The 72,089-nt window shown below is 41.2% G+C and overlaps 3 protein-coding genes across 6 annotated transcripts in view; 2 read left to right on the top strand and 1 right to left on the bottom strand.

The window, feature by feature from the left end:
• The first annotated feature begins 7,190 nt into the window (after positions 1–7,190).
• Positions 7,191–18,701, top strand: TMEM254 (transmembrane protein 254). The gene is made up of 5 exons (XM_075026720.1): positions 7,191–7,220; positions 10,393–11,616; positions 13,360–13,463; positions 14,733–14,792; positions 17,112–18,701. The coding sequence occupies exons 1-5, from the start codon at positions 7,191–7,193 to the stop codon at positions 17,230–17,232; spliced, it is 1,539 nt and encodes a 512-aa protein (XP_074882821.1). The 3' UTR covers positions 17,233–18,701.
• Positions 18,702–23,753: 5,052 nt separating this feature from the next.
• Positions 23,754–57,881, bottom strand: LOC142030115 (L-threonine ammonia-lyase-like). 4 transcript variants are annotated; one of them, XM_075025628.1, is made up of 12 exons: positions 57,676–57,881; positions 52,834–52,860; positions 49,242–49,584; positions 44,717–44,833; positions 43,569–43,810; positions 39,210–39,375; positions 38,675–38,771; positions 37,706–37,781; positions 36,851–36,976; positions 35,446–35,613; positions 35,076–35,133; positions 23,754–27,110 (listed from the first exon to the last, which is right to left on the bottom strand). In XM_075025628.1, the coding sequence occupies exons 1-12, from the start codon at positions 57,729–57,731 to the stop codon at positions 27,012–27,014; spliced, it is 1,575 nt and encodes a 524-aa protein (XP_074881729.1). In that variant the 5' UTR covers positions 57,732–57,881; the 3' UTR covers positions 23,754–27,011. The 4 variants fall into 4 exon arrangements, with proteins under 4 accessions (XP_074881729.1, XP_074881727.1, XP_074881730.1 ...); XM_075025626.1 differs by lacking the exon at positions 57,676–57,881 and adding an exon at positions 57,097–57,459; XM_075025629.1 differs by lacking the exon at positions 52,834–52,860.
• A 13,388-nt stretch (positions 57,882–71,269) lies between these two features.
• PLAC9 (placenta associated 9) overlaps positions 71,270–72,089 on the top strand; it is a 13,323-nt gene continuing 12,503 nt past the window's right edge. The window contains exon 1 of the mRNA XM_075025633.1: positions 71,270–71,638. Coding sequence (XP_074881734.1) covers positions 71,581–71,638 — 58 coding nt within the window. The 5' untranslated portion in view covers positions 71,270–71,580. The remainder of the gene's footprint in view (positions 71,639–72,089) is intronic.

Here is a 72,089-nt window from a genome sequence, read left to right on the forward strand (position 1 = left end):
TAAGCCAACTCACAGAGCTACTCCTTCCAAAAAACTGATCACTTTTTTTTCTTCCAGGTTAGTTTTTGGCAAGCGTAGTTCAAGCATCAGCATGGGACAGGGATGCACAGGAGAAGAGGGTAAAAGAGATTTGGGGACCCCCAATTTAAACTGGCACAAGAAAGTATGGAATTGTATGTGAGCTTTCCATCTCTCTGCAATTCCAATGCAACTGTCCGTGGGACACATCATAAACTGGATCAAGGATACCAAGGATGTTTGCAGGGTACAAAGAGAGCTTACTCATTCAGTCTGGCCACAGGGAAGGTTGGAACAAATGCTGTCATTCTTCTTTCTGGATTTCAAATTTTCATGACAGAAAACATCATCTCATAGGAATAACTACAACACAAAGCTGACCCTGCAGGCAGCCTGTAATATTGATTTCAAAAGGACAGGGAAGCCACCTCCTTCAACACACACATATACACTTATAGCCCCAGCCAGTGCAGAAGAGATAAAGAGGAGTCAGCAGGGGCTTGCACTGACTTGCACTACCTGCTAATAGTGACTGTCCATCACTTCTAGCTAGGTCAAATAGACCAGGCTTTTGTTAACATCCTCTGGCTATAGTGAGAGCAGTTCACACGTCCCAGAGTTATTGTTTCAGGCACTCTGCCAGGCAGCCTCTTTACACCCTCCATTTTCAGAGATTTTCTTTGCAATGCTAATTGATAGAGACTTTGATTGTGAGTTTTGTTTTTAAGTGAGATTCCAGGAAAGAAGATGGCAATCTTTGCCTCCCCCTCCTCTTCCCCCTCTTCTGCTGAGACACATGGACTTGACCTAACGTAAGAGCTGATTTCTGCTACAGCTACAGTTTGACCATACACTAATCCAGGCAACAATACTGACCAGCCCTTGCTGCCCATTTTCACTTGGTATCATCATGCTGTTGCATGTCAGTTCTAATCAAAACAACTGTTTGTGAGCTACTCAATCTTTTCTCTAAACTGTGTCAGTAAAATAGTATATATCCTCCCCCCCCCCCCGGTATTTTTTATTAATTTCACAAATACAGGAATGGGAAGAGTGTGGGGAAAGAAGCAGGAATACCCAAAGCAGCATGCTTAGCAAAAACAGCATCTCTTCAGTTCATAGATTGTCTTCAGGCTCCCACCAAAATCCATGGAATTTTGCTATATATTTCACTAGAGTTCAAATGTGGAAACCCACTGTGTCATCTGCCAATGCTCCTTTTATGCCAGAGTCATGGTATAAGTGCATCTACAGAGGAATCCAAATCATATGTGGAATATGCTGAAAATAAAACAAAAATGAAAGATACGTATGTAAAGGACATTTAGGAGAGACAACACAATTGTTAGACAAGGACTAGCCACGGTGCTCTTTAAAATGGCTCTCAAATAAGGTTTGCATCTATCCTAGACCAGATCAGGGCATCGGGAGCTCCCCCCTCTCTCTCTCCCCAGAGCAGCCCTAATGTTAGGAGTTGCAAAGGTGACCCCAAAATCATGCTAGCATGAATGGGATGCCGAATTACCCAGTGCAGCATGGGCTCTGTCACCAGGCGCCTGCCTGGGGAGTATTAGGACAAGCGCAGCCCTTTAGAAACCCCTACGTCAAACATTTTCTAGGGCAGTACAATGCTATTGATGTTTAAGCAGAACTTTCATCCTGAAGGAGGCAAGATCAATTTCACTAGTTGGTCTTCAGACATTAACACCTCATAAAAAGGATGCTCATGCCCTGCTTATCTGGAGCGCACCTTTAATTTTCTTTTGGTACACATTTTGCAGCCCATTACTTACCAGTCAACACTGCTTTAATTATGGGCTTGGCAGTAAAAGGCGGCTCTTACATCACTGAAATAAAAATGCTACAAAGCAACCCTGGAGAATTGCAAAGAGATTTCATGTTCAAATGGAAAACTGTGGAATTCAGCAAAACAATGTGGATTCTCTTCCACAAAGATTTCTCCCTATGCACAGTAGTGTCATAGCCAGACCCGCCCAGGAACCCTCCAAAGAACATGAGCAGCCAAGTGATGGTTGTGCTCTCACCTGCTCTTCAAGGAAAGGAGCATTTACAGCAGCCTGTCTTGTTTGGAAAATAATTCAGTGGCCAGACATGCATGCTTCCATGATGTGTCAGGGCAAGCAGTATGGAGGCACGTTTTGCACCTTGAGCAAAAAGAGGGTGAAACTTATGATAATCCTTGCTTTCTAAGAGCATTCATTCCCCAGTCCAGAACCGGCTCTTGAGAGCTGTCACCTGCACCACTGAGCTTTCCCTTACAATAAACGCCTTTATGATGCCAAAGCATTGCTCTATCCTTTTTTATGATGCCAAAGCATTGCTCTATCCTTTTTTCCTACCTGAAATGAATGTTGTTTCTAACATTTGAAGGTGGAAGAAAAAAATATTGCTGAAAACACCACACACTTTTGAGACATACCAGTCTTGCTCTGACTCAGTTCCCATTCAAATCTATAGATTTCAAGGTGAAAAAGGCATCAGACCAGTTTCACATAACTGAATAATCTCACACTTAGGTTTTTTCTTGTATTTAACCCTTAAAATAATTCATAGCACTGATTGTAACTATCTGAAATCTAGGGTAACTGTAAAAAAGGGTCGTACTTGCTAAGACCAAATGCCTGTCCAGCCTGATATTTAACTCTTCAGCAATGGCCAAAAATGATACCTGTCTAAGGAAGGAAGGTATCTATAACTGGCTCAGTCAGCCACATACTGGTACTTTTACCTAGTAATGATGATGATGACCTCAGTCATTTTCAGTCCAGAGACTTCCTGATGTGGATGAGAGTTTCTAAGTATACAGAAAACACAACATGCGTCTATTTTGTGAATTTAGTCAGTCTTTTTCTCAACCTATGTAAAATTTTAGCTTCCAAAGCATCCTCTGACTAGGACTTAACCATGTGTTACATGAAAGAAAGAACACTTACTTTTATGTGTTCTTAACATGTTGCTTGCTAGAATCATTTGGTGCTCTCTGCCTCCCACACAAGAATGTGGAATGACCTTTGCTGGTTCCAGCGATTCACACTGCCCATTTTTTCATCAAACCCCACCACTTTCCTCTTTCAGCCACCTCTTTTCCAGACTGAAGAATCCCATCTTACAGTAGCTGGTCCATGATTACTCGCCCTATGGTAACTGCTCCGTGCCTTTGATCATTCATGTTGTCCTCTTCAGAGCTTTTCCAGTTCTACTGTATCCCTTCTTGAGATAAGAAGACTAGAATGACTCTCAGAATTGAAGATGTAGAGGAATCACAGTGTTTTAAGTATTATGATGATAATGGTTTTTTTCTCCATTGTTTTCCTAATAGCTCCTAACATTTGCTTTGCTTTTTTGACCATCACTGAGCTTGCATTCTCACAGAACTATCTATCAAACTCTGAGTTCTCCTTTCTGAGTGTAACAGTAATCTATCACCTGAACCTGAAAATGGTTCCTTACTTGTATTGTCATTATGCTGCCTACTAGTAAGTTTTTGAGCCCTGTGACAATCTTGAAAGAAATTGTCATCCCTTTTAAAGAGAAGACTGCCTTAATCTTTAAAGGAAATAAGACCCCAGGTAAAACTGAAGCCAAAGTGTTTGCAAACTTTGTGTCTTTTATTAAATGGTAGCCCGATGGTGCCCAACACCATTCATTTTTCTTCTGGGCAGTAGAAAAAAAGTCTTGGGAGATGGAAGTAGGATAGCACAGACTTGCTGGCAAGGAGTGATTAGTGCTCCTGCTCTCATGCAATATGACGTCTCCTGCTCTGGTGGAGGGAAATTTCTCTTCTGTGGGACAGATCTGCCTCACACAGCCAGACAGAACACTGATCTGGAGTTTGGACAGGCTGAGCCTGAGCCTGTAAAGAGTTAGGATGACCACAGGGAAGGGCAAATCAGCAGAGCAGAGTCTGCACGAGTGCGGGAATGGGCTGGAGTAGGATTTCCACTTTTAATAAGCCTCATGCATAGATTGTCAGTATTCTTGACCCCTTTGAATGCCGAGTAGAAAAGCTGCACAGGAACCCATGCAGTAGCAAACCTGTGTTCACTAAAATCCTGTCTCAAGAAACAGCAAAATATTGTGTATAAAACATCCTCCTGAAATCAAGCCTGGGCCTCCAGAGGATTACTGAGTGCAGCTCAGTCTGGCAAGCCCTTGCTTGTTCCAGCACCACTGAGACAAATACAATTCATTTAAATGTAGCAGTATTTTATGCCCAGTACAGTCAGGTTCCCAGTCTGCATTGCTTTATGGTAATCCTTTCGCTCGTACTCCCTGCCGCCTCCTTCCCTGTCTTCTTTCCTTTGTAAGAAAGTCTCCGTCATCATCCTCACCGGTGCCGTTTGTGTAACTGGCAGATGCCCCATGACTGATCAGCTCCAGAAACACTTGTGGACTCTCGGCACCTGAGAGGATCAGACCTCTGAACTGTAGATGTTTTTGGACAAGGACTATATGTTTTTCTTGTGCTGGCAGAATACAAACACACCCACATGATACTATAGAAATACAACAAATCGCAACATCATAGTCTGCCGAACTTGATTACGATAACTAGTCGCCTAAAGATGAGTGAATTTGGCCTTAAGGCTAGTCTGCTGGGACTGGAGACAAGTTGTCTGGAGTCTTCTCCTCCCTGTTCAAAGAACTATCGCTCTAACCTCCCTTGTCAGTTCTATTCCTTCTCATCTCCCAAATAACATCCCCACCCATGTGGTTGCAATGAAATGTGCTTCCCACCCATCTCACCCATCTGGTAGTGACCCCATTTCTTTGCTAGATATGCACTGGCTTTTTTGTACTGCAGCTAGCTTTTCCATCACAATATTCCTATTTCAGACATGTAGGAAAAAAAATACTCAGAGCTTGAAAACTGTGCCAATTGACATGACTTGTTCATTAACTGAGAAACACAATAAAGATGCATTAGCTGGTCCCAATAGACCCTCGAGAACAGTGAGCTAATTGGAAACCTTTCCTTTTTCCCAACACTGCACTTCTGTGTTTACTACCATGCATGTGAAGAACTTGGCAACCTAGGGCAGTGCCTTTCAAAACAGGAAGCAGAAATAAAGAGTTAGGAATTCCTTCAGAGAGAAACAAGAAGTGATACCAGATACTAAATACTATGTACTAAAATACACATGCACTGTCATCAAGTCATTAAGGGACAGAACAAGGCATCAAAATGCTGATGGTTTGCTGGAGACTTACTCCTTCATCCTGTTTTAACCACTCAGTCTATAACGCTGTAAGATGCTGGTATGCAGAGTCATAGCCCCTTACCTGTATGTAATACAGCTTTGAATAGTCTAAACTACTCAGGTTTTTCCAACATGACCAATATGAACAAGGCTGTCTGGTCACACGTAATTTTTTCTTGCAAGGTATGTTCAGTATTATTAAATAGCTTCCCCAAATGATATAAAATATTTTTTTCCCCAAATACCTTTAAAAAAATCCTGACAAATACCTGTAGTATATATCCAATTTTAAAAATTCCACCAAATACTTGTAGCATAAATCCAACCTTTATAAACTGAGATTTCAAACGGATGTTACTTGTTACTCTTTCATTTTTTTAAGCTACCTCACAATAAAAGAAAGCCATCAGAGATGTTCACAAAATATTTTTAGTAGGACTAAAGTTATTGACTTCCAGCAATCATCAGTAAAAACAAATACAAAACTGTAAAATGCACAACTGCGATCAAAACTGAAGCTCTCTGTGCAACCTGGACTTCAAACTGGTGAGCTTTGGCTGTCTATTTAGAAGGGCTTATTATTGCAATGTTGGCTGAAGCACATAATGATAAAAAAGTCTGTTTCACCTTTCTGTTCCTTTTTAGTAAGACAAAAAACCCACAGTGTTAGGATGAGCATATAGAAGTCTGACATAAATTTATCTCAAATGCACAAACTGCATTTGTAGTAAAATCAGTGAGAAATTCATACCTTTATAGCTTATAGGTATTACTTCATTCTTAATCCTTGCAAAGAGTAAAGTATGTGGCTGGGACCTTTATAGCTGACAATTTCCAAGACTTGAGTTATGATCCCAATTGTGCTAAAAATGTGATAGAAGAGAATTCGTTTTATCATACATCCAAGGAATCCATTTTCCTACGAGAAGGATACAGCAGAGATACATGCAAAGGTTTATTTACTTCCAAGTCACAAACGATATTCATTACAACAACGAGCATAATTACTATACCCCATTGTTTCTTCTTATGCACATCTCATAACTCTTTAAATTGTTTTCTAAGTATGGGAATCTGCTGAAAATCTTGACCAATAACCTCAAAATTGTAATGCTTATCAAACTGCAACATGAAATATTTTTAAAGACCATACTTTTCCTTAGCTTCTCTAGTCTTAGAACTGAAAGATTAAAGTGATATAATTTTCAACTCCCCATTAAAAATGACAGAGGAACAGTCACATGTTAACTAGTTACATTAGGAATCAGACATTGCTTGAAGTAGTTTCATTACAGCATTGTGTCATTTAACCCTGATTAAAAAATGTTTTATTGATAATTTCATCTCCTTAGGTAACTTTCACTGAATCTATCTCATCTCTTTCATACCAGCTTCAAATCCAGTTTAGAGTTGGCTGCAGTTCATTTCCAAGTAACTTCCTAAAAGCAGCCCAATCCCTTAATCCTTACTTACACAGAAAGTTGCTGTTTACACAAGTCACATCACTGACTCCAGCAGGATGACTCATGCCATAAATGTTGGTCTGAATTTGACTAATCCCCCCCCCCTTTTTTTTTTTATTTAAAGAATTTTAAAAGACACAGAAGAGCTAACATGTCTCTATCTAGTCTCTGGCATCTACCAAGAACACCAAACAAAAGAGGCAGACTACCTGGCAAATACCCTTTGTACTTCCCGATGAAAGTGAGATAGTCAATATCTCTAAGTTAGAGATAGCAAATGTTTTTAAACTGAAGGGGGAACAAGTTTTCTCCACTACTAGGTACAACAGAAACTTTAGTATTTGAAAATCTAAGAGAGTGATTTACTGATAGAAAAAGTGTGTGAAATAAGCCAGCTATGTCTCAGGGATTAGGCAGGAAGAATGCAGAGGTCCGTTTTATTGTTTTCAGCAGAACTAACCCATCTCAGTTTACATACCCAGTCACTATGGAGACCTCAGGACCCTATGGACACAACGTTAGTGAAAAAAACTTCTTTTTAAAACTAATGTAGTTGTCTTTGGAATCTCAAAGAGGATCATACATCCTATTTTCATGTTACTGTATGGTTAGTAACCTTAACTGTTGATCTTGTAACGAACATCTCTTTCAGTCTTAGATTCGTAAAAAGTACCTGTGGCTTTAATTATCAACCTAATCTGAAATCTAAACTAAGAGATGCAAGTGAAAGAAAAAATGTTTGCATGCAATTATGAGAGAATACACTTTTTTTTCCTGCCAACTTATTTTTTAAGATTATGCTTTCTCTCTCTTTTCTATGGCCTTGACGACTATAAAAATAGACTCAGTTTAGCAATCTGTGCAGCCTGAAGCAGGGTAAAGCTGGATTAGCTCATCTTCTTCAAATGCTTACAGAGCCCTGTCGTCATGATGGCAGCTGTGCCGATTGCTAGCTACCAATATCTGTATGTTCTCCAGCATAGGAAAGGCCTGAGAAAGAACATGGAGCTGTGTTAATCCTGTCACAACAGAGATACGGGTTCCAAACTATAAATCTAAATTTGGCTTCTAGTAAGCGTGGCCAGAGCTGCCCAAGCTGGCTGTCTGCACTCAGCCTTGGTGATATTTTGGTGTGTAGTACGCTATTGAGAGCTGCCAACTTGTAACAGCATGCCAGGTCTTCATTTAGTCACTTTGTGGCACTGATTAATAGAAGAGGAAAGGAAAAAAGTAGAAATCTCAGAAGTTATGGTGAAGTAAAGCATGCAGAAGTAGTTTTATTTCCTGTACACTTGGCAAAGTAAATTGGTTCTGCATTTTTTCAATAATTAACATAACACTGTTGGGATTTGTGGTTTCTAATTTAGATTATACTTGTCAATAAATGCAATTCACTGACAAGTAACATTTCCAGTGTTGAAGGTACAAAGGTAGCTAACCTGTTGGTCCAAAATATGAAGGCTTAAATACAAACATTTTGCAAAATATGATAGAGCAAGCTTTTCAGCTAGAGTCTGGAAAATGACTCCCTCAAAATCAGTTGTTACGTACATACTAACAACACCTGAGAAACACTAACCATTGAAAGGAATGGATTTTCTTTCTCTTGACATCTTTGGAGTAAGATAAAATACCCCTTGAAAAGTATGCTTTAAGTAAGCGCAAGTTATTGAGCTCAATTCGGAGAAGCAAGGTAATATTTAATGGCCTGTGCTGGCCAGACTAGATGGTGCTACAGGACATCTGGCTTTAAATTATAAAACTGGAACTATATTCAGCTTCTTAAATACTCCAAAGACTCCCCTCTTTGTCAAGAGAAACAGTCTTTTTTTGAAAAGTCAGGTCAAATACACTGCCCTGGATGAGAAAAGGAACCCTGGAAAGTCCACCCCCACAAAAGGTCTGAGCAGGGAGTTGTCTTCATTAACTATTTCACCTTCCAAGTCCGAGGCTGTGGAGATGCCCAGGGCTGGTAGAGCTACCTGTGTCAACAAGGCTGGCAGCGAGCGGGGGCTGCTGCCACACATGAAGACTGACCCTTCTGGTGGGTGGCACGCTGGGCTAGCTGGTTTTGCGACCACGCTCTATCCGGGCCAGGAAGAATATCACTTAATGTTAATAAAAAGGTAAATCAATTCTTGTTGGTGAAAGAGGAGTAAGCCAGCTCCCCTCCCCTCTGCCCAAGATGACACAGCACGGGCGGTCTTCACTGGAGCGTGGCAGGAAGGATAACACGGCATCGCCTCCGACCTCACCTGGCTGCTTTTGGCCTCCAAGGCCAGTCTAAGCAAGCAGGCGTGCGCAGCGGCACACGCGCAGCCGAGACGTGGTCCCGCTCCAAGGCGCGGTGGGCAGGGGAAGGCTTTGACTCTCCGGGCCCAGCTGCGGCCACACACCCCGCGGCCGAGAGCAGCACGTCCCCTGCGCCCTCCCACACCCTGCTGCCGGAGCGCAGCCCGGGCGCTGACAGCCCCTTTCTTTCCCGGGTGCTGACTGCCCTCTCCAGTCAACCCGGCGCAGCAGCACACCCAGCCTTGCCGCAAGTCGGTCGCCTTTTGCTTACGCTCTGACACAACTGCCTCGTCGTGCCCGCGGAAGGTCCTGGCGTGGGGGCAGAGCTCCGTGGGGGGGGCAGTCCCCGGCACTTCCACCACAAAGCTCGGGCCATCTCAGGGTCTCAGGACAACCTTTGGACACGGATTTACAGGCAGGCAGAAGCGATTTGCGTAGAATGTTCTGAGGAGCAAGGAATTAAGTAACGGGCTACAAAAAAATGTGTTGAATTTTAGAAATTTCTGCCAGATACCACGTCGTTGCAGGTGGAGCCACACACACACACACTTTTCTCCTGCATCAGCAAAAGCAACGCAGGCAGCTGTATCCTGCAGATGGTATTCCATGTAGCCAACCTCACAGGTTTTTTATAGATGGCCTCCCAGCAACTGCAGCAATTTCTTGCCAAACTCTCCTGTAATCTCCACAGAACACCCCAGCAAAAAAGCACAGTGCTTTGGGCAAGAGTAGCTGGGAATGAAATACAGAGAGAGGGAAACAGAATGGTCTCAGGACAGAAGAAAACTAACCCAAAGTCAATTCCCTCTATAGGGACCCTTTTCTGCAGCACAGCGCTCATGCTGGGAAAATGTCAAGACTTGCTGCATTAGTTGTTGAAGAAAACAGCTTTACAGGCACATCATTAACACATAGTTTAAAAAGCAGCTGTATTTAGCCTTCAGGCAAGGAGAGAGAACAGCACAGTCAACATTTCTCACTCTATTTATCCTCTACCCTGTCAAAGTCACTGTCAAGCAAACAGGTAGCAAAGCGCTAAGGAAAGCATGAGACACCTCCCCCCAACATTTTTATCTGTGGGCGCCTCCAAGGCCCTAGTGACTTCTACCGAGTCCAAAGTCCCCAAATGGCACAGAGTAGAAAATGCTGGATTTAATATGCTTTAAATCGGTAGTTTTTGAAAGGGAAGGTATTATGTATTATTCTAGGAGTGCCTCATATATATACATATGTAATATAGGATTGTGTATATGCGTATTTTTTTTACTAGGAGTGGTTCAAATAATTTATTTACTATAAAGCATGGACCTCAACGTGCTTTATAACCAGTTAAATGTCACCAACGCAGGAGAAATTAACTTAGACCCTTCTAGCACCTCTTTCAGTTTTGCCTTAAGTTGAGGGTCATCCAAGGGCATGGTGCGTGCAGGCTGGGGCTTCCCCAGCTCAGCCGAGACCTTCCGGACCTCCAGGAAGCCTTCCCGGGGCTCCTCAGCCCTTTGGATTCCCTGTCCTCCCCACGGCCGAACCGCTCAGCGGTAGACAGGCCATCGCCCGTTTATTCCAGCCCAGCAGCGAGAACTACTGCTCATTTGCAATCCCCGGGCGGGCTGTGTCAGCGGTACGGCGCACGCCTGTACCGGAGGCAGCGCTCCGCACCTCCCCTCGGAGCACGCCTTCCACCCTCGTTTCCCCTCCGTTTGTCACCGTTCACCATTCGTGCCACAAGAGAGCACTCTTGGCCTAACGGCGGCACCGCTCGCCTCCCGGCGGGGGAGGGGCGCGGCCTGGAACGGTGCGCGCGGCTCAGGCGAGCGCCGACGGGCGAGCTCCGCGGCTGCCGGGGCGGGGACGCTGCCCTGGGGCAGGCGGTGCGTGGCCGGCGACGTCTGTTAGCGACCGTCCGCCTTCCTACGCCTGCTGCTCCTCCTCCGTCCCCGAAGCAGGCTGGTGCGGTTACTTCGGGAGGAGTCGCGCTGAAAAGCCCGCTCCAGGTGGCGCGGTGTTCCACAGCCGGGTCTCGGGGGCTGCGCCTCTCCCTCTCCTGCTCCCGGGGCGCCGCCGCCGTATTGGTCACAGGGTCACCCGCTCGTTGCCGGCGACGCCGTCGCCCCCTGGAGGTTCCCTCAGCGGCACGGCCGAATTACCGGCTACCGAGAGCCGGCCTCGCGCTTCCCCACACCCGCCCCAGCCGCCACTTCTGCCCCGCGCGACACCCGGGGCCGGCCCCCACCGGCCCTGGAAGGCCCCGCCGCGGCCCTCGGCCGCCGCCCGGCCTGGGCCGCGACAGACAGACAGACAGACAGCCACCCGGCCTGGCCCGCGACAGACAGACAGACAGCCACCCGGCCCGGGCCGGCTTTCGCCGCCTCCTCGCAGGCCGGCAGCACCGCCCCCACCACGCGCAGTGGCCCCGCCCCCGGCCCCGGCCCCGCCCCCCGCGCGGCGGTCTTAGCGGCGGCGGCGGCGCCCGGCGCGCAGAGCGGCGGTCGGCAGCGGCCCTCGGCGGGATGACGACGGCGACGGCGGGCGCGGAGCGGCTCCGCGATGGCAGCTGCCACTTCCAGCGCTCCCGGCTCATCTGGATGATCGCCATCACCTTCGGCATGATCCTCCTCGGCGTAAGGAGCGGCGGGCGGCCGCGGGGCGGGGCTGGGCCGGGCCGGCGGGACTCGGTGGGCCCTGGGCGAGACGTGGGGGCCTGCAGCGGCCTCGGAGCTGGAGCTGCGGAACCGTTCACGGGCCGGAACGGGACCGCCGCGGGTTTGTTGGTACCACAGCGTCGGCGGGGCTCGCAGGTAGCTCGGAAGCCGCAGGGGTTGTGGAACGGGCTTCCTTAATAGTCCCGGTGTCCACGGAAAAGCCACTTTCTGAAATAAACCGGGAGAAAAAGGAAACTAGAAAAAGCTGCTTTGGCTAGGTCAGCCTGTGAGGTAGCCGAAACAAATCCCTGAAGGAGGTTGAGAGAAAAAAATAAAGTACTTTAATTGGATTCTGAAGCAAAGCAAGGCTGCCGCACTGAAGGCGTACAGCGTCCCGGGTGTGATGGCAGCAACCCAAGTGCCGTAGCTTGCGCGGGTTTGCGTTCCAGGTAGCTTGCGAAAGTGCCTTCGACACTGAGACCGCATTGTGCGTCCATAAAACTCGCGCTAGGACAGCTGTCAGTTATATCGATAAGTAAGGCACGTTTACGAGCAACAGCTTTAGTTACAGACTATATTAACTGGTAGTGCTGTTGGAAAACAGACTAGTTCAGTCACCATGTTGTCTTAATTTCTAAAAAAGGACTTCAGCTAAAACAGGCCAGATTACTGGAGTGGGGAGATTAATGACAGGTTTGATATATCGGACAAGTTTATGAAGGGCGTCCATTGACTTCCACATGTTGTAGTCTTTCTTCTATTTGCGCATAAGAACCACCACTGAAAGAATGACGGTGAAGGCAGGCCAAACAGCTCACAAAAAACAGCTTTTGGACTGTTTCAAGAAACAAAATGAGCTTTAAGCAGATCCCCTGTTTAAATCCATCATCTTGCCACATCCCTGGCGTAGGCAAATTTATATATAGTTAGAAACTGCAGCATTGATACCAGAGGAAAGATAAGCCAGTGTGAGCTTTGGCCCAGCTTAGTATTTACCTTACATCCCCAATGGACTCTGCAGTGTGCAGCTCGCTGACTCCCTGCTTCTCCTCCACAGTTTGTTAAAATAAAGGTAGACAGTGATAAGCACTGCAGACAACTCGGTGACAGGACAGATGCCTGAACACTGTGCGCATCTTTGGTCCTGGGCTTCGTGCTCAATTATCTTCTGTGCCCTGTTCAAAATAGAACAAAATCTGACATTCCCTTTTTTAAGGGACAGAAGAAGGCAGACTGATACCCTAGTTATAGATAAGTAGTTATTCTTCCTTCTCAGTCTAGTCATTGTTTGAATCCTTCAGGTCAGTTACATCAGATTAACTTCTTCAGGACAGAGACAATATATTTTTTGCTGCTACCATGTGTAATACGTAATGAGCTTACAACTTAAATGCCACTTAACATGCAGATGCACTCTTGGTACACAGATAGCAACCTTAAACTTATCACTTTGGTATCTCATATGTCAAGGAAGAGAAATTTCATAGGTTTAAATCTTCATAAGTAAGTGTGCTTTAGAAGGCTAGTGGTCTGGTTGAAGAATATGGGTCTTAGACAATGTTAATGGAATAAAAGAGTTGAAATACTACGAATAGATGAGCCCTAAACCATGTTTGATGGGGGGGGGGGGGGGCAGGGAGAGCAAAAAGAAAGCTAATTTGAAGGTTAAATTGATAGTAATTCTACCTTGAAGTAAGCTAACTAATTTTTTTTTTTTTTAAGTGGGTAACACTTTGGCCTTCAACTATACCTTATAGTTATTTGGGAATATTTGGTACCTTCCTTAATTATTTAGTGGAAAACCACCACAAATGGGTATGCTATGGGTAAGTTATATTTGACTGTATAATTATTTGGCATCTCTCCTGTTGCCTCTCTCTGACTTTTCTGCTTAGTCCCTGTTAACAAGCTTTCCTGTAACCCAGTTGTTAATTACATTTAAAGAGCTCTTCTTTCAAGCTCATTACAACTAAGGGTGTGGGGTAGTAAGTATGTAGAAGACTAGGCAGGCTAAGACCAGTATGAAAGTTTAAAAATTCAACTTAGAATTTGGCATCTGTGTTGTTATAGTAAGAAAGGAAAAAAAATAAGATACCACTTTTGGAGACAGTTATTAGTCCATATGTAAACTTACATTTGTAACACCTCATAAAATTGGTTCTTCTGTCAAACTGTTACTCAAGTAGTCTAATTCTCTCTTTAGGTTTGTTTGGTGTTTTTTTTTTTTCCACTCAGCTTCAAGTAAAGAACATTTTCTATCTTGCTACTAACTTATCCTGATCCTGTCCACGTGAGAAATAACCTGCTGAAGAAACTGCATAGTGCTGAGTTTTGCTGGGTTACAAAACTTAGTTTTTGTTATTTTAATTAACAAAAGAGCTGGAAAACACTTCCCTGTAACCACATCTGTCACTTGCTGACTTCCTGCAAAGACAGGAAGACAGCAAGATTTTCTTGTTTGTTTTACCATGCACATAGAAGATAAGACTTCATCTTTGCTCAGAGCATCTTTTGCTTTAGCAAGGTATGGAACTGATCCTAACAGAATATCCTGTGTAACTTTTTCTTTTTAAAAAAAGCTTCTATATGAAAAATTTTAGACCAAGTTTGACTAATCAAGTCATATTATATGTTCTGAATCTGTACACACAGTTGTTTTCATAGAACTAAACATATAAAAACTTAAGTAACTCATTAAGACCACTAAAAATACTTGTGTAAGTAAAAATACAGATTTTGCACACTTAACTAAGATTAACTTTACTGCTTTCGCTAAGCATTTGGCTTTTTGGCTTAATCTAAGTGCTGAAAGTTTTGGAAACATGCAGTGGATATTCGAAATGGCAGGTCCAGGCATATTGCTTGAGTTACAGTTCCTCTAATTTTCTCAGTGGACTTCAGTTTCTTTTAAAACTATGCATGTGTATGTTCCCTCCCCCCCCCCCCCCCAAGGTAAGAAATATGCCTCACCTTCTAGGTTAAAGTGAGATGTCACTTCTGTGTTTCCAGTTTTACATTTGCTGCATAACGCATCTTGGATACAACAGTCTTCTCCCTAATTTTCAACAAAATAAAACATGTTTTCTTTTTATTAGGTTCTGGGTATCCTGGCTGATTCACGTAGTAGAAGCCTTCTATGGTGTTAAGTTATGCCAGTAAGTCATTCCCTTCCCTCACCCCAACATAGTTTCTCTGAAAAGGATTTCTGATAAAAGTGACATAAGCTACAGACTTATTTTGGTGGTTCTCAGCAGCAATACTAGTTCAGAGGATACTGATAAAATTCTTGCTGCAGTGATAGTTGCTGTACTCCACAAGAGATTGCTGCAAATTCTGCTAGTGGTTACTGTTGTACAGGGTGGCAAAAGCAAGGGATGGCAACTTGCAGAACTGGCAGCAGCAAGGTTTGCCAGAGCTTGTCTGTCTGCCTCTGAACTCGCTGTTCACTGGGTGACATTGCGCTTTAGGAAGCAGAGGGAGCAATAGATAGTGTAGAAATAGTCCGATAACTTCAGGTGTTACAACTTCATCAGATTTTACCTCTTCAGAATTTTAAGACTGCTAATTACCTGCTTAAATGATTGCACCTATATTGTGAGAATACAATTGGACACTTCAATTTGGTATTATTTAAGATCTACTTGTATCTGCAGGTTTGTGGGATAAAACACTTTGACTAATCAGACTATCAAAGTGAGGCCAACTAAGTCTTATGTTAGGATAACACATTATTTGGAAAGGTATGCTACCCAAACATATCATCCTTCTGTTCATTTGAATTTTGTTTGTAATAATTCAGAAGAATGTGGATATTGGTTTTCATGCTCTACAGAGTAGATGGCCAGTCTGTTTGCCATTGTAAAAATGGTGGTATTCCACTTCATTTAGTTCAGTTCACAGCTGTCTGTCACAGGCTTCTCAGGTAACATCTCTTGCAGGCAAAGGCATTTTGTTCCGTGGAAAGCTATTTAAGGTGGTTCTTGAGATAATAGAATATGGATGAACATTTTCTGCCTTCAGAATGGGAGCTGGTAATAAATCCTTTTTGCCAGGCTCCAGTTTTAAATTATGTAGCTTTAAAGTTAAAACTTTAAGTCTGATTCTGCACATAGATAGGTATATAGGCTTAAGGTGATTTTTAAGTATGAGGGAACTTGATTACCAGTGAATGTACCAAATGGGTGTATTGTAGTCGAGCTAAGTAATGAAGTTTTACGAGTAGTCTTAAAGGCCATAAGAAAGAGAGAGCCCATCATCATCTCTTCAGGCATACTTCTCTAGATTACTAAACAGTTGTACTTTACTATGAGCACCAAACACCATATACTTTTTACTGATGTAAAAGTGATGTCTACTTATGAATATCACAAAGGAGGCATGAGGACAAACTAGTGAGGAAGCAGGTACAAATTTGTTAATCAATAGTAGTACTGTCATTGGCTGTTGGCCTGCATTTCTGCATACAGTCTATTCAAGTAAGCTTGCTTTATATAAGCAGGTAAATTTCTTAAGCCCTAGTTTTCCAGTTTCTGCACTTATTTGGAAACACTGCAGCTGGGATTGTAAAAAAAGATTTTCACAGCTGGTAAGATAATTTAAGAATGAACATTAAGAAATGTTGTGTTAACACTTACTGCACAATCAATTTGTATGTGTAGAGGCTATGAACAATAAACAGCTGAACTGTTCTAGCAAAGGTCAGTAGAGGGAGCTGCCTTGTAAACTAATGAGTTGGAGCACAGTTATGCCTGACATAATTGTTTATTGGAAATGTGAAATCCATTGGGTTTGCTATCATATTTTTACACTTGTTCTTTTCTCTGAAAATAAAGTAGTATTTCTCAACAACAATGAAGTGGAGGAAGAAGTGACATTTTCTGTAATATACAGAAAAACTCGCATATGCTAATTTATAACTAGCTGACATAGGGAGGTCTCTGCTTCATAAATCAAGTCAGGTGTCTTCAGTCCCCTGTACCTGTATTTTTCTAGCCACAACTTCAGGTAGCAGTGCTTCTCCATCCTGCATTGCACAGTCATTGTCAGGCCTCTTAGCCCTGCTAGCATACAGTCTGCCTTCAGTGACATAGGGACTTCTGTATTAAGATTAGTATTAAGCTACTCTTAATGTCTTGGTTCTTTGTACATAAACTTCTAAGATAAGTCATTTCAAATAGCATAGACTGAGATTACAATTTATATGTTATAGAGGAAATTGTATGCATGAAATCTCTGGAAGAGTTTTTGTTCTGTAGATAGCTTAAAATCCACTAAAATCACAAGAACTGGTATGTTTGGTTAGTACAGGAAATAAGTCTCAGTAGACTGAAATAAGTGATGCTAAGTTCAAATGTTCTATCAAGTCTGATGTATCAAGGATGGGTAGAAATATCTAACCTTACTTTAAGTATCACAGTATAGTCTGCAAGACCATAAGGTTTTTGACACATTTTATGCTTTTGTTAATGTTACAGATCTAAAGGAATCACTGATCCGGCAATTCAGTTTCAATGGTTCATTCAGACACTGTTATTTGGATATGCTTCCTTTGGTCTTCTGGTGTCTTACAAACCTTCAGCCAAGAAGCACTACTAGAAGACAGGAAAGAAGTCACTTCTCACATTCTTCATCCTCATTTTTTGGAAAATACCCTCACTTATATGTCTAGGTGGTGTAATTAGCTAAATTAGATTCCTGCTACATGAGTCAGTACCCTTCTACCCAAGTAACTCTCCTCTTACTAAACAAGACCATTATAATTCACAGGGCCCTGTGGATAGTTCAGTAGAAATTCAGCCCTTTGGTCTTGGCACTGCCAAAGTTCAATCCCATTATGCAGGAAGCCAAAAGTTGCTCTCTGCAGTTTTTGACATAGACTGTGTACTCTGACTATTATTGAAAAGTCCCTGACAACTGGTAGTAGTGGTTGATAAATTACTTTTCACATGAAGGAATTTTCTTCTACAACAGGGAGAGTTACTTTACAGCCACAAGGCAACTTGCACCTGTTTTGTGATAGGATTTAAATTTAACTGTATTTTCTCTACAGGACATTTTACTGGCTTTGTTGTTGTTAGAGCCTTGTCTTTGTACTTAGTTTTGTCAACTTATTTTATTCCACAAAGGACAGACCACTGTATTGCTGCAGGCACATTAAAAAGACCAAGTCTCAGTTCAGGCTGAGGTGCAGTGATGACCTTAGATACATAAAGCACTTTAACTTGGTTTAATACATGTGCCTTAAATTTCATGCAGCATGACCTCATCTTTTGAATGAGTATTTTAATCTGAGTTAGTATAGCATAAAGTAGTAATCCTGGAGCTTTGAGGGCAGCTTTTTCAAAAAGTAATCTATTATCCAAGAAAAGAGAAAAAAATCAATTAGCATTCCAAAACCTAGCTGAAAATTTTGTATTTTTGAATGAAATTAAATGTAGTGAGTAAACATATACCACTGTTTACCAGGTGCTGATGTCCTGAAATCTATGGTTGAGAGACCATCTTAAGCACCCCTCAGAGTACTTCCTGTATGTGTAGCGAGCCTTTTATCATACTGCCTTTTACTTTTGAATATTTGAACAAGAATTTAGCCTGTCTTGTTTTAGCACTTTTAAAATTAGTAACTATTTAAAATACTAACTATGGTGTGGGGAGAAGCTTTAACACGCCACCCGTGGTGCTATTGTTCTGAAAGAAAGGACACAAAAAGGTTGTTCTTGCTCTAATGAAGAGCTCCATGAGGCAGTAACAAACTTATGTCTTGTGCAGTACCTACAGACTGTAACACTTCTGATGGAGAAGTCCTATTCAAGCACAGGTACATAAAGTTTTTGCTTTTCAGTGGGTACTAAAAGCATGGAGAACTGAATGGTTTGAAATGGTTGTTTGGTTTGGGTTTGGTTTTTTCTTTGAAATGGCAAACTGATAACATTTTGTAGAGAAGTAGAAACTCATGGTTAGGGGCTAGAAATCCAGTAGGAATGTCAAGAGCCTGAGCTATGTTTAACTGTGTAACCTCTTATCTTAGTCTGTGACCCTGAAATACAGATTTTAAAAAAAGTGAAGATGCTGTTTTTCTTTTTAATTTATCCTGGAAATAAATGTCTATACAAGATACATAGGCATCATCTTTACACAAGTATCAGTATTTACAGTTGGAACATACAGGATCAGCTGGCTGTATGCTTTACAGAGTAAGTAAGTCCCACAGAAGTCTAGTATTTCTAACAGGGCAAGGTATTGATGTGACTTGTCTGTAAAAAAAAAATATGATTAAAATTCTTCATGGCACTAAAACATGTATAGGTACAAGATGAATTCTAATTGAATGATTAATAAGCATTAACTTAAGAATGTGAAGAGATAAAAGGAAAAACATTTTCATGATGGCATTCCTGTACAGAGGAAGAGATGTAACGATAACACCAAGGCTAGTTAAAGACTCAGCAGGAAAGGTGGTAAAAGACTTTTTTTTCTTCTTACTAGGCATTTTTGTCTGTTCCTGCTTCCCACTATTCACTTTCAATGAGTGAAGCTGTAAATAAGGTCAGAACTACTATGCTAGCTTCCCCTCCCACTGCCAGTCTGCACAGTGAGCTCTTGTGATGCTCAGCCATCCCAGCTTTCACAGCCCTTCTGCCAGGGCTCTCCCATGGCTATAGATAAATCACAGCTCTGAGAAGTTAACCGCTTGCTGTTAAACTCGACTCAATTAGAAGGGCTTCCTTTTAGAGAGGCAATGGTAAAAGCTTCCTCAGTACAGCCCAAGGAAGCTATAAAAATGTAGTCAATTTATAACTGCCTTAGTTAAAAAATATTTCCAAGTTAGAACAAGTTGTAGCCAGAAACTGGCATCAGCAGATTTTTTTGAAGCTTCTCTGTTTTTTTTTCTGTTGTTGTTAGTTTGGGGTTTTTTTTAGCTTGACAGATCCCAGCAGCTTTCTGTTTGGAGGTAGTTGGGCTTTGCTTATCAAACTTTTTAGAAATGTAACTACATTGTATTCACCTACCTTCAAACATTTTCTCTTCTCTACCCTTGCTTGGCAGCAGTTTGGTTTTTCCATTTGTTTAAAAAAAAAAAAAAAGAAAAAAAAAAGTATTTGCTCTCAGCCTCTGTCCCAGAGCTGTAAACATCACAGATGCCTGTTTTCTAATGTTTTTGAAGCCCAGGAGATTCCCAACTCAAAATCTGAGAAGCATGGGATAAGCAATGCTGACTAGCTTTTTGATGTAAAATAGCCTTGAGGAAAAGAAAGAAACCAGCAGAATGACAAGATTCAAAATAATACTGAGATACCATTTCTGAATATTTGTTTACAGTGTCCCTAACATCACAGCAAGATAAACATACCATAGCACTTTACAAAATTATTAGTTAAAAAAAAACCAGCAGAAGCATGAATCCAGGTCAGCAACTCACAAAGCTCATAGAGATGTAACATTCATGGCTAGTAACAGGCTCTTCAGAAAGAGCACTGGTTACACCAGGCATAAGCATTTCTCCAGGCTAATCTAATAGTAACAATAAAGGATGACTCTTTATCACATAGGGCAACTCTTTCCACTGCAATCAAAATACTCTTTCCACAACAAAAGGGGAAAGCAACAGAAGTGTACACTTAATGTTCTTATGGCAGCTCAAAGGCGAGGCGGAGTGTCAAACCATCTCCCACATCAACACCCAACCCACCAGGCCTGCCAAAAGAAAACACTTGCACATGTTAGTACTTCACTGTAAAAAAATGTTTCAAAATATTACTTCCCACCAAAAGGAGAAGCAAATGAAACTTACAGGAGCGCTTTTACTATAAAGAATACCACTAAATAAGGTAAATCACCAAGAAAGCTAAGCTGACATTAAGAAAGGTTTTTCAGGATGGATATTTCTGCCAACTAGGCGGCTGACAGTACTGAAGAGAAATAAATACTGTTTAGCCATCCATTTCAAATTGAAAAGAAAAAAAAACCTTTCTGTGAAAGCGCATGTGCAAAATTAGGTATACTTGATGCTAATAATGTAAAGTAGATGCCAAGAAAATTTTAAACAGTGCTTGTCTTTTCTAGGCGTATACAAAATAAAGCATTATTTATTTGACCTGCATTGGTGATCAAAAGAAATAATTTCATACAAGTCACAAATAACCACATCGCTTACAACAGTGCTTTTATGCTGCAATTGCTTCGTAACCTTGTTGCAGGAGAAAACATAAAGAAACTACCCAGATCCAATTTCAGCTTTAAGTGATAATATATGGAATATATGGAAATGAATGTACTCCTGAAAGTAAGGCAAGTAATCCAGATCAGCATGTTTGGTAAATCACTGCTCGAATCAAGCTCCGTTGATGAGAAACTGTGTCAGGAAACGCAGCATCAGCTCAGAAACTTTGCTGAGCCTGAACAGAGGCAATGAGATGTCTCCTATCTGTTTCCAAGAACTATTTCTAAAGCCTTAAGGACTGTAGCTCATTTTTGCAAGGGATTGATGAAAAACTTCTCTCAGTATCACAGTATGTTGTCTTGCTTTGCCTCTCTTCCATGCTGACCTAGATTTTTCTAAACACAACGAAAGACAACTGGGCCAGCCTTTGGAAATACCCAAGTGTTGGTTCATTAAGGACATTTAATTTGCCTGGGGACTAGGCAGCTGGTCTCCTGAACAGCAGTAAAGCCCAGTTAAAGCTGGGGGAATGGCCTTGTTGACCATTGTCGTAGAGTCTGCAGTAAGTTTGGCCACTATAAGCAAGGTCTTTGAAGTCCTACAGTCTGCTGCTTGTGGGCATTCTGGCACGATCTCTGAGGTAGGGGGGCAGAAATTCCAGACCTTCCAGAGAAATACAGTAGATTTTAGAGGAACATGTTATGGAAAGCAACTGTTCACTGATTTTAAGGTTTTCAGGCAAATGACCTTTGCAAAGAAAAAAAAGTAACTAATACAGTAATGTTTCCATGAATGAGGGAATCTGAATTATATGTTCCTTCTGTATTTATACCTCATGTTTGAATAAAGAGAGCGGAACATCAATTCACGTTTTTTTAATTACAGTACTGTTGTGTATGAGCCCTCATTAATGAGGCTGTCAGTCTCACTTCACTATTTACAAGGCTATGCAGTTTAAAAAATCCTTTGCTTTTTTGCTTGTTAATTACAAGCTTGTACATTTTTACTCCTCTGCCTCCCAGCAGATAATCTCCACACAGAAACAGATATTTCTAGAGGTTTTTTTAATGACTCCACTCATTCGAGGACTTAATGAAAACTTTTGGTATATGGCCAGCAGCCTATACATTCCGTTCATTTTGTCAGCTACATGTTTATTCAGACTAGTGCTTGTATGGAAGGCCTGCATGACCAGCTCAAGAAATTGTCATGGTTTGTTGAAAGCAAAAGAAACAAAAAAAATACGCCTCAACGTTTCCTTTGCTACTGCTTTTCAGAGGGGAGGCAGTAATAGGGCACAATGCGCACGCTGTACTAGGCCTTACAAGGCGCCTGCAACTACAAGCACAACTAGAGCACGTGCGTGACTGGGAAGGAGGAGGGGAGAGGGGGAAAGAGAGGTGTAAGGAATACTGTCGTATCGTTTGTCAGTGTTCCTCGAGACTGTTCTCTCACAGCAAAACCTCTTAGGTGCCCCTTGAGGGAATAAACAGGGAGATCAATCTACCAAGTTTAGAAACCACACAAGTTAAAAATCTCCTCCTAAAGACACTCTAGACTTCTTATCAAAAGAAAAACCACATGCAAACACCACCCTTTCCCACAAATTTCAGAAGCGTGAAAGATTAAAAAGTTCACAGTTGGGGGAAAAAAAAAAAAAAAAAGGCAAATAAGAGTACCTGCATCTCGAAGAGCTTCCAGACAGCACCAGCAGCAGAGCCGAAACCCCTCACCAACATACCCTTCCCCCCTTGGGCCAGGGCAAGCTCCTTGCATTCTTTCTGTGGTGTGGGTGATCTGGCTCTGCCCCTTAAGGACTTGCATAAAACGTTGGGAGCACATGAAAGCAAAGGTTTGGAATAGAAAGAAACTCTGCAAACTTCAATAGCCTATATACAGCAGACTACTTACAGTTAAACAAACAGCAAAGAAGGTGACAGGAGAACCGAGGCCATCAAATAAATGATTGGCAGGAATTACAGCCCAGCCTTGGAGTCTTACAGTTTCCTTTTCTAATTGCTAAACCACATGCCTAGGTCCGGATCTAGCAAAAGTTTGATACAGCATATCAAACGCACTTACCGCATTTTGGGATAGGAAAAAGGAACACACATTTCTAAATCTTCTGGAAGGAGTAGGCTAGATGGCAAGGTGCTACTTGTGAGGACATGCCACCTGTATGGGGAGATGAACTTTTTCTGATACTACGTAAACATGTACTGGCAGAAGTTTAGATATTAATCCAGAGCTAACAGGACCTGGCTGAAGAAATTAAGGAATCAAATGTGGGACGAGATTTTATTTCAATAAAAGATACACCTTGTTTGCATCAGTCCTTGCAAGAAGTTGTGCTGTGTCCCTGACAAACCTTGTATTCACAGGACTGCTCCCAAAGCTAAAAGTAGCTTAGCTCCAGCGGAATTGTCTCTTTCAAAGCATCTTCTTCCACTGGAGACATGAACATGCATTTTAGCTACTGGAATCTGCTGCACCCTGAAATTGAAGGACTGGGTTACCAAAGTTCACAATATTTCTGATGAGTACCTGAGATGCGATTCACCAAATATCATGGACTTAATTCACCCACACATGCCCAGCCCTGGATACCTCTGCACCCAGACTCTACACGTTACCCAGGAACACAGCCAGGTACAAGCAAGGTGGTATTTGTACCTGGCCCAGTAAGTGAAACAGAATCTCTTTCCAAGCCAGTAAGGAGAGATGCTTACCCAGCCACGCTGCTGAGCAGTCTGGCAGGCTCCCATCCCACTCCACAGAGCAAGAGCCGCAGTCCTGCCCAGCTGCGCTCACCTCCCTGGCAGTCCAGAGCTCAGCGTGCATGAACGACGTGGATTTCGTGTCCATGTCAATGACAGAGAAAGGGAAAAAATTAACACTGATTTCAATGCAAGGCTGCTATCAGTACTATATGAGAGAATGACAAATCTTTCATTGCTGAGGTGGCATAGCATAATTTTAATTATTTTTCAGATAAATACAATGCTTAGTTTTACATTTTGCTGATTTAACAATTTGTGAAATTTTTACATAATCATTAAAGATATTTTTCCTTCAAGGTACATAAGAACACTCTATATAAAAATACTTCTTTAAATGAAACATTTAAAAACACATTATTAGATCTTTGAAATGCCACAGTCCTATTATATTTCATAATGCAAAAAGGTTAGCAGCACAGATATTTCAGTATTGTTTCCAATTGCATACTTTCATTTAAATGTTTAATTTTGATTTTTTTTTTTCCCTTGGAAGTATTTCGTCTTAGCTTTAAAGCCAATGGACTCACATAGAAGCAATATAGAATGGAAATCAACTCTGGTATCATTATATTCACATGTAAAGTGTTTACCACTGAAGAGTGATTTACAATTGATGTTTATACTTAATACAATAAAAATAAAACCAAACTGCATATATCATGTTTGACCTTTTAAGCAACTTCTAGACATCACTTTGCTGATTTTTTTTTCTTTTTTTTTTTTTTTGCCTTTTTTTGCCCCCAAAAATACATTTTCAAAATCATACAGTGACTTTGAGTGCATTGATTTTTGGTTGCTTTATCTCCTACCTCTCTTGCACCAGTTTTGTGAAGACTAGCTAAATGCCATTCCCACTGATTAGGAAAGAAGTTATTAATGCTGTGAGCTTCTAAAAAAATAAAGTCCAGGATAATGCAGGACAATAAACCAATGACTCAGACAGCAGAAGCTGTTGGCCACTACTGAGAACATTGGTCATAAAGTACCCTTTTCTTCTCACGTAGATACCCGAGACATCCTCAAAATGTCCTGAAAGTTTTCCCAGAAGAGATGAGAGGATTAGACGCTTATTTATAGTGGTTTTACATTCCCAAATCTGTTCTTTGATTGTGTGGTTCACTGCTTGTTTCAAGGGAATTAGCATGTACAGAGTACGTAGTCTGTCACCACATATTTCTATACAAATTTCTTAAACTCTTCTGACTGTGAAGAAAGGAGTTGTGTCTGACAGTCTGTGATTTATAGGACATGTTCTGGAGACCAAGCCCTATACCCATCCTCCTGGATGGCAAGAAGGGAAAGAAACTAACCATTGGGGCATCAATAATTCTTAGTTCCATGTGCAAACCAACATGTTTCTTCCAAAAGTAGACCAGATCAGTGAACTTCTATTATTTGTCTACCATTTACAAGAGTCTCTTCTCTATTCTTGCTCCTTCATGAACCACAATAAGAAGGAACAAACAGATTATTTCCCAGAAAAAAATACTGCAGAGACAGCCAGAATGCTGCCCTCTTTGTCCCACCTTGCAGGCACAAGTTAAGTAATAGATATAGCTGGACATCCATCAGTAGCAGATACAATACAGCTGAGATCTGCATAAGACTGGATATGCAGTTCATTCTGTTTAGTCCTTAGGGACCGACCCTCTGTTGAGGTTGCTCTAACTCTTTGGATGATGCCCTTCCTAGCCTACAGACGGACTAGAGTTAAGAGAGGGCAGAGAAAGCTTTCACCTACCCCAGAGCATCTTCTCTTCCACATGTTACTTCTTGATTGTGCTTTAGAGACAAAGGTTTCCCACTGCAGAACCAGGAAAGGAAATGTACTGGCAAGCCCATTCCTAACTGCAGGGGAGGACTAAAGATGGAAGCTCAAATTATAAATTGTAATATGACAACAAAGGAGCATCACTATGGGCTTACAGCATTGTTCTCCCCAAAAAGCTGTAGTAAAAGTTGTTTTTCATGGACACTTAGTAACAGCTTACCTAGCTCTGCATGTGAGAACTGGAATGATTTGATCCCATGCAGCCCATGGAGACGCTCACTCTGACCTTGCTGGATTTTCAGCTGGGCTCTCCTAGGGCACTGCTAATACATCATATTTATTTTATATACTTAATTACCAACTTGATATGCTAGAGGCAGGATTATGACCTCTCATTAAAATACCTACACTCAAAATTGGGGTCAACCCTGGTTAAATTTAACCAAGTGGAATGGTATATATTGCCTCTGTTGCACCTGGCCTTAAATTGAATTTTGCCCTAATGGAAAGGCGACTGTCGTACGGATGCTCAGAAGTGGGCCTGAATTTCTCTTACATTTCTTGCCATCCTACTCTGTTACCTTATTAGTTGGTCTCTGCCTGTAGTGATGAATATGGTATTTAGGTCAATGTGTTCTTTGTTAATTGCATTAGCCATGTGCCCAAGACTTAGGCTTCCTCTTCTCCCAGCGCTGACTCTGGCTATTAACATGTGGTCTTTAAATATATTTCACTCTTAACAGTGTACTTAATCTGTCAGGTGAGATGGATAGAGTCTGTTTTAGGCAGACTAAGATGATCAGTGGAATGCTAATTACAAAATTCACATGGGTGGAAAGACCCCTTTTTATAAAGAAACACAAGCCATTTTATATGCTACTTTTCCTACTGAGTCCCCAAAAGCAGAGGGAAGGATTACATTTGTTTTCTGCATGTGAGGTCTAATTATATTCAGAATACTTTTTTTTTTTTTTTTTTAATTTCTGCAACACCTTTTTGAACCTTACTTTATAAATAGGATCATTTTCCCTTGGAAAAAAAAAAATACAATATTGGCTTTTATCTTCCCAGGGTTTTTTTTTGGTTTTGTTTAAATTGCATTTTATTAGCGTAATTTTTCGTCACATAATAGCAAAGATTAGAACAGAAGTGTGTTCAAATCCGCATCCGCACACATGTATATATCTCCTGAAGCAGATTCAGCAAATGAAGAACTGCTTCTGGCTTGGAAATGGAAAATTACTATACTAGTAGTATGGCAAAATCCAGCAGAAGGAGCTGCATTACTTTAACTAGGGGCATGAAAATCAAGAGGCCTTTGAGAGGTCTCTATTCAGATGTAAAGAAAAATGCTTTCTCCCTGTTTATTTATTGAACACCATTGGATCCTACATACTAGCCAAAATCCAGACAGCCAGCTGATAATGAATTATTGAATTCCAACACCAGCAGAGACTAGAAGTTTCCCTTAGCTAAGCTAAAGTTTTGAGTTTAACTTTATTCCCAAGGACACTCACTACATTTTCAGCAGGAAATAAATATCCCGAAACTATTCGCTAACTGTTCAGCTTTGAAATATAATATTTGTTCTGAATGCCTCAAGATTAGGGCTCTGTAAAATACTTGTCAGAGGACCTCATTCCCTTCCCTTATGCTGTGCCCATCACCGCTCCATCCAGGCGGCTGTGGGGTAGCGTTCCAGGAGCGCGTTCCTCAGCTGGGCTGTGTGGATCTTGTCTCTGGTCTCCACGGTGCAGGTGACCTGGGAAAAGAATTAGGAACATTCCTGACGGCATGGCAGCAATCACAGACAAAGGCATTTCCAACGAAATCCTAAAATACAGTCATAAAACCAAAATGATCAGTTCAACGTAAAAACTCTGGACCTCACTTCCCCTGTATGCGCAGGCAAGAAAACTGACATTGCAGACATCTGGGGCTCTTCCAGCCCTTCTGCACAGTCTTAACAACTTCCAACAGCCCTACATTTTATTGCCTTCAAAGGCTGAAGAAGATAGGCTGATCCTCTGCTGGCTGCTGGGCAAGTACTTGTCTACCGTTGGCCTCCCTGAAGTCATCCATTAGCAGCTTCTCTTGTCCCTTCCCCGGGGTATATATGTAGTGCTGCTGCCACCTCACACATCTCTGACTCTTACCTCACCCCATTTCCCATGTTTCTGGGCAGTGTTTGTTCCATCCTTCAAACTTTTTGTATTCTCCTCTTCTCTCTCATGGAATTATCCCCCAGTCCTTTATCATCTCTGCAGTATTCTGGCTGGTTTCATCTACTCGCACACCTTCTTGTTTTACTCTGATTTTTTTGTTTGCTCATTGATTAATTTCTAGTTTTCTATTACAGTTGTTCTTCTGCTAAACCAAACTAAACACAGGCAAACTTAGTCTTGAGAGTTTTCTTTTTATTCTTCACTTGCCTCCACAAGTATTATTGACAATACTGTCACGTAGCCACTGAAGACAGTAACTTCAATGTCATTTTTTCAATTCCTCTTTAATCCCTCTTTTCTATATACTCATATCTCTACTGCATCATTTGAAAATCTGGGCACTACCAATGGTGAGGCACCAATGGGAAGGTGCAGAAGGAAAATTATACTTCACAATTTTAGACTACTAACTTCCATCACCACTGATGCTGCTGGAATTATCACTGATGTTGAAAGTGCCATGTGGAAAAAAGACCTCACAGAAACATGGAAATCTAGTGAGGAAAGGATCCAAGGTGAGTCACAGTGCAACAACAGAGAAGTTACTGTAACAGGCGAATCCACAGTGAATAGAGGAAAAACTGGTCATGGTGACCTTAAGGCATGCTACTAGAGACAGATGCCCTGTATAATGTTCCTACCAGAGCTGCTTCCTTTACAGGAGGCAACAAGGAAAAAAAAAATTGTCTCTACTCAAGTATGTTTATGAGGACATTTCTAAATAAGAACTTTGTGAATTCGTGTTTCTGGGAATGAGCTTAAAATAACAATAAACCTTTAGCAAAACTGTTGAACAAGAAGAGGAATCACTTAACTCCAGGTTATTCTAAACAGCCATGAGCTCACTTAATTAGAAAACTGACTATAGCTTCTTAAATATCCATCATGAAATAAGCCACATATCTGATCTGTTTCAGTAATTCTTTGCCTCTTATCCTGAACATAGTTCTATTCTTATTTGGTTCTTTGGAACACAAATTAGGTGCTAATTTCTTTCTCCTCTGAAAAAGTGGGATTTAGTCTTGAGAAGGACAGTCACAGAAGACAATTAATAATTAGGGAAGAGGAGAGAACACAAAGATTGGGAAAAGTATCTAAAGGATATCTAGGCACCAAAGCACCAAATAACCATTATCCATTTCATGGCTCATATAAAATCCCTAAAGCTTTGTGGTCATATCTCCAAGAGCACATATTCATCTCTTGCTGAATCTGTAATTCAAAAAAGCAAACTTTTTCCCCTTCCACAGGAATCATGCCTTTTTTGTCCTGAGCAAATCAATTGCTGCACTTGGAACCAGTCTGGACTTGCCAGGTTCAGCTTTGAATATTTGGCAGCAAGCAGTTGCTCTGCCCTGGGAGCAAGCATGGGAAAGCATTTTGATTTATAGAGCTCACTATCCTCCTCTCTGCCCTTTTCTTTCTGCTAATGATTGAAGCCAGACAGACTTGGATAGATTGGAGCCAGAGAGCTTGTAAACAGTTTGGATAAATACTGTGGTTTTGTTCTGTGCATGCACGGCATCCAACACGTGATATGGCCATTAATATGCTGTAGTGTATTATGAAAGTAATAACAGCAGCAGCAATAATATACAACTCCAGAAATGTATCTGATTTTTTACACTTGTCAAATAGAGGAAGATAGAACATTAGCTCACAGTAGGAGTGAAAGAGAATCACCATACACTTTAGAGCAGCTACAGATCTAAACAGCAAGGAAGGCAAGAATTTGCTTTCTTGCTCAGATTAATCCAATTTACACTGCAGTTTTACGTTCACAGAACTCCTTTCTCTCATTTGCTTCACCTGGTAAGTATGACTTCCATGAGTGTCCAACAGGGCAATCCTCATATTCATGGGGATGTATATGAGGATTACACTTATCTAGGATGAATAGTCACCCAGGTACTACTAGCTACAGGAGGCTGCATACCTACTGATGAACTAAGAGTGAGTGCTCCAAACTGATCTTATTTAAGAACAAATGACAAAACCTATTGCCCGATGTTTCTTATACTCCAGACAAGATAACCCACAACTAGAGAAACCTTTGCTTTAGATTTGTTTCAAACCCATAAGCCCTCAGTACCAGACATACGCTTTTTGATCCAGCAGAGCTCTCATTGACTGCAGGACCAAGTTTGCACAGTAGACATTTTTTTAATGTGTATCAAAAAACTCCACAAAACACAACAACAACAACAACAACAACAACAACAAAACCCCCCAAATTTTATGTATTTCTCTACTGCATATTATATCCTTGCTGGATTAAAAAAAAAAGAAAAATTATCTGGTCCTGTAAGACAGTTAAAATAACCAGCCGTATGGATTTTTTTACTGCATTTAGAGTTCCGCTCTCTGTGGCAGGTAATCTAAAGATTGATTCCAGCCTAAGAGTTTAGTTAGCCTGTTGGGCTTTTTTTGTGGCAGGCCTACAAGTAATGGAAGACAGAACAGTCTTCACTGAATATGGATGTCTTATGGGTTTTATTTAATAACTAGAAATAATTGAGGGAGCAGGACAAAGGCTGAAAAAAAGATAAAGGATAAAATTTATCACAAGTTACTACTCTGTGCAAAACCAAAATCCAGATGCATAAATTAAAATATTCATAGGAATTAATTCCATTTCAAAGAGAGGAAAGTTTATAACTTCACAAGATGGAAATTTGCAAAGTTCTGTGCTGAATAATTTGGGCAACAGGGTGGGCACCTTTGCTCCCTTTTAACTGAAAGTATCACATGTGGGCACTTAGCCTTTTAGACCATATTTTCCTAGATATTAAAAATTATTCTGGCATGCCTCTCAACTCCCTGATGCCTGATATCTGTAGATTGTGTGTGTAAATAAAGATATTGGGTGGACATGCCGAGCCAGCGCTAGAGAGCAGAGGAAATGTGAGCAGCATTGCTCAATCAAAAGATTTCAGTCTTGTGCTTTTCCAGGCTCCATGTAAAGATAGATCATAACCAGCTAGTGCAATTCCTTTTATGTCCCTGACTGATCCACTGAGCCTTTGTATCCTACTTCTTTAGTCTTAGAAACCACATCCATCTTCTTCTAAGCTATTGGTCTCAAAGGATTCACAAAACTTAATATACATGATACACCATGCTCAGCAACAGTATAGGTTTGTTTACAGGAAAAAAAATCACTGGATTTAGAACTGAAATCTTTATTTATACACACTGGTTTCAGTTCTATAAATAAAGCAAGACTTTTCATTTCTATTAAAAAAAAATCAACAGCTGGGCAATTTTCTGAATTATTCAGTAAACACTCAGTGTAGGTTACTGCACATTACAGATTATTTGGCAACAGCACTTCAGTGTATGGTTTGGGGATCAGCTGCCAGATGGTCCCCAAGCTCAGTGCAATGCAATGCATGAGAAAGAGCGTAACAGCTGCCACAGATGTCACTTGGTTGTGCAAACTGAGCCCTTATCTTTTGGCATATTCTTGCATTTGGGTCGGCGAGCACAAGCACAAATAAGTTACCATTGTGTTACACAAATCAGATAATAATCCAACAGGTCAACTCTTAGCCTCCCTGGAGTCAGGTTCTTACTTCTACAACTGGGGCAGGCTATTCTGTATTGCGTTAATCTGCTGTGGAATGCCATTAAAGAAAATGACCAAATTCTTTTGGAGGGCCTCAGAAGAAATGTATTGTTGAACTTCCCACTCCAGGTGTCTCCATTTTGCAGATGGGGAACTGACACACAGAAACCGTGCCTTGCCCATGGTTGTGCAGGAAATGCTTTCAGAATGATAGCATCTTTCTTGTAGCTGGACAGCTGCATGCTCCTCTGTATTCTTTTCACAGGACAATAACATGGAATATGTTGGCAACTGAGGACTCTAATACAAAATATTCTCCTCCAGTCTTCTACAAAATGCAAGTTGGCCCAAAGGAATTTGCTCAAATTGAACAGAACAGACTAAAATAATTTAGTGAGTTATAGCCTGAGGTGAATAAACTGTATGGAAAAAACATGTATTACACTACACAAAACGAGCCAGGAAAACCAACACCACTGGGACAATGTGTAATGTTATTGTAAAGAAAAAGCAACATTTGATTTATGAATTAGTATTTTGTTGCACAGTCAGAGGGAGAAGTAATGTGATGGATGTTCTTTTACAACTGGTCTCCTCTGGGTTATTTAAAACCGCAGCAGAGTTGAGCTCCTGAGAGGTTTGAAGTGAACAGACCAGACAACCCCATAATGTCAAACAGGACCAAGGTCAGAGGGAAAACTGCCACTGCAGCTGCTTCTCTGCAAAGCTGCTGGAGCACCTCGAGACCTTGCAGGCCCTCACTGCTCTGTTCCAGGACCCTCCTGTACCTGCCAGTCTGATTATGTTGCAGGTGCAGTGATGAGGAGAAGACTTTTCTAGAAACTTGATGAGCTCAAAGATATTTTTTTTTCGGCTGAGTTGCCTGAGTCCAAATATGAGACACCTATTAAGCAGGCAACTGCTGTTCTATAGCAGAGCCTTGCATGGCTTCATAGCAAAGATAGTTCTTACCTTATTAAGGTAAGAACCTTATTGATTTTGCTCAATGACTTCTAAGTCAATAGTAATATGAAATTAAAGGGATTCAAATGGTTATAAAGAGGTTTACAGATGGAAGCAATTTAAGTGATAAATTGTCCTACCTCGAATCTGAGGAATATTACTGATAAAGAACAGGGAAAGTTCAAAGCAGCAAGTTGTAGCTTCTTCCCATGAACTGGGTAATCCTTTAGACCTCTATATCCAGTTAGCTGGTGATTTTTTTCCTTAGCTTTGATCTTTATTTTTGTCTAGATATTCCTGGTCATGTAACCTGCTTCAATAGCTGTAAAATCTGAAGCCTACCAGACTGGTTATTTGTAGGATTTGCTAAGAGTTATCTATTTCAATAGTGGGACTTTGGAATCCATTTCCTAGCTGCACAGGTAAGAGTGAATTTGGGTGTAGTCCTCTGCAAGACAGATATCCAGTACGAGCCACAAGGAAAGAGAAACTGAACTGGAGGTATAAGCAGGCAGCATCCAAAAGAAAGTCCCATACTGTTCCAAAGAACGTGACCAGCCGATTCCACTGCACAAGGCACTTCATTAAGAAATCAGCTGAATCTAATGTAGCCATAATCTTTTTTTTTTTAATTAAAAACAATCTCTTATTTTTACCAGTAGTGTTCTAAAAGTTATTTGTTCCAGAAGCGTAGTTTGAACATAAAGCTTCCTTTTAGAAAGTCCTTACTACTCCATGCAATCAGACTATCAGCAGGGATCTTCCCATGGAGCATTCCAAGCATGCACCAGATGAATAAACACTAACCCAGCAAGGCATTTCACTAGAAGGAAAAAAAATGCTCTATCTTCCTGATAAGCAGTGTCTAGAAGCCGAGTTTCTCTCCTTTGGAAATGAAGGAGTAAATCTAAAAGGATGATTAAATACTGAGATGACAATCTTGACAGGACTGATTTAGTGTTTCAAATAAGCCACTACGCTTGCTGCTCTGTTCTGTGAAACACTTCATTTATAGCCACAATCAAAAGTATGTATTAAAGTTGGAGTGGAGTAGATATAGCTGTAATGTCTTTCTTAATATTACCACTAGTTCAACACACGATAATTTTTGGTTCTTGATCCAGATTTAAATGCGTGCTTAATTTAATGTGCTGTGATTTACACTGATGAAAATGATACAAAGTTCTTTGCAGGTCTGCTTTAGTAGCAAATGCTTAAAAATGCTTTGCTGACACAAGGCTTTGGTTCTTACAAACAACAAAGAAAAAAAGCAAAACATCCCCCACGCATATTAGCTTTACTATGAAAATATGTACATTTTTCTGTATCTGGTTAGAGCAAATTCATTGTGATGCTTAAAGATAAATTCAATATTCTACCGTTTTTTATTATCCTTGTTTTAGTTTTCACAGAAAAGCTTCACGATTCACTAGGCGTCACCAGATAGAGCTGCCTCCAAAGTCACTGAGGTCTATAAATCTGGATCACTACTTTGTACTTCACATCTAATTATCCAATAGCCTCTCCCAGGCTAGTTAAAAGCCATCATACAAATCCAACATCTGAATAAATTACTCAGGGATGCAAATTCCTCCCTTCAACCCTCTTCTAGTATAACACTGTCAGATTCTTGAAGTGGACAGCCAGTGAAAATACATTGTGTTTAAAGTGCAGACAATAGTACATGGCACTTTTTCATTCAGGCACTGTATTTACTAGAGATTCTGATAAAATTGCCTCATTGGAGGAGGTTGCAAGAGCAATTGAAAATTGTTCTAACATTCTCAATCAAAAACCAAGAGTGGATATTGTTTAATTTACGTAGTAGCATTGATAAAAATTACAAGCCTTACTTCATAAAAATCACATTGAAAGCTTTAAAAGAGATACAGGGTTTGTCGAATCTAGCCTTCAGTAAAAAGGTTTTTCAGAGCTAAGTTAGTCACTGAATCAGAGGGATTTGTCTACCCGTGCAGTGTCACGTCATCTTCAAGTTGCTCAAAATCATAAGCTGGTCTATCGTTATAGCAAACTGCAGAATAATGTAGTTTTAGTCCTAGACACTTGAGAAAACTGATAATATTATGTTCTGAAAGATGTTTGTGAACTTCATTGTAGTCCTTTGCTACAGTCATCTTTAATCTAACCTATTCTTTACGTACACAAGTGAAAATACTGAGCAGGTTTTTGCATCCAGGTGGGAAACTACATTTAAACGCCAAAATGGAAGAACTTGCTTATTCAATAGCATTACTGAATTCCAGTTATGAGCCTGTTTAGCAAAGATCCCTAATTTGACTTCCACCGGTGATTTCACAAACTAAGTCAGGTTGGACTCGGACAGCCGTAGCATGGAATCAGTGGAACCACACCTTTGCCAAACCAGTTGAAATAAGAGATATGCCATGATACAAATGATCCTTTTAAGAGATGCCATTAACTGATAACACCTCCTCAGTGTTACTATATCAAATACTCAACAAAGGAATAATGACTTTGCTCTGTGCTATTTGTGGATAAGGTACAAAACTGAGGCCCTAGTTAAAAACGAGGTTTCCTTAAAGAGCAAGGGTGTTCTCCACATTGCTTTAAGGCAAATTGATCTCGGGTAATTACAGCCAGCATACACAGCTGGCTCTTCAAGTTCTGGACGGATGCTGCAGCTTGCTCACCACCTTCGGCACACCACCACACACGTAAGGAAGGTTTGCAATAGTAACAGCTGGAGTATTTCACCCATGGTGTCGCAATAGCGGGTAAAACAGGTCCTGTATAATTTATATGCCTGCTAAGTGTTCGGTGAGGCAAGATGCTGCATAACACAGAATAAATTATCTATCGCATTGCTCCCCAAATCACTGAGCACACTCTATTGGACTTCTTCAACATAGTCATATAGAGACATAGGAAAACAGAATAAACTAGGGGAGGCCAGTACTGCTAGAGAAACTGAAATCACATCTCATCTTACCTCGACAGTGAAGAGCTCAGATGTCACAAATGTGTGTTCTTGTTTGATATCCAAAACTCTAAATCAAATAAGGGATAAATTAGATAGAACAATCCTTTGTCATTCTAAAATAGTTTCAGTAAGCACTTGGACAGTAATCATCTTTGCTGCTTTCTGTATTAGACCTTTGTTCTATGCTGCAAAAGTGCTTGCACATTGGAACAAAAATGAAGGAAATAAAAGTTTTTTCTGAAATATAACAAGAAAAACCCCTTTGATTAATTAGTTACTTACAGACTTGCCTTCAGAGGACATTTGGAAACATGTCCAAATCTTTAATAATCTTTGTGCTATTCTGTGATTATATTTCCTTACTACTAGTCTGATTTACCTTGCTTCTTCCCGAGCCAAAATCTCCAGTAGCTTTGAAATGTCTCCTGGGCTGTCAGAAAGCACAAGGGAAAATCTGCACACTCTGTTATCGAGGGTCAGGGCACGAGCTATGCACTGTTGCAGCAAATGTAATTCCAAGTTTCCACTGCATATGACAATCGCCACTCTGAAAACAGAAAGAAAAATAGGATTTTCGATTAGCACTTGTCTGTGCAAAGGAACTGTAAATCACAGACACTGTATTCAATATCAGCTTAAGATCTGCTAGGATCACCGTTTGATAAATATGTACTACGTATCAGAGGGTCTCCCAGCTCTCAGCATCAGTTGTGGGCAGGCAGTGGGAGCATAGAAGCTGGCTGCATTTGTTGGTCTGAAAACTTGTTTTCATTTTGCATGTGCTGGAGATTTTAGTCCTGTTCGAGATAATTAGCTAGAGAATTCTAGGTCTGTTTCAAATTTTTAAAATGTGACATCATTTTCCCTTGGAAATTCTGAGTCTCAGCCTCTTAATGGTTAGATAACATGTATGATCAAGGCTTTTTGTAACCATTAATTACATCCATCTCAACCCTGCAAAATGAGTACAGAAATGTTTGAAGAGGAAGTGAAGAACCACATCACAATTCTCTTTCTGCAGAGCCAAACCTGACCCCTCTAAACCCAAACCTGTGCATTTTCCCTTTTATTTTAGCTGTACTGAACTGAAATTTGTTGCTGCTTTAAGTACTCTGTCAGCTTCTTCTGAAGAACTGCCTCAGCAGTATTTTAGCATACAATGCTGTGCATTGGAAATTTTATTTTGTCTTGAGTGCATGTATGTTTAAATACATTCTGGGCTATGTCCTGAGCCAAGGCTCAATCCGCTTAAGTACTGAGTACTCAAGCCCAGATGCAAGAAGGCACTTACCCACACGTTTAATGCTAAGCACAAGGGTAATCCCATTGACTATCTGGGCAGCAGTTCTCAGGGACAGGAAGCAGGTATCACTGAGAGACTGCAGAAGACAGCCTAGCTACTGTCCTACCACAGACAGGGCTGATTTCCACAAGTGGAATGAGAGAAGGCAACAGGCTGACAAAAGCAGGATGCTCTCCTGGCAGATGTGACCATGCCTCGTGGAGCTGTACGTAACTGCCCTTCCCCCAACCATTTGAGAATACAGGAAAATGACAAGATTTGCCAGGTCTCCACGCTGACACGTGTCTTGTTCAACATGGTCTTCTGACCTGTGAGTGGTCCCTTCAGCCTGAAGCAGATGCCACAGATAAGCCCATTGCCAGTTCAGGGGCAGGAGCTGCCTTGTCACTCATAAAACAAATAGCTTCTCTCTGTTTCCTGGGATCAAGGCACTCAATGCCATGCTTTTGCCACAGTTCCCTGTTTGCAATAGCTGCTGTACCTTTTACCCTTCAACTCAGGCAGCTTTCCTGCAACCAGCGCTGCAAGTCCAATGGCCCCTTCTGCATCAACTGTGGCTCGTTCATACTCCAGCAATCTCAGCATTGAAATGAGGATGTCCTCCTCCCTGAAGGCAAAAGAGTTGTGTCAAAACAAAATGAAAGATTTACCAGAAGAGGAAGACAATACATTTATGTATAACTGGTTTCCTTCCATCCTCCCAGGTTCATATGACCCCAAAGCAGTGTTGCAGAAAGCTGTGCTGCTGGGGGGTGAATGCACATCTCAGTCTTGTTATCAATTGAAAGACAAGATGGCATTTTTTACTAGAACCATTGTGCTAGCTAAGTCCTAGTGGTAAGTATATTCTACCAACTTGGCCTTCTGTGATGATTTAGAAGAGTTTTGTCAAGGGCTGCCTTCCAGTGTTGTAGAACACAACAAGGACAAATTTTACACCCAGAGTGTGACCAGGTACTAGCAGCAGGTGAAGTTTTGGCCAAAGGGGTCAGTCTGGATGATACTCTGAGTCATATGATTTAGTTTTAGGTAGTCCTGCGAGAAGCAGGGAGTTGGACTTGATGGTCCTTTATGGGTGTTTTCCAACTTGAGGTATTCTATGATTCTGTGATATGTGGGATTGGGTTCAGTGTCTTCAGTGCCCCTCTCAGAAAGAAAGGCACCCCACCACTACCTACCATGCTCTCACAGTGTGTGCACGATGGCGACTCCTGCCAACCTGCTTTCCACTGTAAATTAAGAACCATCATACCCGGATGGTACAGCACATTTTTCATTTTTCATATACAACAATGTTCACTCAGTATTATTCATTTCACTGCTTTTCTTCACCTACCTCACAGCAACAACTTTATCCACAAGTTTCCCAGTCAGCTGCAAAGAATTGCTGCCAAAGCAAAGCCCACTCACATCTGCAGATTTCAAAAAGACACAAATATGAAGCTGGCTGCTTTGGACAAGTTCAACACTTTTTAGAATCCTGACTGTTTGGTGCCCTTAATGAGTGCAGCACACTGTTGTTATATGAACTCAAGTTGCTTGATTTTTTATATGACAACAATGCATTTGATAATGAAAGACCAAATCTCCCAGGAAGATTTTGCCATTTTGGTCTCCTTTAAGAAAATTATGATTCCTCACTGGCATAGTTGGACTGCAAGAGTGACCCTGCAGCCCAGCGCTTTTCACTGTTTAGCAAGGTTTGAAGGAGAGAAGAACCAAACGTGGCACTGGGTTTGTTAGCTACAACAGGACACTTCGGAAAGGAGTGCAGAGACAGGCAGAGCTTGCCAGAGAGTTAAGAAGTTGTTTGTTTTATAAAACTCCAATTTAACCCAAAGCTTCCAGGGATTTGAACATCAGGTAAACAAGATATTCTTAAATTGCTTAACAGCTGAGGGGTTTTGAGCAAAGGATGTGGGAACAACTGTATCATTTATAAACGCTGTTGTTCTGACAACAGTTTTGTGAGTAAATATTTAAGCGCTGCATTTTCCTGCCTTTTCACAAACAGTCTTTTACATGAGAGTCTTCCTCTTGACTTCACTGGTTAAGATGCTGCTTGTGAACACAATGGTCAGATAAATACTCTCGTATTTCTAAGTATTTACCTGAACATTTCACATGCACAGGGTGGTGGTTGAGGAAACATGTCAGAAGTTGCTCCTAAAGCATGAATTAAATTTTGACTCTTCAGAGGTTTCATTTAAAGTCTGTTTGAACTGAATTAATGAGAAAAGAATATGGTTGGAGAAATCAAAGAAAACCTTTGTTTTACCTCCAAAAGAATAATCCATTTTCTTACCTCCATAAAAGTGGTGATTGCTGCAAGCCTGGTCTTCAATTGGGTGGCCAGCCTTTAAGGATTGTTGCAATACAGGGAAACTTTCAGATTCAACCCCCTGGGGAAAAGTGTTATAACTGAATCAATAAAAAAGTGACAACAGAAGTCACCACCAAAGTGGACACCAAAAAAAGCTACACAGTTTCCTTTTAGAATTAACAATTGATTTCAAATTGCATAATAACTGTGCTATCACTAAATTTATCCTGTGGCTTATTTAGGGCCAAACTTCTCCAGTAAGAAATTATTTCAAAACACAGAACTGGATTTCATTTGCTTTGGAAGAGTCTTCCCACCCTTTTTCTTAAATGCAGCCAAGCAGCCAAGGGACAGGAGACTTCCCAGGCTCTCAGTGGCTCTTCTCCTAGGTGAAGCCCACAGGATCAGATAGTCCCTGTCCCCAGCATATGCATATCACTAGATACCAGCGCCTTTTGAAAACAGCTGTGGTGAAAGCCATCAAAATGCAACACTTCGTAGGTGAAAGGAAACTTACAATTACAGAAATACGTGGGTTGAGGTGTTTGAGTGCAGCAGCTGACCCTGCCAGCAAGCCACAGTGGCCTCCCGCAGGGAAAATCACTGCATCCAGCTTTGGCACCTGCTCGTACACTTCCAGCCCCACAGTTCCCAGGCCCGACAGGTAGACAGCACTATCCTCCCTGCAGGAAGGAAGGGCACAGCTCAGCAGGGTTCTCAGTTGTCAACACAATAATAGTTCAATCTACTACTTTAAAGACATTGTTCAGCAGGAAAAGATACATGCAAGAGTAAATCACCAGCACGAGGGCAGAAGGCGATACAACAGGACACTGCCATCAGACAGACCATCACGTGCTGTGTAAAGTGTGACGGGAGAAAACTTGTGCCGTTCATAAACTCCCCAAATAGCTTTCAGGGCGAAGAGCACGTATCTCTGTTGTTACCAGTATCAGGTGTTTACAGAGCTGGTAAGACAGAAGTAAGTTTTCTGTTGCTGTCACTACCTTATGCTTCATAAATTTTAAATGTGGCAGTCCAAACTAAAAGCAAAGTCTCAGAAGAAAATCTCCTTCACTATACTTATAAGCGGAATTTAGTGTTTGTGATAAATGGGAATTTTCATGAAATTTAAGCACTGCGTTCAACCTCACAAATACCAAACATTGCTACAGAGTTAAGTCTTTCCACAATCCAGGGCCAATATCTGATACCTTCACATTACTCTGGAAGGGTAGGAGAAGCATTTAGTCATGCCAAAATACTCACTGGTAAAACACTTTCAGGCAAAGGTAATTTAATGAGCAGAATAGGGTCAAACAGAGACAAAAGACTGAAGAAAAGTCCACTGTACAGTCACACAATTGACTTGGATCTATTTCTGAAGCTGGTTTGCATTTTATTTAAAAGTTAGCAAAGATGTAAATGTAGAATGATATATGAACGAAAAATATGAGACCTCTGTATGCCTGTATGTTCTGCTTTTTCTGGCAAACAGATACGCAAAGAGAATTATAGCTCCAATGACTTCACTTGATTTACTTGACCCAGGACGTTTGGGTACGAGGAAGCTATGCTTTTGTTACTGTTAGACATGCACAGAGAGGCTCAGCAGAGGCATACAGAATGCCTGCAAGGTGGAGACCAAGGCCCTGTTGCGAAGTTACCTCACATACATAGCAAAACACAGCAAATTCCTCAGGACAAGAGGCTATATAACTACACAAGAAAGGATGGGAGGAATGAACTTTCACTCCTGTAGCATAGCTAAAGATGAAGGCAAGAAATCATAGCAGGATGGGTAACTGAACCCTTAAATTTATTGTCTTTATCAAGACACTGAAGGACCTCTCCCCCCATTCTTATATGTGACAAAAATATATCCCTGGTCTCCTAAACAATTCTTCTGGAGCCTTATTCGCAAATAAGATTGAGAACTGAGTTTGTGGAGTTACCCCTGCCATGGTTACATGGGAAACCATGGGGACCTGCAAAAATGAATGAGGACCTGGGATATCCAATTTATGAGTAAAGCTTCTCTAAAAAATTCTGTCTGAAGGAGACTGCTCTGGGCATGGAGATTTATTAGCAGTTTGAACGAATGTTTCAGATAATCACGTTTTCCTTGCTAACATCTAGTTAGAACACCAGTTCACTGATCAGCCTTCAGCTTTTTATAATAAAACCAGTTATTTTATTTGCACTGTGACTGATTACTTTCGCATTGTGAAAGTGAACATATCTCTTTCAGTATCATAACCCATTGAAGGAAAATCAAGGAAAAGGGCAGATAAAACTAAAGACTGTAGATTTAAATAAGCATTTTTTTAGTCAGAGCTAGAAATTTGGCCATTTGCCTTCTGAAAGGTATGATACATCAGCAATCCAAGACAGGCTGTCAGGCTCAGTTTCCCAAATTTTGATGTGGCAGCTAGCAGGTTCTGTTCCCTTGTTCTCCAAATAAAGGGCTTGAAAGCTATTGGCTGTCCTTTCTAGAGTAAGAGACTAACCAGATCACAAATGAATGAGGATCAGGTCTGATCAGTATTTGGACATGGAGTTACATGAGAAAAAAAATGGACTCTCAATGAAGGAAAGTGTGTAATTCAATCTGTAGCACTCTTACTTCTCTGATTCACAAATCAATCTTTCTCACATCATCCTAGAGGTACTTTTTCACAATCTTCACATTGCATTTATAATGAAGTCCTGAACATCTATAGTTATTAAAAATCCCATGTTAGCTAAGCAGCAATTATATAGACTTCATGATTGAATTCCAACTTGAAAAATCACATTTCCTTCCTGGAATTTCACAGGAAGTTGCAGCTGGATAAAAAGTTTCCTTCCTCTAATTGAACTCTTGCAAGATCATTTTCATAACACAGTATTTTAATTGAACTCAAGAAATGGGAAGAACTAACATTGACACACCCAACTACAGGACATTACTTGTGGAGGTAAAACCAGTCAGGCACGTAATGTCTACTTCAGGAAGGAATGAATGAATTGTTGGTTAAGGAGATCCAGAGACCAAATTGCTAGGGATTTTATGCAAGCTAGAATTAAACTGAAGTACAATGACATTTCAGAAGTTCCATTCTAAAGCACAGGAGATTAGCTGATGTTTTGCAGACAACTTTGGTGAGTGATGATGGTCAGACACACATTGAAGATGACTGGCTATCTATATATACATACATCTCTCCGGGAAAGCTCTTCCAGTCTACACCAAAAAAAATACATTTCAGGCATCCCATTATGAAAAGGCTCACAACTGTAGTGGGGGGTTTTTTTGAATTTTTTTTTGTTCCTCCAAAGTGTGAAAATTGCATCTGTGAGGTTTTAATTAAACATGGTAACAGATTGAATAACTCTGTTTCTTGTAACCTGAAATATAATAAATCAGAGTGCTTTGATATTATTAATGGTAACATGTACATTTAGAGTTCCTCAATGCTAGATGCTGAAGTCCTTCACAGGTGTTGACCCTGGAGCTTCATGAACCTGGAGAATATCTACCTTATGTAACATAAATAATTATTTGGGGAGGAGGAGAAGATTAAACATGAAATTACAATAAAATAATTTAGTTCTTATGCGCAAATGTGATAGTTGATGCAAGCCAGCTGGGACTTAACACATTGATTGAAAAATGGCTGACAGAAATTTGGAAATCACAAGGTTATGGAAAGCTGTGGTTTTCGGAGAGAGCCTAAATGGGTTTAAAATTCAGTGGGATCTAGGGCACCTCATTCCTTTGGGTTTCTTTGAAAGTCTCAATCTGGGACAAGGTTGTGCCCATGGTGAAAGAGAAGGCACACCAAGCACCCCTGGGGGTCACTTGCTGTCAGTAAGTGCAGTTGAAGAGTACAGTTTTTAATATTGTCTTCCCGATAAACCAACTGGGAAAGAAGTGAGGACTTTCACCATTCTGCTCATTCTGGGATCCTCTTTCCAAGCAACATTACTCATTATTACTACATTTAATGCAGTAGAGCCTAGGAGCCGAAGGGGAACAGGCACTTACTGCAGTAGATACCATACAAACACGAAGTGGTGATTAAAGCCTGCACAGAGGCAGCGATGGGGAGGGAGAATAACATTCCAGCTCAGTGCATCAGAGGGACCTCCGCCTACCTCATGCTAATGATTCACCCTTCTCCGCTTTTGGAAATCTTACTTGAAAAAAGGTAAGAGGAAAAAAAAGGAAGGGAAAGCCAGAAGAGACTGCAGAGAAAAAAAAAGGAAAAAAAGGAAAATGGATCAGTTCTAAATATTTTTGCCTGTCTTAGCTTATTCTAATCATGTTTTTATTAGATCGGGCTCGTTCAATGACCTCAAATAGTTCAAACTAAAATTTATACTGATCCTTAGTTACTTTAAATATGTGTGAAGTAGCCTCCTCTTCATCTTTTTTCAAGGCAGAATTGCAGTTGTGTCAGTCACACCAGATACGCAAAAATTTTACAGCATTAACTTTCTCTTGCTCTACACTATGCCACTGAATCCTTTGCATTAAAGATTAGCTTTTACCCATTTTAGTCCAAACAGAGAGACCAAAAATGAAAGCTAGCCTTAATGCTTTCTGACAGCATTCATAAAGAGTTAACATATATCCATTACCATACCAGCCCATAAAATTCCTAATCAGGAAGTTTGCCTAATTTGGGGAAGAGTGTTTCATTTTGGTTTACATCCCCAACTGTTATAAAAGGATTCATGATTTGTGCCCTGGGAATATGTAACTGTCCATACTCCAGGTAATGGGAACATTTTGGTGACCTGTGATCAAATTTTAATGAAACTAATTGTTTTTGCAGAACTGTGCAAGTTTCTAATCTAATCTTTCTAATCAGCCTCACTTTCCACTTACTCTTCGAGGTAGAGGTAAGCATTTTCCTGTGCCAACCTTCTTGCATGCGTCTGGGAATCCTTAGCTGTAGTGCCATAGGATATAACCATGGCACCGTACTCACGGCACATTTTCACTCTGGCCGGGGACGTGCTGGTTGACATGATGACAAACACTGGAATACGGAGCTCTGAGGCGTGGTAAGCAACAGCCATGGAAAAGTTACTGTCTGAAGCCACGATCACCCCCTTTCTTTGCTGATCCTAAAAAACAGGGTTGCTTATTGCACATTTTATATTGTCACAAAGTTGTCCCATATGATCCTAGATCATTCTAACAGTCTGACTTCCTTCTTTTCCTCTACTAGCTGATCATATTATGACATTATAATACAGTATATGCATGTCTGGTATGATCTCAGGATGTACACACAGAGCTAAGACAGCACAAGATCAACCCCTGTTCCTGCACTCCTCTGGGTTCACTTCTTGTTCCATTGGAATTAGCTGCAAAAGCTGATCCCAGAAGAGCCGATATCTGACCCCTCAGAGCCGATATCTGGTCCCTCTTCCCTGCCTGTGTGAAATTATTTCATTTCAGGTTCCCCTTCAATAGAAGGATTTATTCATATTATTACAAAAGTGCGGGAATAACCACTGTTTCTGAGTTGCTGTATCATGCCAATTATAATTATTATTGCTGCAGACACTCAATAACCTCCTATGACAAATGATAAACAAGCTATTCACGTAATGATACTGTAATTAATTACAAAATCAATTGGTGATCTAGATCCTTCTCATCACCCATTGTAACTCAATTTCATCATCACTTAAAAGTTGGTGGTTTCAACACGTCAGAACCATAGGAAGCATACAAACACTGTCACATAAATGCCACAGAAAAATGCCAATGTTTACATTTTGCAAGCTTTTCTTTCAAATATTTTTAAGTATTTCACCAGCAGATTGGCCAAGCATAAAGAAAGTAGTAAAGTATTTTACATTCAGATACTCACAGACCTATCTATGTTGTTCAGCACAGTGGTTCAAAAGGCAAGAAACACTGTGATTCCATGGACATTACAGGTAAAATTATCTTTAATTCTGCCCCATTTTGGTGAAGCAGAACTAATCTATTTCTTTTTGAACACTGACATTTTGTTATACCTGAGGCAATGATGTCAGAAGGTAAAGTACACCTCGTTCCTTCACAGATCCCGTGTACTGGAGGAACTCTTTCTTTAGGTAGATGTCCATTCCATACTGCTTGGATAGCCTAGAATACTGGAGTATAGAAAAGTTATTATGGGGATGTATCTAAAATTAAGAAAAATCTTCCACATCCCATCAGGTCCCTGGTGACACATGCATTCAACTGCTATGTATGAGCTCTAAAAAGTAAATTTCATAATCTGTTTCCCTAGAAATACATGACAGTGTGTTGTTACCTACTAGATTCTTCTGGCTTATGGAAGTCATTTTCAAACTTGCAGCACTGAAATATGTACCCCATGCCATTATGAATTCTGAAAATAGCACTTGTTTTGGTCTTACTGTTCAAATACAGATATTAAAATAAGCATTTTCAATTATTTCAAAAGCCACCCCGTGGTCTGATATTTTAGCACTTGCAGAACTGGATATTAAATACCCCCAAAATAAGGTCATCTCCTAATAGATACAAAAGCAGTTAGAGAATTCCTCTTTGAGTCCCAGTATGACTCTGCTATCATTTCTGCCACTGATTATTGTCCATTTTGCCTCCTAAGGTCAGTATGACATTAGTAAAGACATTTCTTATTTGAAGAATGATGGAAATAATAAAAAATATTTCCCCAGATTGCAAGTGTAAGCAGCAGCTGTTTGAAAATGCGCAGTGTTTGGAACGGAAAGGATGCCTGAGCTGAGAGGAATTAGCAAGCATAGTACATGTGATGCAGTGTCCAAGTGCATGATTTTTTAAATTTTTTTTTTTAAATGGCAAAGCTTTATCAATTTTTATAGTAAGACATGCACAGCATGCATCGCCATATTAATTTCCTATTACCACATTATCTAAAACAAGAGTTTTAAACAAGATAACTTATGAAATAGAGCTGTGCCTGTGGGTTCCAGTTCCCTAGGCCTATTGCATCTCTATTTCTGCATCTCTGTTTCCTAATTGGCTCTATTTTGTCCATTGTCTGTCAAAGCAAATAAGGACCTGGGGATTTAGGGGATCAAGCACTCATTTATAAGTCACAAAGAGAGATAGATTAAAAGACAGCATGACAATATATTTTAAATATTTATCTCAAAAAGTATCTGGCAGTCTCATGCATATGGTGTATAGTATACTTAGTAATATGTACGGACATATTTTTCAGACTGTGGGACTTTCAAAGTGAATTTATATAAACTAAATATATCTGAAACAGATACTTCTTATAAGGTACACAATTAAACTAAACATGTCAGATGAATGTTTCAAGGTTTTTTAGTGGATTTACAAGCATATGTTAAGTTCCTCACCCATAGGTGGGGCCAGATTCTCTATTTTGCTTCTGAAAATCCTGCAATAGGAGCTACCACTTGCTGCTCCTTTGCAAATCTGGCTGCAGAACTGAAAGAATGGAAAGCACTTAGTACACTAAGAGAGTAATAGTTTCTATCCTAAACAGCCTAATCAATGCCTATGCAAAACAGAACAAGAACACTAGACAAGAAACAGTACTTTACTGGTTTTTCACATACTGTACTAGTTGTATCATTTTGGGGTTTGTAGAGAATCTTGGATTCTAGAGTGAACAATGAGCAAAAGGATTTAAGGACATAAATCCTGTGACTTTTTAAAGTTGCTAAGTCTCCTACATTTAAAACTATGTGTCATTAAGTCACTCTTTACCACAGAGGTGGTACACTTCAGATTATTATTATTTTTCTTTAATTTTGATACTCAATATTTTAACTCCTCAGGTTATCCTTTTCTGCTTTCTTTAACTGAGGCTTTTTTCATGTAGCCTAAATATAGCAATTACTTCTAACAAAGGAGGTGTCAGTGCTATTTTCAGCTGTACTGACCTGATACGTGACCTTGTAAGACTCATTGAACCAGACTGTAAGTTTTCCCTTTTGTCACTGCGATCTTATCTAAGGATTACAGATACTGTTTCTAATGTACAACACACAGCACAGCTTCCATTTGGCATCCACAAAGCTAACACAAAACAACCCTTGAAGTTCTGCATCAGTAACCAAACCAAGTGCCCAATTTAATGCTAATTCCTTGTTTTCCTATACTTACTACCTCTATAACATCTGTTACATTAATTCATGATGCCATATCTCTGCTCCAGGCAAACTCCTGCAGAAGGATCCAGGACAGTCCACCCATGGTCTTACCTGCAGATTAGAAATCACCCTGCAAAGTGTTTCTCCGTTCAATTAACTGAATGGGTTATAGTCACGCTTCCTTTTTTAATCCAAACAAATGTCCTTGAAAGGGGCTCTTAGCTCTCAGCAATGAGTTAAGATAAAGGTTATCTGTGTTTTTCTTGACACCACCCTGTGCTTTCAATGCTTTCCTTTTGAATCAGTGCATGAAACATATACTAATGACTTCTGTGGGGACATTACTTTGAATAGCAACAGTCATGGGCTATTTTCACACTAAAACAAGTGGGGATATAGGTTTTCCACTATTCTGATCGTCGCAAAAGCATAGTTCATAAAAAGAGACTGAAGAAAGTTAGCCTGTTTAGCTTGGCAGAGTAAGTGCAGCAAGGGGATACAACCGTGTTGCATAAAGCTGCCAGGGACACCCAAGAGAAAAGAGCTATTTAAGTGGAGGGGCAAAGCTGCCTGAGAACAAATGGTGTGAATTGGCCAAAGAGAGCTTAACTACTCGTGAGCAGGAGCACGATCAGTTTACGAAACATTTCGTATTACACGGGTGCCTGCAGGAGCAGAAGACAGACTCAGTAGTGCAGTCCTGCCTTTCCCTGCATCAGGATGTGTTGAGAGCAAGGACACGGCTCAGGGGATGGGGCTGAGATAGACTTCAGTAGTCTGGCAGAAGTGCACGACACCATGAGCTGCAGGGAAGGGATGATCCAGGCTATCAAAGGGTACGGAGCTAGCTAGTTCTGCTTTCCAGATTAAGCCCAGGCACTCTCCCTCTCCCTGCCCACAGACCTACCTTTGCGCAGCAAGATTAAACCCATCTAACAAACCTGACCAGAGCTGTCAATTACAGAGAAGTGTACCTGCCATATAAATGCAAATCTTCTCTTCCTGGGACAGTGTCTCCACAAATGCAGAAGATTGACACTTCTGCCTAGAGCACCGATTGTGCTCTCAGGTGTGACAGTCTGAGAGTTTTGGTGACAAACAATGCAACGTGCAGAGTTTGGTACGCTCCCTCTGTTCACCCAGGCCCCGGCTCCCTGACCACCCGTGCTGCACAGGTGTTTGCTCACTCCCCCTCCTGCCTTCCTGAGCAAGCCAACTTTTCCACTCTGAAAGGAAATCCAGGTACGGCTGGCAGGATGGTTTACTCCTGAGTCACTCTGAACAGGTAGTATATGAATGCAAAATGCATCCAGTTTGACCCCCTGCACTCCAGCCAACACTACCCCGTAAGTTTTTTGTGCCACCTTACAGCCCCAAACAGTCTTGTATCATGCCCTTTGTCACGAGACACACTTCTTCAGTAGTATGCTGAAGTTATTTTGGGAACTCTAAGTTAAAAAGAAAACACCAAAAGTAATTCTGGATCAGCAGGCACCATCTGGGAACCAGGAGAACTGCTATACCTTGCAGACCCAACCACTTTGCTCCAGGAACTGTTATCCCCAAGCAGTGGCTCAGACACCAAGGTCCTTTCCCTGCACAGGCCAGAAAGACAATCCACAGCCGGTGAGGATGGCAGGGTGCCCTGGGTCAGCAACAGGGAGGGATTCATCAAGAGAGATTTGGGGCTGCTGCTATGAATTGCTATTTGGCAACGACGCTCTTTTCAGCCACTGTAGCAAAAAGAGGAGATTAGCCACAGAGTGCCTACAATAGCCTCATGAAGAGCTCCCAACACTAGAAATACACTACAAATTAACTACCTTGCCGCTGTACTTCTCTTACGCTTAGCAAATGCTTGTGCATTTATGGGAGTGTCTCAGTCACTTTCATACCTAGACTGATCGATAGGTGCCTATGTTTGTGTATCTTAATGTCCTTGTTTTGTTGAAGATGCACGTGGCAGAACCACCTGGTTGCAGAAGATATCCAGCCTTGCCAGGCTGGCCAGCCTAGGAGGAAAATCTGTACCTTGAAACTCTCCAAATACGTGGGCTGGTTCCAAACCAGACTCTCCCACAAGACTGCTTACCCAAACAGCTGATAGTCTGCCATCTCCAACTCAGGTTCCTCCTAGTGAGAGTTTTTCACCAGGAGCATAATATCACAGTGAATTAAGTCTATGCCTAATGTGGTTTATCCTTTGTTTACAGGTCACTGCAATCTTTGAGGATTTAGGTTAATGTAAACAGGTAAGACGAAAATGCTTATTGACAGTTAACAACAACTAATATGAACATGGGTCATCTTACACAGATCTATCTGCTGCAACTCACACATACTCTTCATTCATTTCTGATCAACTTTTATAAAGAAAATAAAAGAAATACTGAGAGAATGCAAAGCCATATAATCTCCCTACCATGCAGGGGGTTTTCTGAACACCGCACTGGATTTTGAAAGCTGCTGCACTAATATCTTCAAATCGAATCAGCTTGTTAGAGCTTGACAGGCTGGTCCTACTGCTTGACTGAGGGATGCGGGAAAGGGCATCCCTAAGTAACTCCTCATTACGGCTCACTATCTTCATTTCCCAGGTCTTCACATCCCCGTTCAGGTAATCCTCCTCACCAAAATCCTTCAGTCTCTCAGGGTTGATAGAAGGTGGCTTCTGCCCAATAAGGCCATTTCTTATTGGCTCATCCTTACAACAGTGAAGATCACAAAGTGCTGGGGCATCTTGTTTCTTTATTTTATTGTCATCCCTAAAAACAAATAAAAGAAACTTGTCAAGAAAGCTTGGATGATTAAAGGCTTGACATTTAGCATTTAAGAAGGATGCACATCTCAGCTGTTCTTTGCAAGCCTCAGACGGGCAGAGTGAATTATTACTGTCATATTACCTTATCTTGTAGGTGGACTGAAAACTACTGTAACCAGCCAGCTTTTAGGAAAGCCACAGATAACCTGGCATGTGGACAAACTGGGAAACTGTCATACCCAAGAAAATAAGAAAGATATAATCCATGCTGCCTGGGCAGCCAGACATTCCTTGGTACTCAGTCTCAATTGGCAATGATCCCAGTTCAGTGCTTCCAGAAATTTTGGGATAACTGGAATTGCATTTGCTGTATGCATGTTTTTCAAAAAAGGGAAATAGCTGCTGCAGAGCACTCCCTGATACTATTAATAGCAGTAACAAATGTCATTACGTTGTACACAAGAGGTGTGCTTCTCTGCTCTTGCTACTTGCAGACCTTACTCTTGACAGTTGTCAACTGCCTTGTGATAGGAAGGAAATTACTTTGATAAGGGATAACAATTATATCCTACTACAGAGCTAAAGAACTCGGTCTGCTGATCTGCAGTTTAACACTTCATAGATAAAAACACCTGTAGATAAGATGACACTGTGATGTCACACAAACCTCCTTCCCCAAGGAACTTCAGAGACATAACACTTTGCTACAAAAATTTGCTGGTATTCCTACCTTAGATTGTCTTATTCTATGGTCCACACTGTTCAGGAGTTCACAAGGGATAATATACTACAGCATAGGATTTTGCAGCCCTACTAACAAATAAATGGAAAACTTCCAGGAATTTGGAGAGTAACATGGAGGAAAAGAAGCATTAAGCAGAAGACCAGTAATTTGGAAAAGAGCTGATACCACCCCCCATCTGTGGCTATGATTACACAGATAGTATAAGCCCCTCTACATGAAGGACTCAACATTAATCTATTTGGAAGAAAGGGTTTTCTAAAAAATTTACATGTTAAATTATGCCAGAGATTCCAGCATCATCTCCACCAAACCACATTTACCATTTTCACAAAATAATTTGGATTTAAGTTATGCAGTTATTCATCAGCAAGGCTGGCTAAAGCAAATGCCTCCCTAGTTTTACAGCAGCAATCACCACTGTAATAAGCATTGTAATAATTTCCAAAAAGAATTCTAAAATATTTAGAAACAGCTGCTTTTGGCAGTGTCATCCATTTTCTTTGTGGTCCTGTAATCTGTGCCAGTAGATCTGCTTCCTATTGCACTTCCAATTGTTCTGTTGAGGACTTCACATAACAATGTGGGCAGCGTAAGAGGCTTTGTTACTTGAATCAAGTGATCTATCAGTAGCATCAGTCATTCTGTATATCTTCACAGGAGACAAAAAAGGGCAGGTTTTGTAGCAAGGTCTTCTCTCTCCAAAATTAATGGGTTCAACAGTAATTTTCTAAGATAAATACATAAAGTATTTACTTGTTTATGTTAACACTTGTGATTTAAAATATTTTCCCAATAGCATATCTTAAAGTTGATACACCCAAACAGCAAGTATTCCGTTTTCAAATTAAATAGCTTATCAAGTAGCTCTCTTCTATACTTTTCTGCATTTCTGCTTCTTTGGGGTTAGAGGGTTGGAACACTTCATGAAAATGTTAATCTTCCAGTGTTAGTTCTCATGCATATTAGTTAGCTTAATGCAAAGATGACAATCAGATCAGGCTGTCTCCCCATGAACTTGTTATGGCACAGCCCATGGCTCCCGGAACCAAATAGGACTGTTGAATAAACAACAGCTATCATCACATACGAAGCCACATCTCTGTTAGTTCATTTCCTACTCCCCCCCGCCAAAAAAACCCAACACATTTTCCATATCACAGTAGCCCATAACTACTCTAAAAAAAGAAGAATACATACATCTTATCTCTAAATATATTATCTAAAATTTTTAGCAAACATTAGGAATGAATGCTATTCCTTACATTGGCAATGGGTTAAAAGGGTATATGTAAGGTAAAATATATAGGTAGATCAAAAACTTGTGATTTTTCTAGGTCAAAAATTCTTTTTACTGACTGGCATTTGAGATAGGAGATACATTCACACTTTTTCCTTGCATCTATTGCAATCAACTACAAAAATCCATAAAAATCCCAGCCAAAGATGACTACAAAAAGTCCACTGATGAACCAGGATTCTGCTAGAAATCTACAGGGTAACACCCCACCACACTAGTGCCATTAAATATGTTCTTTTTTGCAAACAGAAAGACCAAAACAGGATACTGATTTTTGGCCCTACTCTTGTATTTCCCTTTTTTTTTTTTTCAGATTCTCAGTCCTTGATGTGCATCACTGCTCTCATGAACAGTAAATATCTGCTCAGGACCCTGATGCAGACACTACCTTATGACCACTGGAAAAAAAAAAAAGAACAAAAGCGAAACGTTTAAAATATTTGTAGGCTTTTCGACCTTGAGACAGGTTTAAAGCACATCTGAAACCTTACCATGTCAACATTTAATATGAAAACTGTCATCCATTTGCATCTGAAAGGTCAGCAACCTTATAACCAAAGGAATATCATCATGGTATTGTATATGTACATATTATGTGTATTTATTTCAGATTAATTTTTATTCTCCTTCTACCTACATATTTTTAGTTTACATTAATGGCATTTTTCCCTATTGAACCCATCTGGGTGTGCCACAGACCTAGTGAGAGCTCTTAAACTCCCAAGGTAAACAGTCGGTTTAGGTTTGACAATCCATCACAAAGAGGCAACTAATAAACCTGTTGGGTCATATGCATTTCTCTCCTCAAATGCAGTTTGTATGCTTGGCGTAGAACACCTCTGTATGGATTTCTTTTGCATGAACAGTCAAAACAGGCAGCAAAGCATGCAAGTGTTCACAAAAAGACAGCACGTGACTTCTCATGCACAGTTACAAAGTATGGCCCCTGTTCTAGAGGTCATGCCCACCAGATGAAAATCTGAGCCAACACAAATACAAACCCCAGCATTATAAAACATTATTCCTTTCAAATGAATCACTTTTCCTTTTTTGGAGTTTGTCTCGGAAAGTTCTCATGAAAAAGTCTGTTTATTTCCAGCCATAAAACAAATATACAGCTAGCAAGCTTTGTTACGTGGTTATAAATTACAGTATTTTACCTTTAAAGTTATTAGTAAAAGCAAACATGGAAATACAGTTTATAAACCTACTTTTTCAAGAACAGCTGCTCAGCATAACTGCAAAAAATAAAAGAGAAGATCCATATGCAGACATTCCATGAATAATTAAGGAACTGGAAAAAATATCATTTGTTTAAGCAGATAGCTTTACATAGTTTGAAGTCTTAAAGCAAATGCAAAGAGAGTGTGTGCCGAGGTGTACTCTTAGAATGATAAAAAGCAACAACTTGGAATGAATAATTTTTCTGTTTCCAGTTTGTTTTGTTGAATATACTGATAATTTTCATCAAGTTAAATAGCACTGTGGAAATAAGTTTGGAAAAATAGTAATATTAATACACCAAGAGATTAATAAAACCAACAAAAATAATTTGGGAAGATAAAATACAGTAGTAGCACATACTATACCTGAAGACCACAATTATTGCCTTTATTACTGGGAGAAAGAAACACCTATGCAGTTATCCTGCAATGATGGGACAATTATGTGTCCCTGTCAGATGAAGCACATGCAAATTGGCTTCCTCAGGATCCATGTGGCAACAGACTAAACAGATTAAACTGATATACTGGATTATCTTCAGCTTCTAAAACTGAAGGACTAAAAAATCTACAAAGTCATGGATGCCCAGGAAATAGCCAACTGGGAAGGAAATAGCCAACTGTTTCTCCCAGTATAAATGTTAAGGGCATATCATATGAAAGTATCAGGTAGAAAATTTAAAAGTTCCCTTCTCCCAAAAATAATTAGCTCGCAGAACTCACTGCTAAAGGATGCTATGAAAGGCAATATAAACGGGTTCCTAAAAAAATTGTGCAACTATATGGAGGTAGGTCTAATAATGACTAATAAGTACGTTGTTCAAGAAGCCCCTAAGCACTTACCTGGCAGGCTCCATGAGAGCAAATGAGAGAAAGCATCTTACATGGCTTTTATTTTTCTCCAAGCTCCTGTTACTGGCCACCACTACAGAGAAGACACAGAGGTAGACAACTCTCTGGTCTCACCCAGTGTTGCCATTTTTATTTGCAGACGTACCCGATGTCAGCTTTTGGCCCATTTGACAGCTTTTACACCTCTTACAAAATGAGTCACAAAAATGCATTTTGAGGCAGAAATGAAGCTGGAATTAGGGACATGTGTTCCAATGTTACTCTGCTGCTTCATAGATAGAAATTCAAGTGCCACAAAAGGAAACAAAGACATTTTAGTATAAGACTGAAAACTCAGCATTTCTTTGTCATTTCCACAGCAGTCTTTGTCATCTGCATTCACAATGATACACACTTACCAGGAAGAAGGACCAACAGTACGGTACAAGTTCTGTATTGTATTTTAGCATCCTTAGGGGTCTATGCCATGACAAGAATTTCAAACGCGAATGCCTAACTTGGACCGGTCAATGGCACAGTGCAAACTGGCTAGTGTTAAGCTTAAATACCACCCCAATGAATTGGGGCTAGCCTGTAATTAACTCATCAACACACATGCACATATATGCGCATGTACTCTATACATTCTTATTTCATTCTTTTTTAATGTTTTGGGGGTAGGGGTTTCTTAAGCTTGTGTCTATATGCTGCCATCACCTTCAGGCTGCCTGAACACCTTCCTGGAGCACACTGAGCAACAGACATTGGAAAGACAAAGTTTTAGACATACTTGTCTTCTGCTTTCTGGACAAATGGGCTCAGATTTTATGCCGGGAAGTTGAGAATACTTATTACAGCAAAAAGTGACCCTTTAAAAGTCACTTTACCTCATTCTTCAAAGTGCTGAGCAGACACAGGTCATGTACTGGGAGGGGTGAGGTAAGCAGCCTGCTGCAGGTAGCAGTCTGCTCGGCTTATGACTGAGATGTGACTAGGATCTCCTCGGAAAGGAGTGAGAAAGAGTAATCCCAGGATATGACAGAGAGGGCCCTTTCCCTCATCCAAATCCCTCTTTTACCCAGAATCTACCCAGCTCCATTAATCCTTCTTATTCCATGTCCCTAGCCCCGTCTCCTCTGACCCTTCCAGATGCCTGAGACTTCCACAGCCCTCTGATACCTTCCTGATTTGTTGCAGTCCTCTTTCCTAATAGCTCCGAAGCACTCCTGTTCCATCCCAACTCCTTTTGACAGTGTAAATCCCTGTGAGCTCCCCTACTTTTGCAAAATCCCCACCGACCCCACCCAATCCTCTTCTACTCCCCCCCGCCCCCAATCACACCCAAATGCTGTGATAGCAGCAATTCATAAAAGCATCTCAGCAGCTTCTGCAAGTGGGTCTTTATGAAAGAGAAATGATAGAAAAATTGAGGCTTGCTGAAATACAAATGACAAGCATCATAACGGATGTCATCTTCACTGGTAGTAATTCTAGGTTACTGCACTGTATAGTGTCTGAGTGTGCTCCACAGGACTACAGGGTGACAAGTAAAATCCCCCAGGCATGGGGAGGGAACACGCTAGATCTCTCTTTGACAATACAATTAAAACAGATTGAAGACAATGCTACACTCAAACATTGCTTTCTCAAATTACCAGTATTTTGTCCAACACTGGTACATGGAAATGCCCATTTGAGACTGTATCACTCCCAATTAGTGGCAATGACAGGATGGAAATTTAAAATGCATCTCTGACATTTAGATACCCAAACCCTACGCAAAGTGATTGTTCCTAAATCGCACAGGGATCACCAACATCTTCCCCTAAACACTTTCACTACTGAAAGATAAATTCAGTAAATATTAGCTCAACTTTTTTGATAGAAACTGGGGCACAGACAGATCGAGCGACTTGCCTAAGACTCCTGCAGGAAGTTCGCAGCAGGGCTGCTTATCAGAGTGTCTTAAAGACAAAGAGATCAGGGCTTAGTTACTAGCCTGTATGACACAAATGTTAGGGGATGTATGCACTGAGACCATCCAGCATAGATAGGTACATAATAACCAAGACTTGAGATTGAGCAGGCATTTATAACTCTCCTCACCATACACAGATCTGACAAAACTGTGTGATGTTACACCAACAACAAACACAAAGAAAGCTCAGGCTTATGCAGGGAACAACCAAACTGCATTATCACTTCTGATAAAATACCTCTTTATTTTCAGCAAGTCAGATTTACCAAAGCCTGAGCCTAGCACTCTATCTGCCTTCATCTGTGGTCATATTCTGTTGCCAGTCTTCGGTACGCCTACTGAAATGTCATTGCTTACTGCTGGCAATGGCAACTGGGTGTCAGCTGCTAAATAGATAACATGAGAAAAACCAATCTGAAAGCAAGAAGAACTCAGAAGGTCACTCCTCTTGGTTACCTCTGGTTCAACACCTTCCAAGTGTCCCTCAAACAGATCCATCCCTTTAAGCAGTTCTTACAGGACTTTCACAGCTGTGAATGTCAAATGATCACTATCAAACACTGCATAAAGTTTGGCAGTTAAAACTTTTCAAGCAATTAAACTTTTTTCCTCTGTAAGCTAAATGTATTCTGAGCTTAGAGGTTCTCTGGTGATTAACACATCTCCATAATTCACTTGTAATAAAGAACAAATAGCAAACTAGAGGAAAGAATGGTCCTGTGATGAAAGGACTGGTTTAAAATTCTCAGTTCACTGCAGAACATGTCACATCATGTACGACTTCGGGCAAGTCATTTTTTCAATGCAGAACTGGAATCTTGTCTTCCCCTTTGGTGTTCCATGAGGGTTTATTAACAGCATTGAGCCCACTGAAACAATGTTTTAAAGATTACCAACAACTGCGACTATTGGCATGATGAGAATTGCCCATTGTTTATACCACATCTGGCAACACCAGGTTATGATCTTGCTAGTGGTGTCCAGATAATAAAATTGGGGGAGAAAACAACTATGGAAAAGGTTAAGAGCATGGTTGTGCAAACACAACCATGCCATATGGGTGCACACCCCGCAACTGGTGCTATGCAAGGGTGCTAGATGTCTTCTCTGCACCATCCAAGCCTGAAAACAGGAATCCAAGACCATAAGCACGATAACAAAGAAAAGCGCAGAACACCTATAATAACAGGATCTGATACAGGCTATCCCAAGACAAATTTTCAGCAGCCCATTGGCCTGTCTAGGGTTATTACTAATACTGTGCTTATGAAGAAATGAAAAAAAAGTGAACTCCACAGCCTTAAAGCATTCAAATCTCCACTGCTTCTACTGGATGACTCCAAGAGCAACTCATACCCACAGAACCCTGGGAGAAACTGGAAAATTACAAACAGTTTCCTTTTTTTTTTTAGAAAGTAAGGAAAGGAAAAAGAAAGCATTACCTATACAGCACAGCGACTAAATAAACAACGAGGTGAAGCAAAACTCCAACTACGACACCATAAGGAGGCAGGAAGGGTCCAGGGGTTGTCATGTCCGTGGGCCTGGCCCTGGGTGGACCCCGAGGGCTGACCATGACCCCTGAGGGGGAGAAAGGAGCACTCTAGCTCTAAGTCAGACAGCAATATTCTCCAACCTTTGCCAGAAAGGATCGTAGTCTTCATCTTCCCTGGTGCGGTCCCTGGGACTTCTGTTTTTTAACACCCTGGAGTAGAGAATCTGTGCTGCAAAATTCATTGTAATTCCTGGTGCAAAGCAAAGTTGGGAGACTGTGGGCAGGGGACACACTTGCCTGTGAGAAGTGCCAGCCCTGCAATGCCTGGGTGGGAAACAGTGGGTGACGTGCTGTAAGCAGCTCTCCGGCACTGGCTGGGGGAGGGAAGTGCCTTTGAGAGAGATGGCTGCTGCTATTTAAAGAGATTATTTCAGAGGCCAACCTGTCCTTGTCAATTTGAGTCAGGGCCTGGATTATGCTTGGGTGACGCTCTGTTAGCAGGACACTTGAAGCTTTAGTTACTTACTGCTTAGCTGTAGAGCATGATCTAGACCCACTGTAGGGCCTGCGGTTTAACAGCATACACTTGGGTAGGCAGAGGTGGCAAGAAAGGGATGCCTTTCTTCTGGTGGTTGAATCACCCGCAGGGACCCTCTTCAAGGCAGCACCAAGGGACACAGGTCTTCATGTCTGAGGCGCAGAGGAGAAAGACTGGGTCTTCTCTTGGCACAAGTCCTTGTAGCAGAAAAACAGAGATATACAGATAGAAAAGAAAAGATCATCTAAGGAAGAGACTACAGCAACAGATATAGAAAAAACCCCACCTAAATCTGTTCTTCATTGCCCTGAGAGAGTGTTAGCAAAGGCAGTGCCACATTTCCAGATGCAATGGGGATGGGAGCAGGGGGTCCTTCTGTGTTTCCTCTCCTCTGGTATACAGCCCTGATGGAGCGCAGGCTCCAGGCTGCTCTGGGACTGACCTGGTGTCCCCTTCCAGGTATCAGTGGTCCCCCAGTATCCTCTGCTTTCTGCTGACAGTGTACAAAATCTTAACCTCCAAGATGGAGAACAGGCACATTGTAAAATCTAACCCAAGCTGTGACCTAACCCTCCCCACAGAGTACCGTGAGAAATATTATAATCTGCTTTATATGGGAGAGTCAGAATATATGATCAAATAGTTTTCTGGGATCTTTAGGAAACTCTGAGCTGTGCTGCTGGAGCCTTCCCTACACTGGCATGGCAGACAGGTGCATGCTCCCCTGACTTCATCAGGACAGATGAAGCTCCAGCTCACCATTTTTTCTGTCTCTCCCACCCAAAACCCCTTGGTAGTGCACTGGATGTGCAGGTTGTGGAGGTGGCATGTGCTACACATGGCCACAACCCAGCAGCACACTGCTGCCAGGAGTGAAGAGACAAAAAGGCAGTTGGCTGCTGCTAACACTTGCAGCTCTAAGCCAGAGTGAAGTTCAGGCCAACTTCACTGGTGCCCTGAAGCACAGAGAGAAGGTGGGTGGAGTTATTACTTTGCTCATAACATGTCTGAAGTGCAGTGGTGGGCAGGAAAGGGAACTTAGAAGTAGTGAAAATCGCAATGCCTAGCTTTCAGGTGGGTGTCTGTGAGCCCAGACTGATGCGCTCAAGTCTTGACATGAGTTCAGCTCCTCACAAAATGAGGCCCTGATCTGTGATTGGTACTTGTCAACCATGCAAAACTAATAAAAGGATTTTGGGGACCATTTGGCCAAGCAGTTGGAAACAATTTCACCAAGCTCTTTCAGGACAGAAGTACATGAAGCACTGAATTGCTGTCCTTCTAGAACACTCCCAAACAAGCAGCCCACTAGGGAAAAAGGATATTTGGAAATTTCTGCTGTAGATTTAGACCCACGTCAAACATTCATTCAAAGCCCTTATCTAAGTGTCTGCTGGAAACACTGGCTGTGCTGTGTCTTAGAAGGTACTGCATCACTGTTAGTTGCTGTAAGTTAACTGACAATTTTCTGAGCTACTTATTTCCTTAATGAGAGAGAAATGGTTAAACACATGCTATTATTACATGTGTCTTCCTTTCATTCTTGTCTGCCAGACTTCATTGTCCCTACTAGGTTCTGAAGTTTTGTCTGCCACTTCACATATCCACCTTCACTATCCGTGCACGCAGAGAGGATGGCCATACAGCAGTCCTGCTTTCTCTTTCTAGAGCAATTGGATTTTGTCACCTTTCACAGGCACTGTTTTTTTAGTATCTGTGTGTCTTCTCTAAGACATCTCTCTGTTGTTACTTGAATCCTTTGAATAACATAGCCACCTTCATCTAGGAAGTTAATCTGATCTCCTACTTCTTCCTAATATCCTTCTCCAGGAGATTCCTATGTGTTTCCTTTGTCTTTACTAATGCAATTATTAGCAGGAGTTGGACATCAGCTGCTGCTGTCCAAGAACCAGAACTCTCCAGCAGAAGGCAATATCCCCATAAAAGACATGTTTTAGGGGCAGTCTTACAGCAAAATACTTATTCTGGGGATGAACTTAAAAACATATGTTTTTTGATTCAAGGTTTAATACAATTGAACTAGATTAACCCATAGTTTAACAGCTATTACAAAAACCATATGACGGAACTTACAGCTCCTTTCTGATTTCATTGCGTTTTCAGACATTTTTTCCAAGTAGAGCGCTGTGATTGTTAGAGAAGCTTTATAACTGACAAAGTGGATGCAAACAATGAAAGTGTGATGGGTTGACCCCGACTGAACGCCAGGTGCCCACCAGAGCCGTTCTATCACTCCCCCATCCTCAGCTGGACAGGGGAGAGAAAAATATAACAAAAACTTGCGGGTCGAGATAAGGACAGGAGAGATCATTCACTAATTACCGTCACGGGCAAAACAGACTCAGCTTAGGGAAAATTAGCTCAATTTATTACAAATCAGCCAGAGTAAGGTAATGAGAAATAAAACCAAATCTCAGAACACCTTCCCACCACCCCTCCCTTCTTCCCGGGCACAACTTCACTCCCGGATTTCTCCACCAAGCCCCCCCAGCGGCACAAGGGGGACAGGGATGGGGTTTACGGTCATCACACGTTATTTTCTGCCGCTTCACCTCCTCAGGGTGAGGGCTCATCACACTCTTCCCCCACTCCAGCGTGGGGTCCCACCCACGGGAGACAGTCCTCCACGAACGTCTCCAACATGGGCCATTCTCACGGGCTGCAGTTCTTCACGAACTGCTCCAGCATGGGTCCTTTCCACGGTGTGCAGTCCTTCAGGAGCACACTGCTCCAGCGCAGGTCCCCCACGGGGTCACAAGTCCTGCCAGAAAACCTGCTCCATGGGCTCCTCTCTCCGCAGATCCGCAGGTCCTGCCAGGAACCTGCTCCAGTGCGGGGTTCCCACGGGGTCACAGCCTCCTTCGGGAACCCACCTGCTCCGGCGTGGGGTCCTCCACGGGCTGCAGGTGGAGATCTGCTCCACCGTGGACCTCCCTGGACTGCAGGGGGACAGCCTGCCTCACCAGGGTCTTCATCACGGGCTGCAGGGGAATCTCCGCTCCGGCGCCTGGAGCATCTCCTCCCCCTCCTTCTTCACTGACCTTGGTGTCCGCAGGCTTGTTTCTCTTACATGTCCTCACTCCTCTCTCCAGCGGCTGTTTCTCACTCCCAATTTTTTTTTCCTTCTTAAAAATGTTATCACAGAGGCGTTACCACTATCACTGATTGGCTCGGCCTTGGCTGGCGGCGGGTCCGTCTTAGAGCCGGCTGGTATGGGCTCGCTCTCTCTCGAACACAGGGGAAGCTTCCAGCAGCTTCTTACAGAAGCCACCCCTGTAACCCCCCCCACTACCAAAACCTTGCCACATAAAACCAATACAGAAAGACACAGCAGCAGGGTATCCGTCGCACAGCCTCCTTCCCACTGCTACCAAGAGCATCTAGTCAGGTGTGCCGAGGGAATCCAACCACTGTTACCTATGGTGCTGTCTACTTAAATTACATCAAAAAGCACACTGATCATGGTAGACCAGTTATACATTTGAATTAGTTGGCTATAAAGGCTACATCCTATTAGTGATTTCCCTGATACCATCTTCTGTCATTCCTTTTTCAAACGGCGTGCCTCTGAATCAACTGTCAGCAAGGGGTTGTTATCTGCTGCATTTGAAGTTCCCAGGATGCCCTCATTTCTCTCTGGTTTTGCACGTAATCAGCAAAAACTTCTCTAGCATATTGCCTTTTAGTAGCTGATCAGGCAAACCTTTCACATATAATCTTACTCTTAGCTCTTAGCTAACTGACTGAAATATGTTTGTTTCATTATATTTATTAATCTTGAATAGAATCAAGCCAATCACTACCAGCAGACCAAAACATATGGAAAATTAACAAGTTACCTAAGTATCTAGGGATTGGTCCACTAACTGCTTGAAGATTTAAAAATATGCACCATAAGACTAACCAAAGAACTGACATGTGAACAACAAACTAGCTGTCCTGCAACAGGATGGGGTTGACTCTTTTGTGCCTTTTGCATTGATTTGATCTGAGCTATAGCCTATTTGGAGACCTGTTATCTAACTTCCAAATAAGCCAAACTCTTCAAATAACCATTTTTCTACTTCTCTTAAACCATGACCTGGAATAATTTAATATAGCCACTTCCAAACCTGTTCACAGTGCTTCAAAAAACACTACAACCTCTGCAGGAAGGAAAAACTACCTCTCATCTTTGACTTTTTCATTTTATGTAAGAGAGCGCATGTGCAAGAGAGGGCAAGAGCAAGTAGGTAAGATGTAAGTTGTAATTACATTGCCGGTATTGTCAAGTGAAACCCAACACAATTGTCATGAAACTGTCAAGGATGACACTAAGTTACAGGTCTTCCCCAGATCACATTCCTTTTCAAATCTAAAGTTTCTTACCTCCTCCCAGCTGCTTTTTGGTGAGTCCTAAGGGAAGAAAGCCAGTGCCTCAGTGCTGTGTATCTTTCCGAAGGTTTCATTTACAACTTCCATACTGCCGGCAGTGACACTTCTTGTGTTTGTGCAAGAAAATAATCATTCATATCTGCACAACTTTAGGCATACCTAATTGAGACCTCAGTAAAACTGGCCTCTATCAGGGGCACTATATACATCTGAAATGTCATTTCTTGAGAAGTGTTTTTATCCACATTATACCATATTATTATCTTGTACTGAGATAATTTTGAGTAAAAAAACACCAAATACCAGTTTAATCAAGGGACAGAATTGAGATTCAGTGCTCATGTGCTAGTGTGTAGGATCAACAATTAGGAGTGGAAAGAAGTGGAAAATCCAAGTCTCAGAATAATAGTTTTACACTCATCAGGTTGTATATGACTGCCTGCCTTACTCCCTCAGTCACTGACACAAAAGCCATTACAAGATAGCATAACGTGGAAAGTAACAGCTGCTTCTTTTCCTAGAAAGTCTTCTAAACAAGTTTATGCTGCTTTTTCCCAAAGTGAAAAATAAAATGGGACCATTTTGCCATGAAGATGGAAAACAGTGCTTCATTCTCTTGTAACCAGAGAAAATTCAGTTTGGACAGCACTGGGAGAAATAGCTATTACCATTGTAAATAAAGACTTCATTGAATTACAGTACTTGAAAGACAGTTTTGAAGAATTAGCCAAGTTTTTCCCCACACTAAATAAAACTAATAACATTTCCAACCTCAGTGAGAACAGCATGGGTGGGAAGCAATAGTCTATCCAAAGCAGATAATTCTTTGTAGAATTTGGTCAGTTGCAGAAAGATAGAGGGTGGAGACAGTCTGCAGTTAAGCCAAGAAAAACAATAGAAGTTCTTCAGAGAATAGCAACACAGAAAACCAAGATGATAATTTAGGATTATGCAATGCATTGATGCAAACATGGTGGTAAACCACTGTAATAATCAGTATGGATAAATAAATATAAACAATTCAAAAAGAATCGCCAATTAAAAAAAGAAGAAAAAGAACAAATAAACAACAAAAAGCTTCACATTTCCATCTAATTTAGCGTACTAATTTCACCTCCATCTCAGTTTCTGCATAAATCAATATTTATAAAGCAGACCAGGGTTTCAGCCCCCAGTATTTCTATGTCAGATAGCAGCTGACCCATGGTAGTGAAATGTCAGGGACCTGAGAAAAGACTGATAAGGTAGACTGAAATCAGTGGAAACAGATCTATCTTTCTCAAGCTATATTTTGTAGTGGCTGAGAGAAAGGACAGGCATCAATTCAAAGAACATACATGCTGGCACAAGAGGCTAGAGGGAAGCCTGAGTGTGCTTTGTGTAAAGTTACTATCCAGGACAGAGTGTATCTGCTTATCACATAGACATTTTGCTGAAAGGATGAGATATTTCTCAAGACAAAGAACAAAACTTTACATGTCCAAAAATTGTCTCCCGAAAATTGTATTTATATCCATCAGAGGTCTAATTCTAAGATGCTGAACCAATACATTTCAACAGCTGAGCAAAAACTGGGAACTCCAGCACAAAGCTTGTGCTTTGCCGTTACAAAAAAATGCACGCTCTCTACTACTGAGACTAAATAACTGATAAGAACCAGCAAAACATCTTGCATTGCTATTTGGTATATTTAGGTCAGTTGGACTAGATGACCTCTAAAGGCCCCTTCCAACCCAAACTATTCCATGATTCTACATCGTGCTTTTCTCAAGTCGAAGTTGTAGGATAACATTTTTAATATATGCAGAGGCAGTAAATTAGCATTGCAGATGCATGAAAGTATCCAATAATCTATTCAAATATGCTTAACGAAATGACATTAATTAGCAAAGGCTGTATCTAGACATCTTTGGGTAACAGGAGACACCTTATGTTATCACTGACTCCAGGCTTCTTGTCCTTCTGGGTCTAAAGCATTGTTCACGTGGCTGTGTTCACGTTAAGGGAAAGGTGCGCTGGCTGAAGCCCATACAGCAAATCCCTGGAGAGACATTTAGTTTGTCTGCACAGAGCACAGTGACTGTGATCAACACCTTAACCTTCCACTATTTCAGACGGTGTTAGAACATCAGAGCGGCACCATATAATTTCAAAGTATTACTATAGTCATTACCTTTATTTTCACTAACAAAAATCACTAAGCATTCAAACGAGAAGTGGCTGTGAGCCGAAACACAGATAGCTTTTTACAGACTTACTCAAAGCGATTCTGATTTGCCGCAGTCTGTGGATTAACTACTGCATGATGCTTTCAGAGGCTCAAAAAGCCTTTGAAGGTGTTTGCGATGTCACTGCTTAGATATCCAACAGCAGTGAAGAACAGATGATGGTTTCTGCCGAAATAAACGAACTCTTTGCCGGGGTGCCATACGCCAGCCCCTCTCGGCACCAGCACTTACGTGAACTCCTCTGCTTCCCCGCCGGCCTAAGCAAGCTCAAGGTCAAGTACGTAACAGTTCAGGGCCTGTTCCTTTGGCCTAGACTCTCAGTGATCCAAATCCTCTTCCCTCCCCCCCCCCGCTGTGTCTAATTAAAACACTGAACTCTCCATTGCAGTTCACGCTGTGCTGGAGATCAGCTGACCTGGACTGCACCCAGCCTGGCCCTCAGCTCTACCGAGTGCCATCGTGGGAAGGGCAAAACGAAGGAGCCACCTGAGCCGAAGAGAGGGTCCTGGGTAACCTGGTGGCCACGCAGACAGAAATCCATCACCTCACCGGTGGGCCACCCGTGAGGCAGCTCCCCGGCTGCCAAGTGAGGTTTACCCGCCATAGCCAGCCGGCTCCCTGCGCTCCTGCCCCTGCCCTTCTGCTGGGCCGCTGCCCACCGCCTCGCCTCCTCCCTGCCCGGGCCTGCGCTCTCTCTCCTTCCACCGACTCCATCGAGGCTGCACGGCCCAGTCCCTCCCGGTGGTTGTTTCCTGGTCTCGGTATCTAACGCCAGCAGAGCACTTTCCGCACCCTGGGCTGGTCTAATTTCTTCTTCTGAGTTCAGACTAGAGGCTCTCATCCTATCAGCTTCTCCTAATTCACTTTCCTAACGATAGTTTAAAGAAAAGAGATTACCTCAGAATTATTTATAGCATCCTGATGATTCACATGACTTCTCTATCCTTACTTCTGATGCTTCTTACTCCTTGAACACATGCAATGACCCCTCCGTTCCCCTTCCACATTTTTTTATCCTCTAATCTTCCATTTCCTCTTTTCTCAATGTTAATTAGAAGAGACCTTAGATAGTCACCGCTGTGAAACAAAATCATCCCTTTGTTATTGTCTAGATGACAAGAAGTAGTATCTAAGAAGGAAAAAAACAGCAAGCACTTACAGAAATAAAAATACAAAAATTACATAGATGAATATCTGAATTAAGAAATAATATTTCTGTTATTCTTACAATGAGTTCCAGTGGTGGGTCTGAATTAAAGAACAGTTAGGACAGATAGCTTAAAGTGTTTTACTACATCTGGACAGAGTATTGTAACAGATATTTTAATACACTTGGAGCCAACTGGTGTCTTAAAGCAAGGTAGTATGTCCTAAAATCTGGCATTAGAAACAGTATCCATGCTATCCAGATTTCCTGCAACAACTTTGTTTCGGATGATAATTCTTGCTCTTAATGGTTTCATCCTTAACACTAACTAGAATATCCATGCAGATGCAGCAAACTAATAGCAGGTGTAACCACATCAGCCTCCCCCTGTAACACATATGGAACTGATCACACTTCAAGGATCTCATTAGAAAAAAATTCAAAATAAGGGGTGGAGGACAAGAATCCAGAGTCCACATCTGTTTTCTAACAATCTGAATTAATGCCCTGCCTCCAGAGCTTGTGGTGCATGCTAATCTTGTTAGTCTATTAATTTGTTCATACTCTCACAAGGTTTTTCATGCCTTGAATCAACTTTTAATAGAAATTTTTTCATGGGCACTTCTCTTCCCATTCATGATTACACAATTTCCCTATGGCAACTACCACAAATTCTCCTATTAAATAGTGGCATTATGAAAGTATTTAAGTTGTCTTTTAATGCAGTTTTGCAGCTGGAATTAAGGAAGTGAGAAGGCAGTACCATACAGTAATAGCTAGCTGTACTGTTGGGGAATCTTGTTGGACAGGATCCACCGTGTGATTAACTATGCAGACAGCACGATGAAAAAATTCATACACATGCTTGTTCAGTTTCTGCCTAGAAGCATGTGTTGGAAGCATGCTTGAAGAAAAATTGTAGCTAAAGATGTGAGGGATCTATAATAACAGGAAATACTACCATCCTGCTACAGTATTATATTTCCTCCAGCACACATATTTTAAAAGGAGTCTTAACCTGGGATTTTTACTACACTGGCTGTAAAATAATACATATACTGTAAATTTTCAGAGAAATGGCAGTGCAGTGATTAGCTTGGCTTCCCTCTCTGGCAGGTCATTCTTTCCCTTGCATCTGTTCGTGACCTTGTGGTAATTAAGAGGAAAGGAGAATAGGCTGACTAGTAATTGAAAATGGGATTTATTTCCATCTGTTTCTCTGTTTCATTAGGTATCTCCACAAGTCCCTCATATGGTAAATATTACCTATATTCAAAGGCTTCATATACATGGCTGATGCATTGCCTAACGGAGAAAGGTACACAGATGTTAAGTAACACAGACCTCTGCTTTACTGCTGTTTGTCATGACTTGTGTTCAGCAAGGTGCTATTCAACAGAAGAAGAGCTTCTTGGATATTAGCTGCTCCTTCACAGAATGAAAATGTTGGTCCAGTTTCAAGTAAGTATCTCATTTAATTGGTGTGGTTTGCAATATTGATCTGCTAAAGACACTAGCTGAGTAATTCTAATTTGGGAATAATCAAGTACTTCCCCATGAGTATTATTTTCTAGACTATTATCTGCCATGGACTCACAGATCTTTTTCACATTTTTATGTGACTCAAATGGGAGGACGTAAAGTTACAACAGCAAAGGGACACAGCCTTCTGTAATAGAAAATATAGCACATATTATCAGATCACCATGTGTGCAATACAAGACTGGGAGTCAAGAGTCTATTCCTGAGTCACTAACTTAGCTGGGAATATAGTTAATCCACCTTTGTTAGGACAACGTTTTTCCTTTCTCTAAAATGGGCAGGCACACCACATACCATATTTCATAGGGCTTTCTGAGGCATGGCCAGGCTGCATAAAATGCATGAAATCTGTCAAATGAAAGGATCTAACAACTGGTTAAAAATACAAAACAAACTACATCGTTCACTAATATTCTGTGTGACCCACCTTTTCCTTCAGCTTTCTGATTCAGTTTCCTCACAGATGATTGCTCAGGAATCTGAAGCCACAGATGCAAAACAGCCTGAAGCCATCGGACGCTTACCTAATGCTGGCAAACAGAATCCAGCCTAGTGTGTTGGCCCCAAGATGACACAAGAGAGTCAATTCCTGTAGCTGACTCACTGTTGGCTTTAGGCGTAGTACAAAATGTATTGTTTTGAAGAAGGCTGGATCAGAGTTGTCTGCTCCATGACACATACATTTCTTAACTTCTTCAGGGAGGGTACAATTAGAGACAGAGTTGATCTTGACAGTACCTCAATACCATCAAACATGTGATCTATTTTTTTTAACAGTGTCAAAGATTACGCCTTTATGACAACAGCAGGAGAACTTCACGCTTTTTGATGTCCCCTGCAAATCAAGGTAATAAAACACTACTACAAGTTGATATATAACAGACTGGAGAGGGGATTGCACTGGCACAGAACCTGAAGGTATTCACACATTGAAGCCTGCAGCCCACAAGACCTGTAACACCAACTGAGGCTGTCCCATGAACAACAGAGACGTGGAGGCTCAGTGGAGGCTGTCAGGGATGTGATGCTAAGAGTCACTACTATCAAAAGCTTTAAATGTCAATGCCTACTTCATTCTGGTGAAATCACCACTGGAAGAGGCCTTTCATCTGTTCACTGAACAGGTACGCTGGTTGCAGAGCAAGCTTGTGCTTCCCTTAGAAGCAGTCCACAAGCTGCATACTTGCTCTGTGGAAGTCAACCTCTCCAGGTAACAAAATTCTGCTTCCACATCTACCCAACTACTGTTTCAATCCAGCAGCCAGAAACTGAGTAAATTGAGTGAAAATAATTCACCTCTTCTAAAAGGATCATGAACCAAGCCTCATTTTACATAAGGTGTTCAACAGCCTCCAGGCAGCAAGAACTTCTGGTCATGAGCAGCTATAGCAGCTGTTAAGCTTGTGACAAGAGCCCAAGGAATCTCCACAGTCCCTAATGGACACAAATCCTCTCCCAAGGGCAGGTAGGCATGACACACAAACCTTGCACTGATTTCATCATCCACCAATGTTAAATCCAGGATAGAGATTACTCTCTTTCACTTCCTTCTCTTTGGTGTAAGGCGCTTTCCTCTCCCTACAAGGATGGGTTTTCTACCATATTTTTGTTCCCTGAAGTAATCTCCACTTAATTTTCTGTCTCACTTAAAGTCCCAACGGACAGCAGTACAGTGCACTCCAGTTTTTGCCAAGTGTATGTTCAGCTATATCCTCTGTCAACCCATACTGCAGGATTTCAAGCCCAATAACAATATGATCTTTTTCACATGGCACATAGTCCTAACACACGCCCTTTGTTTATTCTGTTCCTTCTCCCTAAGCGCTCAGTGGGATCACTGTGCACTTATTACTTTTGCCAAGCATTTGACTAGTCAAAGAAAGAGATACAGAAAGACTGTACAAAAAAACCCCCACTCCCCACATAGACTTAATCCTTATGTTTGCTCTCCGTTTCACCAGACGCCTGCTGGCAAAAATTCACATCCCCATTCACTGGTATGCTTTTTTTGGCTGTTGGTACCTTGGGAACATCTCAACAGCTGGATTTTGTGCAAACCTATATTCATATGACCTCATTATATTCTCATATATGGACATTTCCAAGCTGAATGCACTGAAGAATGTTTTCTCTGATGGTAATCACTTACTTTTAAGAAGACAAACAGGCTTGTAACATATTCTTTCTCTTGCTCTCAAATGTTCCGTCTTGCACTGAAAAATCTACTTTGCAATTTGATGATTTCTGTCACACACCCTGGATTTTTTGTACTTCATGTTGCTAGTTGTCTTAATCTGTAGCTTCATTCTGAGTATTTATAAGTAACAAAAGTCATTTTGGTTAATTACCTAAGACCATGAAAATTCTCAGGACAGCTAGTCCTACTGAAAACCAGAATACTACTTGGCAGAAGTATTCTTTCTGGCTGCATTTCCCTGCAGTGGAAAGAGCTTCTCTCTCATTATAGAAACCACCCCTGGAGTACGATACTAGAGAAAACCCTCACTATTTTGTTTAGTTCTCCATGGCTATCAGACCAGCACCTCACCATGGTCAAACATAACACAATACGTAAAAATAAGAAGCAAGTGCCTTGGAGGGACTGAACTGTTCCAGGAGCCCGAGAACAATTCAAGAAGAACCTCATAGAAATGTGCTGTAAAGGGGGTGAGTGACCTTGGCAGAGGTGGTCTGGAATCGAAATTGTGTTATTTTTTACAGTGTGTTGAAGGGAAAACTGATTCAATGAATGTTCATTGCTTTTTAATAGTATGGTATAGAGGGTGGCAGAGAGCATGCAGAAAAGCATTCACGAACAGGCTCCCTTTGCAATACAGAGAATGCATCGGGTGATTTTGCTTAAGAAAGGACAAGGGTAAAGGACAAACACATTCAAAAAACAGCAGCCAACTATTCATAAATACTCTTCTGCCCCTCAGCCTCCTCTCTCCAAAGCACAGACAACATGTAGATAATCTCTCACTTCAAAAATCATAGCCTACCACGTCAGCATCTCATATTCAAACACAGAATAAAACAGAGAGTAGACTCACTGTTATCTGTTGCAGTTCCTCTCTAAAGACCCATTTATAACAAAATTAAAATTCATATAATTTTTCACAGCAGAAATGATCAGATTTATCCTCAAAACAAGAATTTGTAAAAAACTGCAGTACTGCTACATAGTGATTTAAGCCAAAACACCCAGAAAAACACCATCACTCTAATTCTCATATCCAATTTAATTCTTATTTCACAAAAATTTTAGCTTACTAGCAACAGCCCTGGAGGCTCAATACACACTGAGGTTGTTCTGTTTTGCTCAGTGCCTCAACGAAGTTACCAGCTAAATTTCAATCACAGAATCTTTATTACTGAGGCTATTTTGCCTTGTAATTGAGCTTACAGTCTAACTTGATTTGGAAGTCACTGAGGATGATTGTACTTTGAACTCTACAATAGCATCCCTACAGGGTCACTTTCAGATATTGAAATATAATATAGTAATAATATAATAAAATAGTTTCAAATAACTTGATTTTCTGACTGCTAGAGAGGAAGTAAAGACTAAGAAAATCTGTTCTAGTTTGCAGGGGGTTTTTTTCAATAGTTAGAACACTGTTTATCCTGGACAATGGCCTTTAGGATTAAGTAGGACACCTTAATGGCCTTTCACTTTTTACTTGCAATAGTTTGAAAAAAGGTAACTCAACTTAAATGAATATGAGGAACAATACCAGGAAGGAGATACCTTAAGTCTTTGAACACCAGCCTAGTGGGGTCAAAGACTGACACTTACCCAGTCAGCACCCATGAACCCTCAAGACAAACAATTAATATTTAACTAAGATCCTGCTAAAAATCACACACATTGTCAGAATACCATTAGCAGCACTATTTTTTTGCATGTGATGTTACCAAGTCTAACCTATTTCAAAAACCTGCCAAACTGAAAAGAGCTCAGACAGCTCCTCAGGAACCCCTATGGTGCCCTCCAAACAGAAAGCACCACAGACAGTTGCCACCTCCCACAACACTGCCATACTTCATACTGCCCAGAAAAGTTGTTTCAGCAGTCTTCAAAATGAACAAATAATGAAAAAAGCCCTGTAAGCTCACAAAATCTAAAGATAGTGTGTTTTCCAGTGTTTCTGCTTTCCCCGCCCTAGATGAAAACCTACAGGGAAAGAAACATCAAGCACCCCTTCCTCCTCTTTTCTCCCTTCCTTTTCTTGCCCCATTTGCTGTATTTATAGGATCCAAAGCTCTTCAGCACATTCCAGTTGTAGTCCATGTAAATAAATACAAGGGTAAAAAAAACCAACCAACCTTTGGGGAGCTTGGACCACTGCCAGTCTGCCTGGGTAACTGGACTTTGCGTGGAGCTGGAAGGGTGTTTTTTAAAAGGAGGGAAGTAGAAGAGAACAGCTCAAGAATCTTGGCTCAGCCTGGGCATATTTCCTCCTAACTCTGGCTAAACCTCAGCACGAACGGCTGGACGGAGGAGTCGATGCGAAGCTGGGGAGGGAGGCTGCAGGGCTCTCCACCAGGACTACAGCAGAGCTTGGAGAGGCTGAAACCATGCTTTTCCTTTGGGCACTGGCATTTATTTTAGTCCTGCAGGAGCAAGATCTTTTAGGTAAGTGACTCTGAGGTTGTAAAGCAGAAACTATAGCTTAAACGTAGCCTGGTCAAAGCCTTTGCATGGGGCGGGAGGGGGAGGTAAAGTATTGCTGACTCTGTGGGTTTTATATGAAGGTGACACAGGTATGTGTCAAAATTCTGTGGGAATATTGGTTTTAACAGGAAAAACTTCATTTTTGTGCTATTAAAGTCCACCCTGGAGGCATATAGCTTTGAGAGAGATTTTTCACTTCTCACAGGAGATACTATCACTGTATTTTCAGAAATTTAGAACTGCATTCAGGTGCTGCAGCCAGTGACCTGTGTTTCCGTAATTACTCTTCTGGCAGCCTTATTAAAATACACAGTAATCTACTCAGAAATGAGACTGAAGTTCAAGGTGAATAGAGAAAGATTTTCATTTATTCAAACTGTTAAGATTTGCTGGTTACAGCACTGCATTTTTT

This window comes from Buteo buteo, chromosome 4 (assembly GCF_964188355.1).
Source record: "Buteo buteo chromosome 4, bButBut1.hap1.1, whole genome shotgun sequence".
Taxonomy (NCBI): Eukaryota; Metazoa; Chordata; class Aves; order Accipitriformes; family Accipitridae; genus Buteo; species Buteo buteo.

Coding starts and splice junctions, on each gene's coding strand:
- TMEM254 (XM_075026720.1), top strand. CDS start 7,191: ATGGAGACCTCAGGACCCTATGGACACAAC. Junction 7,221..10,392: donor CAGGACCCTATGGACACAAC/GTTAGTGAAAAA, acceptor TTTTGCCTTAAG/TTGAGGGTCATCCAAGGGCA. Junction 11,617..13,359: donor TCGGCATGATCCTCCTCGGC/GTAAGGAGCGGC, acceptor TTTTTTTTTAAG/TGGGTAACACTTTGGCCTTC.
- LOC142030115 (XM_075025626.1), bottom strand. CDS start 57,230: ATGGTCAGCCCTCGGGGTCCACCCAGGGCCAGGCCCACGGACATGACA. Junction 39,376..43,568: donor GCTTACCTCTACCTCGAAGA/GTAAGTGGAAAG, acceptor TCCTTCCTGCAG/GGAGGATAGTGCTGTCTACC. Junction 38,772..39,209: donor ACCCACGTATTTCTGTAATT/GTAAGTTTCCTT, acceptor ACTTTTCCCCAG/GGGGTTGAATCTGAAAGTTT.